General features: G+C 44.9%; 2 protein-coding genes across 3 annotated transcripts; one reads left to right on the forward strand and one right to left on the reverse strand.

Moving 5' to 3' along the window:
• The first annotated feature begins 15,037 nt into the window (after positions 1–15,037).
• c1galt1la (core 1 synthase, glycoprotein-N-acetylgalactosamine 3-beta-galactosyltransferase 1, like a) lies at positions 15,038–38,707 on the forward strand. Of its 2 annotated transcripts, none has more exons than XM_060938483.1 (5): positions 15,038–15,116; positions 15,530–15,598; positions 28,712–28,957; positions 33,006–33,670; positions 37,369–38,707. In XM_060938483.1, the coding sequence occupies exons 3-5, from the start codon at positions 28,753–28,755 to the stop codon at positions 37,702–37,704; spliced, it is 1,206 nt and encodes a 401-aa protein (XP_060794466.1). In that variant the 5' UTR covers positions 15,038–15,116; positions 15,530–15,598; positions 28,712–28,752; the 3' UTR covers positions 37,705–38,707. The 2 variants fall into 2 exon arrangements, with proteins under 2 accessions (XP_060794466.1, XP_060794465.1); XM_060938482.1 differs by having other exon boundaries at positions 15,046–15,234.
• Positions 38,708–41,783: 3,076 nt separating this feature from the next.
• On the reverse strand, positions 41,784–43,896 carry tac3a (tachykinin precursor 3a). The gene is made up of 6 exons (XM_060936999.1): positions 43,795–43,896; positions 43,494–43,593; positions 42,308–42,343; positions 42,165–42,218; positions 41,882–41,951; positions 41,784–41,802 (listed from the first exon to the last, which is right to left on the reverse strand). The coding sequence occupies exons 1-6, from the start codon at positions 43,894–43,896 to the stop codon at positions 41,784–41,786; spliced, it is 381 nt and encodes a 126-aa protein (XP_060792982.1).
• Between the last annotated feature and the right edge of the window lie 28,193 nt (positions 43,897–72,089).

The following is a 72,089-nucleotide window of genomic DNA, read 5'->3' on the forward strand; positions in this document are numbered from 1 at the left end:
ACTATAAAATCTAGTAAATGTAGATGGGCTGGACCATGTTGCTGCTGCACAAATTTCTGATAGTGGAGTTCCCCTCAGGGCTGCCCATGAGGTAGCCAGGCTTCTGGTGTTGTGGCAAATGACACTGCCTAATGACAGGTTACCAGCTGATTTGTGTGCAAGAGAAATCACCTCACAAACCCAGTGTGAAAGTCGCTGCTTAGACACAGGTGAGCCAATTGTACAACCTCCATAAGCAACAAACAGTCGGTCCGACCGTCTTGTGGATTCGGTCTTTGACACATAATGCCTCAAGGCTCGCACAGGGCATAAGCATATGCGTTCCTCATAAGCAAGCTCAATGGATTGGTTAACAAAGGATGGAGATAGGACTTTTGGCAGAAAGGCTGGGTTTGGCCATAGTGTGACACCGGAGAGCTCTGGTCTCCATCTCATACAATCTGGGCTGACTGACAGTGCATGCAACTCACTCACACGTTTTGCAGAGGCTATTGCCAACAGAAAAACAGTCTTCAAGGAAACCCATTTCATATCTGCTTCAACCAGGGGCTTGAAGGGAGCCTGACACAGAGAGTCCAGAACCCAATGTAAGTCCCACTGTGGGCTGCGAGGGGCTCTGTAGGGGTGGAGGGGCCTAGCACCCTTAAGAAAATTACGAATAAGACTATGCGAACCAATAGTCAAACCATCCACTTTAACATGTTGTGGCAGCGGGGGCGTGGTCAAGCATCGGTCTGTGACAGGAGGGTGGAGCCGGGGAAGGTGAGTGGCAGATTCGCTACACCTGACTGTAATTAACCTGTGTTTTGTGTGTGTTTTCCCAGTAAACCGCTCCCTATTTTAAGAGGCTGAGAGAGAGCAGAGGGAGCGCGACCCGGGAGTGGAGGTTGAGAGTGTGTCTGTGTGCTGCGAGTTCGTTTAAGCTGAAAAGTTTATTAATAAAACACGCTGTTACTCCCTCCAAACGTTGTCCTGCCGTCCTCTGTGCTCCACCCACGCATTGTCCGCGCTACAGTGGTGCTGAAACCCGGGAAAAGGTGGAGCACCAGTGCTACAGCTCCATGGAATCCTCCCCGTTCGCGGACTTGGTCCACGCCCTCGCCACGGCTCAGCAGAGCCAGCACCAGGCACTCGTCACGCTCCGAACGGAGCAGGAGCGCCGCTTCGAAGCCCTGGTGCTGGCTCAACAGGAAGATCGAGAGGCGTTCCGGCGGCTCCTCGCGTCGGCGGGATCCACCAGCGCCCCGGCCGCGGGCCCGTCTCCCCTCACTGTGACCAAGATGGGCCCGCAGGACGACCCCGAGGCTTTCATCACCTTGTTCGAGCAGGTCGCCGAAGCCTCGGGGTGGCCGATGGAGCAGCGCGCGGCGCGCCTCCTCCCCCTCCTGACTGGAGAGGCGCAGCTGGCCGCATTACAGCTCCCCGCCGACCGCCGGCTGGCCTACGCTGACCTTCGCCGGGCCGTCCTCCAGCGCGTGGGGCGCACGCCGGAGCAGCAGCGCCAGCGCTTCCGCGCGCTGCGGATGGAGGAAGCCGGCAGCCCGTTCGCGTTTGGCCAGCAGCTCCGGGACGCCTGCTGGCGGTGGCTGAGGGCCGAAGATCGCGACGCCGAGGGAATCATCGACCAGGTGGCGCTGGAACAGTTCGTTGCCCGCTTACCAGCCGGAACCGCGGAGTGGGTCCAGTGCCACCGCCCGGCGTCGCTGGATCAGGCCGTAGGACTGGCGGAGGATCATCTGGCGGCTGTACCGGCGGCAGGACAACGGATGACATCGTCTTCTGTCTCCTCTTCTCTCTCTCTGTCTTCCCCCCCTCCTCCCGTGTCCCGTCCTCGCCCCATTCCCCCACCACGGAGGCGGGGGCCGGCCCCACCCCAGCCGGCCCGCCGCACCCGTGGTGCCCTCCCGTTTCTCCCTTCTGTGTCTGTCTCTCCCCCCCCCCAGGTGAGTGAGCCCCAGAACACAGTTGCAGAGGGGAGGCCCGGGCCGGTTTGCTGGCGCTGCGGGGAACCGGGCCACCTGCAGCAACAATGTGCAGCGATGGAGGTGGGGGCGGTGGTGCGGATCCCCGACGCGCCAGAGGCTGCCCTCGATCGGGCCGGAGCGTATCGCATACCGGTAAGTGTACAAGGGGCTACATACCAGGCGTTGGTGGATTCAGGCTGCAATCAGACCTCAATCCGCCAAAGCCTGGTGCAAGACGAGGCATTGGGGGGAGCACAAGGGGTGAAGGTGTTGTGTGTGCACGGGGATATTCACAGCTACCCGTTGGTGTCAGTCCACATATATTTTAGAGGGGAAAAATCTATAGTGAAGGCGGCGGTTAATCCTCGCCTTACCCACTCTTTGATCTTGGGGACCGATTGGCCGGGATTTCGGGGTTTAATGGCACGCCTAGTAAAGAGTGGGTCCTGCCGGTTGACGGGGGAGGGTCCCGGTGTCGCTTTGGCTGGAGCGGCGGTCGCAGAGCCGTCTACGTCACCTCCGCGACAGGGGGAGGAGCCGCCGGCCCCTCCTCTTTCTATTGGGGAATCCCTCGTGGATTTCCCACTGGAACAATCGCGAGACGAGACTCTGCGACACGCGTTTGACCAAGTGAGAGTAATCGATGGTCAAACGCTCCAGCCGAACGCCACCCCGTCCTTCCCCTATTTTTCCATTTTGAAGGATAGATTATATCGAGTGACGCAGGACACTCAGACGAAAGAGCGAGTCACCCAGTTATTAATTCCAAAGAGCCGCCGGGAATTGGTATTCCAGGCGGCCCACTTTAATCCCATGGCTGGACACCTCGGGCAGGATAAGACACTCGCCCGGATAATGGCCCGATTCTATTGGCCGGGGATTCGCGGCGACGTCCGTAAGTGGTGTACGGCGTGCCGCGAATGCCAGTTAGTAAATCCAGCGGCCATTCCAAAAGCGCCCTTGCGCCCCCTACCATTAATCGAGACCCCGTTCGAAAGAATTGGGATGGATCTCGTTGGGCCATTAGATCGGTCAACACGAGGGTACCGCTTTATATTAGTCCTGGTGGACTATGCAACGCGATACCCGGAAGCGGTGCCTCTTCGCAATATCTCAGCACGCAGTATTGCAGAGGCCCTCTTCCACGTCATCTCCCGGGTTGGAATCCCGAAAGAGATTCTGACTGACCAAGGCACCTCGTTTATGTCACGAACACTGAGCGAACTGTATGGGCTACTAGGTATTAAGCCGATCCGCACCAGCGTTTATCACCCACAGACGGACGGTTTAGTTGAACGGTTCAATTGCACCCTCAAGAATATTATTAAAAAATTCGTAAGTGAGGACGCACGTAACTGGGATAAGTGGCTCGAACCCTTGTTGTTTGCAGTGCGAGAGGTTCCCCAAGCCTCCACGGGGTTTTCCCCGTTTGAATTATTATACGGGCGTAAGCCGCGTGGCATCTTAGATGTACTGCGGGAAAATTGGGAGGAGGGACCTTCACAGAGCAAAAACGAAATTCAGTACGTTATGGATCTGCGCGCAAAACTCCACACGCTCACCCACCTAACTCAGGAGAATTTGCGGCAGGCCCAGGAACGGCAAGTCCGCCTGTACAACAAGGGCACGCGCCTTAGAGAGTTCACTCCGGGAGAGAAGGTACTCGTCCTGTTGCCCACATCGAGCTCCAAATTAATCGCCAAGTGGCAAGGACCCTTTGAGGTCACACGGCGAGTCGGGGACGTCGACTACGAGGTTAGGCGAACGGACAGGGAGGGGGCGCTACAGATCTACCACCTCAATCTGCTGAAACTCTGGAATGAGGAGGTCCCCGTGGCGTTGGTGTCGGTAGTTCCGGAGAAGGCGGAGCTGGGGCCGGAGGTCCCCAAAGGGTCATTGGCATCACGTACCTCTCCGGTCCCCTGTGGAGACCACCTCTCCCCGACCCAACTCGCGGAGGTCGCCCAGTTGCAGGCCGAGTTTTCGGATGTGTTCTCGCCCCTGCCCGGTCGCACGAACCTCATAGAACACCACATAGAGACGCCCCCGGGGGTGGTAGTGCGTAGCCGCCCTTATAGACTACCCGAACACAAAAAAAAGGTGGTTCGGGAAGAACTTCAGGCCATGCTCGAAATGGGCATCGTCGAGGAGTCCCACAGTGACTGGAGCAGCCCAGTGGTCTTGGTTCCCAAGGCCGACGGGTCGGTCCGGTTCTGTGTGGACTATAGAAAAGTCAACGCGGTGTCTAAATTCGACGCATACCCAATGCCTCGTATTGATGAGCTGCTCGATCGACTAGGCACGGCTCGCTTTTACTCGACACTGGATTTGACGAAGGGATATTGGCAGATCCCCTTGACTCCATTATCCCGAGAGAAAACGGCCTTTTCCACACCGTTCGGCTTACACCAGTTCGTCACACTTCCGTTTGGGCTGTTTGGGGCGCCCGCTACGTTTCAGCGGCTGATGGACCGAGTCCTCCGGCCGCACGCCACCTATGCGGCCGCGTACCTAGACGACATCATCATTTATAGCAATGACTGGCAGCGGCACCTGCAACACCTGAGGGCCGTCCTTAGGTCGCTGAGGCGGGCGGGACTCACTGCCAACCCGAAGAAGTGTGCGATTGGGCGGGTGGAAGTACGGTATCTGGGCTTCCACTTGGGCAACGGGCAGGTGCGTCCCCAAATTAATAAGACTGCAGCGATTGCGGCCTGCCCGAGGCCCAAGACCAAAAAGGGGGTGAGACAGTTCCTGGGGCTGGCTGGCTACTATCGTAGGTTTATACCTAATTATTCGGACGTCACCAGCCCGCTGACTGACCTCACTAAAAAGGGGGCACCAGATCCGGTCCAGTGGACGGAGCAGTGCCAGCGGGCTTTCTCTGAGGTAAAGGCTGCACTGTGTGGGGGGCCACTCTTACACTCCCCTGACTTCTCTCTCCCTTTTTTGTTGCAGACGGATGCGTCGGACAGAGGGCTGGGGGCCGTTTTGTCCCAGCAGGTGGAGGGGGAGGACCGCCCAGTCCTATACATCAGCCGCAAGCTGTCAGTGCGTGAGGGGCGCTACAGCACCATTGAGAAGGAGTGCCTGGCGATCAAGTGGGCGGTCCTCGCCCTCCGTTACTACCTGCTGGGGCGCTCTTTCACCCTCTGTTCGGACCACGCGCCCCTCCAGTGGCTCCACCGCATGAAGGATGCCAACGCGCGGATCACCCGTTGGTATCTGGCACTCCAACCCTTCAACTTCAAGGTGGTCCACAGGCCGGGGGCGCAGATGGTCGTGGCGGACTTCCTCTCCCGTCAAGGGGGGGGGGGAGTCGGCTGCAGGCCGGACGGGCGCCCGGCCTGAGTCGGGCGGTGGGGGTATGTGGCAGCGGGGGCGTGGTCAAGCATCGGTCTGTGACAGGAGGGTGGAGCCGGGGAAGGTGAGTGGCAGATTCGCTACACCTGACTGTAATTAACCTGTGTTTTGTGTGTGTTTTCCCAGTAAACCGCTCCCTATTTTAAGAGGCTGAGAGAGAGCAGAGGGAGCGCGACCCGGGAGTGGAGGTTGAGAGTGTGTCTGTGTGCTGCGAGTTCGTTTAAGCTGAAAAGTTTATTAATAAAACACGCTGTTACTCCCTCCAAACGTTGTCCTGCCGTCCTCTGTGCTCCACCCACGCATTGTCCGCGCTACACATGTTTTGCAGAGATAGCTGCTACGTAAACGTTCACCGTAGATGGGGATTTGCCCTCATCAAGAAGTTTCTGTAGGAATCTTAACAACAAGGGTACAGGACAGCATGTGGGAGAAACCCCTAAAGCTTCACACCAGTTAATGAATAGCTTCCAGTGGTTTTTATACAATAACCTAGTTGAGGGGGCCCTTGCATTTTTTAATGTGTTGACAACCGCAGGATCACACTCTAATAGGGGGTCGTCAGACCCAAAGGCCACACCCACAACTGGAGACATTCCAGGCAGGGGTGCCAAACTTTGCCCTCCATCTGAGACAATAGATCCCTTCTGTGTGGTAATTGCCATGGAGTTCCTATCAGCAGGGAATGGAGTATTGCACAGTCTCGCTGGCCACCGTGGTGCCACTAACAGAACACGGTGCCTGCACTGGCGTATTCGAAGTAGCACCTCCAATAGGAGTGGAATCAGTGGAAAGGCATAAAGCAGTTCGTCCGGCCAGTCGTGCGCTAAGGCATCCAGGCTCAGCGCTTTGCTCTCCTGCATGCGAGAGAACCACATTTGGCAATGTGTGGACCCCTTGTTGGCAAACAAGTCCACCGCTGCTGTGCCAAAGCGATCCCATATCTGCTGCACTACCTGTGGGTTCAGGCACCACTCTCCTGGATCGAGCTGTTGTCGTGACAGTGAGTCCGCCACCGAGTTCAGTTTCCCTGGTAGGTGGACTGCCCTGAGTGACGCCCATTTTAACAGACACTGGGTCAAGCGGAAAGCGGGGGGAGATCGTGTTCCCCCCTGATGATTGATGTTGTACACCGTCGTCATGTTGTCTGACTGGATGAGCACATGGCGTCCCTGTAGGAATGGCATGAAGTGCCTTAGAGTCAGGTGTACTGCTCTGAGCTCGAGAAGATTGATGTGTTCGGTCATCTGCTGTTTGCTTCACAAACCACTGACTGCTCTGTGTTGCCACACTGTGCCACACACTGTGTTGCCACACCCAGTGGCACACCTGATGTTAAAAAGGTCTGTTGTTGCCATCGGCTGAGAGCAGACATGCACTGTTCGGTAATAAGGATGAGTGTATTCTTGTGAAAGACTACATTGAGGCCAAGGCCAGTTAGCCACATTTGCAGAGGCCGCAGCTCCAGCAGGCCCAAGGTGAGAATCTGGGCTGCTGCTGTGAGCATACCCTGGATGTGCAGCAGCAGCCTGAAATGTAGGCTTTGTCTCAAATGCACCCGTGACACTAATGATGTGATGTCCGTCACACGCCGCCTGGTCAGGGTCGCGGTCATTGTCTGTGAATTGAGAATCATGCCAATGAATTGCGCCAATTGGCTTGGAACGAGTGAGCTCTTCTCTCGATTGACTGTCAACCCCAGTTCTGAGACATGTCTCTGAAGAGCTGCTATATCTGCCAGGCTGTGTTCCCTTGACTGGGAGCATACCAGCCAGTCGTACAGGTATGGCAGGATCTTCATACCTGACTCCATGAGAGGTGACAGTACTGCCTGCATGCATCTCGAGAACACTCTTGGTGATAGTGCGAGGCCGAAGGGGAGTACTCTGAATTGGTACGGATGGTCCAGGAAGGCAAAACGGAGGAAACAGCGATGTGCTTGTGCTACCGGGATGTGAAAATAAGCATCCTTTAGGTCCAGGGTCATGAACCACTCGGCTGGACAGATTACCTTCAGCACATCTGCTGTGCGTGGCATTTTGAATGGTAGTTTTTTTAGATATTTGTTTAAGCCCCGCAGATCTAGTATTGGACGGAAACCACCGTCTTTTTTTGGAACGACAAAGTAAACTGAACAGAAGCCATCGAACGTAGGAGAACACTCTACTTCCTCTATGGCTCCTTTCTGTAGAAGAATGGTTATCTCTGCCTGAAGAACAAGAGATTGCGTTGAACTTTTTACAATTGTGGGCCTGAGGCGGGCCCTTGGAGGGGGCCGATGTTTGAACTGCAGTCTGTAAACCTCTGACACTGTTTTTAGAACCCATGGGTCGCGAACGATTTTAGCCTATGCAGCCAGCTGAGTTTCTGTGTACAGTCCAACCGACGGCCCGGGACCTTCAGCGGGGTGTGCGGTTGGGCTTCACCCCAGCGTTAGTGGGGGTAGGGCGAGGCATTGGGTAGGGTTGGTGGCAAAATGGTGCAGGGCCCCTGGGAGCATGCCTGTTCTCTCTGCGCCGGGGAGGTGCGGTGCACTGAGGTGATGAAAAGTCACGCCGTGGTGCAGGGTGCTGTGGTGCCCAGAAACGAGTTGTCTGGGGTATGCCCACTTGCTGCCTCCACGACTCAGACACTAGAGCACGGCGTTCCAAGGTGTCCTTGGCCGCTGGCCCAAAAAGTTGGCCAGGTATGAGGGGGAGCTCACGTAAGGTGGCTCTGCATGCATCCGGGAGCGGTGTTTGAGAAAGCCAGACCTGATGGCGGGCGCGCACCAACACTGCCATGAGACGACCCAACTCCTGGGTCATGAAGCCAACACCGTGCAGAGTAGCCTCAATGGCCTCACGTACGGCTGGATCCGCGCCCGTCTGGAGCAAAGAAGACTGGGCGGCCAGCAGGAGGTGGGAAATTGTGTTGTCAATTCATCCAATGCGTGCTGCGTAGTTATAGGCTCTGACCAGATCGTCATCAGTGCGCCTACAGGCCTTACTCGGGCAGCGTACCTGAGGACGCACTGCTTCGTCTGGGGAGACCACCAGAGATGCGACGCAGGGGTCCACCGATGGCATCTTGTCCAATCCAAACAGGCCCACATCAGCCATGTTACCCATGGCACGTGCTGCCGAAGTGGGATGAAAACGTGCGGCCGCCATTTTAAATGCTGTTTGAAATTCATCCACAAAAGCGTCACATTTGGGGATTAGGGAGGAGGTGTCCACCGAGGGCTGCCTAAAGTAGGTGCTCACCCCAGAACCAGGCTGCAGCGGTTGCAGCCCATGCTGTGCCAAAGCCGAGGTAATTCTGGCCAGCAAGGATCGGGGCCCACCTGCCATGCCGTCCCCACTCTCATCAGAAAGCACACTCGGGAGGGCATCATCCAAGGACGTGCCAGAGCAAGGAGAGTCAGGCGGCACAAGGGAATCATTATCTCCCAAAGAGGTAAAGAGAGATTCAGTGGCAGCAGTGGAGAGCACATCATCATCCGGCTCTTGCTCTTCCTGGGGAGGCAGGGTGGGAACAGTAGCAACGGCACCACCTGCTGGTGGCGCGGCCGGCTGCACGCTCGCCTGAAGGGGTTGGAGCTGAAGCAGCAGCGTCTCTATCTGGCTTACAGCCGTGGAAAGATCGTCCACCCGCTTGTTGAGCACGGAGGTGGCGTGTGATTTTGCCTCTTCTTAGCAGGCTGTTTAGCCTGCAGACCTGTGCTGCCGCGTTTTACAGCTTTAGTGGCGCATGCAGCCGGAGTCTCAGTTGCCGAGAGCAGCGCATCGTTTTTCATTACAAAATTAGTTAGCCTGGCTTCCCGTACCGTGAGCGGTAGGACGGCACAGCTTGGACAAGGATCCGTCAGAGCAGAGCGGAGGTGAGCGATGCCCAGGCAAGATGGGCATTCCAAATGGCCATCCTCGGGTTCCAGCAGTGCAAAGCACGTTTTACAAACGAGGGAAAGGGCATTCATTGTAACGCAAACTAATGCAAAAAACCCGAAAACTAACACACGACGCAGTAACAACAACACAAGCAACAGGGCTAACAAGTAGGCTATCTAGTAAGCCATGGGGAGAGCCACAGTGCTAACGTGGGCTATCTAGTTGGTCACGGGGAGAGCCACCGTGCTAACGCGGGGATACACGACACACTTATTGGCCAAACGGCGTGTGTGTGTGTGTGTGGAGGTAAACATGGGGTGAACCACCGCGCACTTCTCCTGTGCTTATGACCTTAGTTTGGGGGGGGGGGGGGGGGATCACGGGGAGAGCCTCCGTGCACTTACCTTTATAATTCTTCAGGTTTTTTTTTTTTTTTTGACGGGGAGACCACCGCAAGTAATTCCGATTCAGATAGTCCTTCAATACTCACGTGAGGGAATAAGAAGTAATAAAAAGATCAGAGATGAACACTTGCTTATTAATTGTCCTGGGATGCTCGTACCAGACGCGAGAAGAATAAGAGGAAGGATGACGTGCTACAGGGCTTCTTGAGCATGAGGTACGTCATCACGACTACTTTGTTGGTATAAGTCTCGACCTACGCTACGCGAAGGATATCATTCACAGGCTACGCTGCCTCTGGCGGTCAGGAGGCATGAAATAGAACTTTTAAGGTGGAGGGGGAGGTTATTCCATTCAATTACACATTTGTATTGAACACTCTTTTGACCGAGGGATGTTCGCACTAGGGGGATATGTAGTTGGTCGCTTTGTCGAGTTTGGTAAGCATGAAATTGGGAATTAAGATTTAAAAAACTATCAAATGTGTCTGGAAGAGAATTTCTAAGAAATTGGAAAGTGAAGATATTTAGCTGAAGTCTATTGATATCAATAATATTTAAAATCTTAAGCTTCGTAAACAGAGGTAAAGAATGGGCATAAAAATTGGATCCGGTGGCCATACGAACAAATCTTTTTTGGAGTAGTATTAGGGGCTGTAGTGTAGTGTAGTTTTTCATTATTATTATTATTATTATTATTATTATTAAAAAACAAAATATTACATCGTTCATTCTGGAACACAAGCACAAGTACGAGCTTTGAAACACATTCAGCCCAGAATACCCGGATGAGACAGCGGTCTATGATTTGCCCAGATGACTTCCGGGTTGTTGCAACGGATATGTATGATGTCTTTTCGAAAATGGACTGAGCGCTGTATAAAATCTGGAGAGCTCATTGGCTCGTCAGAGTGAAGCCATCTGGCCGCCATCTTACCACTCCCATCACGTGTATTTGGCTGATGTGTTAAACCGTCGTATCCGATCAAACTTGCCCCAAGAAAAGTATCTCCTGAGTTTTTCCCCCTTTCATTACCTCGTCTTATTTTCTCAACTTTACCCCCATTCCTTACATATCTTTATAGCGCTCTCCTTCACTGTTATTGTTGTTTTTTCCCCTTTTCCAGTCCAGTCTCTGATCATTTTTTGAACGTCTCTTTTACTCCTATAATTATTTCAATGGAGATTATTTCAGTTTTTCTCTTATACAGTGTATCTTTCTCTTTCATATAGTTCTTCCTTATCTATCTATCTATCTATCTATCTATCTATCTATTGGTCACAATTCACTGTCACAATATTCATGCAGCTTGCAAGGCAAGGCAAGTTTATTTCTATAGCGCATTTCATACACAGTGGCAGTTCAATGTGCTTTACAGAGGTAAAAGCAAAACAGTAAACAATAGAAAATAAAATTACATAAAATAAAGGGGGAAGAAGAGAGAAAAATAAAAATAACATAAGAATTAAACAATAGTAGAAATAAAGTAATAAAATGAAGTAAAAGTTCAGTAAAAAACAGCAGAATGAAATGGAATAAAAGTTAAGTAAAGTTTAAAACATGCAAGGACTGTAAAAGTTAAGTAAAGTTTAAAACATGTAAAGATGACGATATTTATCAGTTAGCAGAAAGCACCTGAAAACAGCTTGGTCTTTAGTCTAGATTTGAAGCTGCCAACAACAGGAGCATTTTTAATGTCCTCTGGCAGTTGGTTCCATAGCTGTACTGCATAGTAGCTAAATGCTGCTTCATCACACTTTGTTTTAACAACAGGTTTTACCAGTAAATTTTGCTGCCGCGATCTGGTAGATCTGATTGGGTTAGGCCGCTGCAACATATCAGAGAGGTAATTGGGCCCTGTACCATTTAGAGATTTGTACACCAGCAGCAATGCTTTAAAGCCAATTCTGTAGCTTACTGGAAGCCAGTGAAGGGACCTTAGAATTGGAGTAATGTGCTCTGTTCTTTTTGTTCGTGTGAGAACCCTAGCCGCTGCATTTTGAATCACCTGAAGTCGTTTGATGGTCTTTTTTGGCAGGCCTGTGAAAAGGCCATTGCAGTAGTCAACCCTACTAAAGATGAAGGCATGTATAAGGTTTTCCAGATCATTTTTTTCCTCTTAGTTTGGAAATGTTTTTTAGGTGATAAAATGCCGATTTAGTGATTGCTTTCATGTGACTGTCAAAGTTTAGCTCGCTGTCAATGAAAACACCAAGATTTTTAACCATATCTTTTGTTTTAATCCCCTTTGTGTCAAGAATAGTGGTAATCCTGAGTCTTTCATCTTTTTTCCCAAATAGAATTACTTCTGTTTTATCTGTGTTCAGCTGAAGAAAATTTTCTGACATCCAGTTGTTGATTTGGTCGATACACTGGTAGAGACATTCAAGGGGGGCATAATCATAAGGTGATAGAGCAAAATAAATTTGGGTGTCATCTGCATAGCAGTGATACAAAATTGAGTTGTTCTTGATAATTTGTCCAAGTGGGAGCATATAAAGGTTGAATAGTAATGGTCCAAGGATCAACCCCTGGGGGACACCACAGGTCAAGGACATTGATGTTGAGGTACAACTTCCCATGGTAACAAAGAAGCTTCTATCTTTTAAGTACGATTTTAACCAATTGATAACTTTACCAGTCAACCCAACCCAGTGTTCAAGTCGATATAGCAGTATGTTGTGATCAACAGTATCAAAAGCTGCACTGATGTCCAGTAACACCAGGACCGATGTTGCCTGCATCAGTATTAAGATGTATGTCATTTATAACTTTAATCAGCACTGTTTCAGTGCTGTGATTGGCACGAAATCCTGACTGAAAGTTATCAAAACAGCTGTTTGATATCAAGAAGGCAGTTAATTGATTGAAGACAATTTTTTCAAGGATTTTCCCGATGAATGGTAGATTTGATATTGGCCTGTAGTTGTTCAATACTGAAGCATCCAGATTATTCTTTTTAAGTAGGGGCTTTACAACGGCTTTTTTCAGAGACACAGGAAAAATGCCAGTCTCTAGGGATGTATTTATGATCTGAAGCACATCTGTAATTATGAGGTGAAGATCAGACTTAAAAAAGTTGGTGGGCAGAATGTCCAATTCAGATGTTGAGGAACTGAGATTTTATACAGTTTTTTCAAGAGTCTCGTAATCAATCAAACAAAATTCTGACATTGTGTTGAAATTGTCTATCTGTGTCACTGGTGATTGCAGCTTTTCAGTTATTTGCAACTGAGATATATTATGAGCAATATTCTGCCGTATTTTATCAATTTTACCTTCGAAGAAGGATGCAAACTCATTGCATTTATTAACTGAGAGAAGTTCAGGTGCTAATTGTGGTGGGGGATTAGTTAGCTTCTCTACTGTTGAAAATAGCACACGGGCATTGTTCATATTCCTGCTGATGTTGGAGAAGAAAGACTGTCTTGCTTTACCAATTTCATAATTATATTTACAAAGCATCTCTTTATGGATTTGATAATGGATGTGAAGTTTAGATTTGCGCCATTTTCTTTCAGTCTTCCTACATTCTCTCTTTAGCAGTTTAACAGCTGGGTATTGCTTCCATGGTGCTTTCTGCTTGTCATTGACTCTTGATTTTGAATGGAGCAATATCATCCATAATTTAGGTCATATTTAAATTAAAAATTTCCAGCAAGTCGTCTACAGAGTCTGACATTTTAGTTGAGATCCGTGAGAGAGCTTGCTCAAAGAGAACACGTGTTGTCGTTTATGACTCTCCTACCCATAGTCATTGAGCTGTTCTGAATGTGAGGGGACATAGAAACATCAGAGAAAACACAGAAATGATCAGATAAGGCCAGGTCAACAACAGTAGTAGAAACAGTAAGACCCTTTGCGATAACGAGGTCAAGGGTATGACCACGAGAGCGGGTCGGCCCCTGTACATGTTGAACTAGGTTGAAGTTGTCAGTAAGTGCAAGTAGTTCTCTGGCATAAGTGTTTTCAGGATTATCTACATGGAAGTTAAAATCCCCAGATATAATAAGACAGTCAAACTCTAAGCAAATGACTGACAACAGTTCACCAAACTCTTCCAGAAAAACTTTGGCTGAATGTCTCGGAGGCCTGTAAATAATTAATAACAATGTTAGGATCGTGAGTAGAGAAAAACAGAATGGCGGAGCGTGTTGCTGAACCAACCGAGGACGAAATAAAAACTCGATTCGAAAACAAATAAAAAAAGCAACAAAATATGGAATGACTATTTGATGGTAAGAACGTATATGGTTTTTTTTTTTCAAAAATTATTATTATTGCAGGGGCGGCACGGTGGTGTAGTGGTTAGCGCTGTCGCCTCACAGCAAGAAGGTCCGGGTTCGAGCCCTGTGGCCGGCGAGGGCCTTTCTGTGCAGAGTTTGCATGTTCTCCCCGTGTCCGCGTGGGTTTCCTCCGGGTGCTCCGGTTTCCCCCACAGTCCAAAGACATGCAGGTTAGGTTAACTGGTGACTCTAAATTGACCGTAGGTGTGAATGTGAGTGTGAATTGTCTGTGTCTATGTGTCAGCCCTGTGATGACCTGGCGACTTGTCCAGGGTGTAACCCGCCTTTCGCCCGTAGTCAGCAGGGATAGGCTCCAGCTTGCCTGCGACCCTGTAGAAGGATAAAGCGGCTAGAGATAATGAGATGAGATGAGATATTATTATCGCACTTTTCACAAATTGCTCCTGTCATTTCGCCGGTTTGTTTACATTCTAAGCGGAAATTATTTTGTCGGACGTTTTGTGTAAAGTTTTTAATTATCGAATTTGCAAAAAGGCGACACGGTGGTGTAGTGGTTAGCGCTGTCGCCTCACAGCAAGAAGGTCCGGGTTCGAGCCCTGTGGCCGGCGAGGGCCTTTCTGTGCAGAGTTTGGATGTTCTCCCCGTGTCCGCGTGGGTTTCCTCCGGGTGCTCCGGTTTCCCCCACAGTCCAAAGACATGCAGGTTAGGTTAACTGGTGACTCTAAATTGACCGTAGGTGTGAATGTGAGTGTGAATGGTTGTCTATGTGTCAGCCCTGTGATGACCTGGCGACTTGTCCAGGGTGTACCCCGCCTTTCACCCGTAGTCAGCTGGGATAGGCTCCAGCTTGCCTGCGACCCTGTAGAAGGATAAAGCGGCTAGAGATAATGAGATGAGATGAGAAAGACACGCGATGGGAGTGGTAAGATGGCGGCCAGCTGGCTTCACTCTTCTCTCCAGCAGGGAATAAGCTATGAGCTCTCCAGATTATAGAGCTCAGTGACTACATGGGTATGTTCACATACATGAAATGTACATTTGTGTTGTTGTTATCCCGATAAAGCACTTTTCGTGAGTGATTTTTTATTAGTTTTGACGCCAAACACCATTGTACATTCTCAACAAACTTCCGCGTGTGGGCGGGGCTTCTGAGAGCATAGAGTCGCAGTTCTTCCAATGAAATCGCTCAGCGGTGAAGGTGGTGGTAATGCAGCGCGTGGATGAAAGTACACAAAGGAGGCCACAAACGGAAACGTGTACAGGGTCAACGAGCGGTGGGTTTATTTCCGTAAAATAAAATCCACCATTTCTTTGCTTTCTGGACTGTTTATATGTTTGTGACATGAGTAATATTTCAGCCGGATAAAGAAAAAACAGAAGGACAACGACGAGGTAACTCGCTGGAGTAGGAAGTGTTGACTAAACAGAAAATCAGCTGATTATTTATATATATATATATATATATATATATATATATATATATATATAAATATGAATAGCGTTAATAGTCTCAGCATTTCAAATGCATTAATATTCCAACTCCAGTTACTGTTTAACATTTGATGCATGTGGAGTTCTCTATTGTTTCTGAGCATGCTTAGAATAATCATTAGTGAGCAAATATAAGGAATACCTTTCCTACTTGTGCAGTGTGGGTTTATGCCTGTTTTGTGTTTTTTTAATCCAGATTACTCATAATGATTTGATGATGTGCCTTAAACTTAAAGGAAGTAGCTGCTCTGTGCTTGGGATTAAGGTAACTATCAAGATTTTCCAGTTACTCAAGGTAATCATGTTAAAATGCTTTTCATCCCCATTTAAGTTTACGTACTGTCACTGTGAGAGAGTCTTCCAGGAGCCAAACCGACAGTGCTGCAGCTGTTCTAATGGTTGAAGGTGGAGGAACAGAGAACAGTGTGTCAGTAAGAGTTTCTTATCTGGGCTGACTGAATGTTGGCACAACTCGCACTCTCTCACACACTCATGCAAAATCCAGGTTAATACCCTGAAAGAAACATTCCATCGCTGAAGTTTTGGCGTTTATGATTGCGCTCATCGTCTGTCAAGGTTCGTACTTCTTTTCGTATGCGTCTGTGTAGTTTCATTTCATTTCATCCTGAGTGACTGGATTTACATGTTTCTTAAACATCTCATCTCATTATCTCTAGCCGCTTTATCCTGTTCTACAGGGTCGCAGGCAAGCTGGAGCCTATCCCAGCTGACTACGGGCGAAAGGCGGGGTACACCCTGGACAAGTCGCCAGGTCATCACAGGGTTGACACATATGGCCCTTTTCCACTACCCTTTTTCAGCTCACTTCAGCCCGACATGGCTCACGTTTCGACTACCTTAGAGCAGCACGACTCAGCTCGCTTCAGCCCTGCTTAGCCCCTAAAACTCGCACGGTTTTGGAGTGGGGCTGAAGCGAGCCAAATCGAGCCAAGTGAGGCTAGGGGCGTGAGCAGACACTCCCCTGTGCACTGATTGGTGAGGAGGAGTGTCCTCACATGCCCACACACGCCCCGCGAGCACGCTGGGATCTGTAAACACCGTAAACCCGGAAGAAGAAGAATTACGAGAATTTCTGAAGCCTTATGCGCCTCGCCTCATCTATACGCTCTTGCCAGTATCTGTTGGCGTTGTTGGTGACAACAAGCCACAGCACCAAGACCAGCAACACTAACGACTCCATGTCCTCCATGTTTATTGTTTACTATCCGGGTCGTGAGACTACCGTTTAAAAGGTCACTGATGTCACTGTTTGCGCCGACTAACGACATCACGTGACGTCCACCCACTTTCGCTAACTCCACCCAATGTGTCCACCCACTTCCAGCCAGCACGGTTGTAGTCGAAATGCAACTCCAACAGCCCAACTCGGCACGGCACGGCTCAGCCCAACTTAGCCGCGTTGGTAGTGGAAAAGCGGCAATAGACACAGACAACCATTCACACTCACATTCACGCCTACGGTCAATTTAGAGTCACCAGTTAACCTAACCTGCATGTCTTTGGACTGTGGGGGAAACCGGAGCACCCGGAGGAAACCCACGCGGACACGGGGAGAACATGCAAACTCCGCACAGAAAGGCCCTCGCCGGCCACGGGGCTCGAACCCAGACCTTCTTGCTGTGAGGCGACAACGCTAACCACTACACCACCATGCCGCCGTTTCTTAAACATAATCAGAGCAATTAAAAGTGGGGGGGGGGGTGTTATTTTAAGAATTTTGACTTTTCCATGTTTTACCCCCCTAGAAATATGGAGATGGTCCATCTATGTGGGAAAATGTCAAATTTTATTAAATTGAACCTTGCTAACCCCCCTGTACATACCCTCTGAAAGTTTCCATTCTTACAATATGACAAAATACATTACAGTGCTGTTTGATATTAGAATGCTGCTTTTTTTTAATGTGTTTTAAAGTTATCGATGAATGCGAACCTCTTCAGGTATGCCACTAGGTACGACTACAACATTTTCAGTGCAGATGATCATTATTTTAAGGTAATAAGCTTAGTGGTAAGTAACCTTACATTCAAGTAAATTAAACGTATGGTAATTCTACTCTTTTTCAGCAAGTTTTAAAGTTATTGATGAATGTCACACTCTTCAGTAATACCTCAAATATGAACTATTTTTAAGCACAGAGGATCATTACTTAAGGTTACTAATGTAGTATTAAGAACCAGTATGCACAAATGATTCATATCTGAATTATATCTCCCAATGTATTAAATAGTCATTATTTGTATTCTTGCAGGTAAATAATGGCTTCTGTTGCAACACGGTCAAAAGCTAAGAAGATACTAGGTGTAGTAGAGTACATAGAGCAGGCTGAGATCCCTTCTGGGATGCTTCCAACATTTGGAGGGGTTATTAACTTCAGAGGGTATGTACAGGGGGATTAGCATTTTTCAGTTGGCCAAATATTGGTATTTCCATACTTGGATAGATCATCTCCATATTTTGCAGGGGGTAGAAAAAAATGTTGGTCTACCCCCCCATTCAAAGGGATTAGTTTTCGTTTCAATCTCTTGTAGTGATGCACCCAAAGCAAAAGTTTGCCGTGCACCAATTAAATCTCTTTCTTCTTCTTTTGGCTGCTCCCTACTAGGGGTCACCAAAGCAGATCTTTCGTCTCCATTGCTCGCTGTTTTCTGCATCCTTCTCTACCACACCTGCCACTTTTATGCCTTCTCTCACCACATCCATGTATCTCCTCTTTGGCCTTCCTTGTTTTCATGTGCCTGGCAGCTCCATCCTCAACTTGCTCTGCATCTCTTCTCAGGATGTGCCCATACCATCTCAGTCTCATCTCTCTTAGCTTAAAGTGCATATCCTGGACCAATTTAGTTTTTGTTTTTTTGTTTTTTATATGAAAGAATGTCCCTTTACACACTCATCCAGAAGGGTAATTTTGCACAAGGCCATCTGTCGACAGCAGAAAATAACAAAACGCGTCTGGAAAAATCCCAAGGGAGTCTGGAGCCAGATTCGTGACGTTACCTGCGGAAGCGCCAGCAGGCTGCGCGAGCTTTGCACGGTTTCAGTGCACAGCCTGTGTAGACCAAGCGCTCCCATTTCTCTCTCATTGTCCGGTCTTTTGGGAAATGATGAGTACTAATCCCATCAAGATTGGTGTTGCTACATCCTTCTACGATACATCTGTTAACCATTTTAATAATTACGCGATAACGTTGAAGAAATTTGCAGAAAACCACCGGGTCGTTTTCTCATAAACAAACCAGCACTGACGTAGGATTCAGAGGGAGGCGTCCTGCACGCGACGTCATGAAAATCAATGTTTTATAGATGAAAGTCTTCCAGATTTACCCGGAAATCCGGATATTTGACAAAACTTTTGAAAATCTCCGGTTTTCCGAATGGAGAAATTTATTTTTCGGATTTTTCGTGTTCCTAGACACGGCGTAATACTTCGCATCGTCCTTGCATGGGCGCAGTCCTTAAATAGCCCAAACATAGTTCACTGATTAAAGACAGGTGTTCTTTGTTAACGGCGTGCGTGCCGGAACTCGTTAGGCGAGTGCCTTTAGGTGCACGTGCTAAGGCGCGCAGGACTGACACCGTTCTGCGCAACACAATCGCATGTTCAAGCTGCCAGTGTAGCTGCAGTCTTTTTAGTTGCGAATTACAAGTATTTCCTCTTGTGTTAACTCTTTACCCCTTAATGACGACATATGACGACCCCGTGTATATCCCTTAATGACGACATATGACGACCCCGTGTATATCCCTTAATGACGACATATGACGACCCCGTGTATATCCCTTAATGACGACATATGACGACCCCGTGTATATCCCTTAATGACGACATATGACGACCCCGTGTATGTCCCTTAATGACGACATATGACGACCCCGTGTATGTCCCATAATGACGACATATGATGCCTTGTCTAAAACCTTGTCACAACCTTGTCTTTAGACTTTTTTTCTTGTAAATATGTTCTCAGGGTGAACAGTATATACATATACGAGGGTGGTTGTAGCAACTGCTTTAAAGGGGTAGAGAGTTAATAATTCGCCATGTCACGACAAGCAAAACTTTCCTCCTTCTTTTGATGTGAAGAGAGGTAAGCAATTTATTCTATATTTTTTTTCCATCAAAGTTGCATTTTGTGGCTTTGAAACTAAGTTTTAGTGCCGTTTCTAGAACACAGCATCAAGAAACAACAATAATGGAAGAGCCGGTTTCTAAAGGCCAATTTATGCTGACAACCCAGTCCTCGCAGACGGTGTCGCAGACAGTGTCTGCGTAGCCCCCCCACCTTCGCAGACGCTCTGCGCGCACCTCCCAAAAATTGTGACCACCGCAGAAGCCTCGCAGACAGCGCCGCAGACAAGAGGGCTCTGATTGGTCCACTCTACCCGCTGTACACGCACTTCCGCTTCCCTGCTTTCCCGGTTTGTTTTGTTTTCACGACCGGCATTTTTAAAAACACGAGTGAAGATGGAGCAGCACGAAGAGCGGTTGATTAGAGAAGTACGTACATCTATACGACTCCAGTTCTAGTCATTATAAGTAACCGGAGGATAAACACTCCACTAACCACACCCACCAACTACTCCTAGCGACTTCGCGCCCCCTTGCGTTGTGGCGGTGAATAACATCGCGCACGCCTATTACTCCCCGCTCAACGATAAATTACAACTGTCTGCGAAAAGCTATCTGCGAAAGCCTTGTCGCAAGAGCATGCAGAGGCCTTAAGCGACCTAAAACTAGCAATGGTAATTTTATTTTTTGTTACATAATGCACTCAGGCTGCCAGTCAGTGTGTGACACACACGTACCCTGAAAAATCCTAGCTACGCCCCTGATTTACATGAGAAATTTGGTATTCATTGGTGTGTTTAAATTTACAGACAATACGAACTAATGTAAACAATTGGCTTCAACTCGCATAAATATGAATTGGAAATGTTTAGTTCACTTTAGCTTACGCAAACGCACAACTCTACTCAAAGATTGATAAACGAGGCTCAATGTCGCCAACATTGAAACCTGAAAGCTTTAGAAACTCTAACAGACCTTTACTTTTTAACAGTACTGTTTTGGGATTTTGCTGAGTTTACCTTCAACTGTCTGATATTTTTCAAAGTAATGAACTGTGTAGGCAGGAAAATCACCGCGTTTTCTAAATGCACTCCTGAAAATTACTCATTAACTAGGGGAATTAAATTTGATATTTTTGCCATGTTAATCATTAATGTACATGAAAGAAAAAGGCTTGAAAGTTATAACTTGTTTTAGTGAAAATAAGTACTAAAATGCACTAGAATGCAGGGGTTTGCGTGTTATGTTATTAAAATTTTTTCGGGGGACGTTGCTCCCCCCCCCCCCCCATAGTTTAGTTTGACTTTCAAAAGTTCAGGATTTTTTTTTTCTTTGCTCCACTTTCATCTCTAATGTTTGCCGGGAAATCCAAATGGCAAGTTTTTTCAGAGGCGGACCAATTCACCTCAAATGGCTTGATTTCAACTGAATTTTTCTGGTATTGCACAAGGTAAAAAAAAAAATTGTACAAAATGCAAAATGTGACAGATATTTGACCAAAGTTTAATATAAAATAGGAGAATTACATTGACCTTGCTCCTGAATTTACCTGTGATATGCAGTTTAATTCCCAAGCTCTCCACATGTGCTGTCGTGCACCAATTAAATAAAGAATAAAGCAAAAGTTTGCCGTCCGCCAATTAAATCCTCTTCTTCTTTTGGCTGCTCCAGCCAAAAGAAGAATAATTTAAAAATTCCTTATTTATTTGCCGTGCGCCAGTTAAATAAGGAATTTTTAAATGAAATTGTAAATAAGTGTTCTGCCAAAACCCTGAATCCATCAGGTTGAAGTCTTATTAACTGCACGCCCATAATAATTGGACTGTAAAAGAGTGGTTTGTTAAAGGCAGGCTGTCATTTTAGTTCTTCTTATAGAGAAAGCGCCCAAAGTGGAAGCATTAACGCCACACACACACACGCGCGTACATTTTGGGAAACAGCTAATTGACTTCATATTGCTAAGAGAAAGATCTGGAGTGTGGTGTGATGTGGATTAGTGAAATTCCTGTGCATCAGCAGTTGATGTGAAGTATGGTGGATGGATGGATGGTTGGTTGGTGTCTCAGACCTGATCTGGAGTACAAGTCTTTGTTTTGAGAAATCTTGAACACTTGTGCTCAGTGGCCAGCTGTGAATTTTCTTGCGGGTGAGCTTTATATAAACATAAGCTCAAGGTACTTAATGGATGCGAGTGCAGCTCCACCCTGAGAACATGTGGATTTGGGTATCTGGTTGTTTAGCACAAAAGTCTTTTAGCACAAGTTCTAAAGTCTCTGAGCACAACTCTGGATTATTGTTACAATAATCGTAAAAAAAAATACTCATCTTGATCTAGGAAGGGGTTTATTATGATCGCTTAGGGACTGGAAGCTGGAATTTTTACTGCTGTACATGTTAAAGTGCCATTCCACCATTGGATGTATTCTTTGGCATAAAATACAATATATTTTGACAACATATATAAATTGTATCACTAGATAGAGAAATCTTTTAGTTTCAAAATGATATATCAAACATAATTTTTTGACAAGTATATTAATTTTGCGACCAAAGTCACCTACCCTTTTAATTTCCGCGCGTGATGTCATCGGCAGGTTCCCCTTCTTGTGTACCACGTGACGTGTGACGTGGCACATATTATCAGCAATGGCGGATAGAACGCGATAAAAATAATACCAATAAATCTAGCTAATACCAATAAATCTAGCTAACTGAAAGATTAACTCAAAATTTTTCGCAATTTTTTTGGCCCCCATATACGAGGAGAAATGACTCTCTCACTTTGGGGGTTTCCTGGTCTAAAAATAGACCGACACGTGGTACACAAGAAGGGGAACCTGCCGATGACATCACGTTTCACTACCGCGCGGAAATTAAAAGGGTAGGTGACTATGGTCGCAAAATTAATATACTTGTCGTTGTCAGAAAATTATGTTTGATATATCATTTTGAAGCTAAAAGATTTATCTGTCTAGTCATGTTGTCATAAAATATATTGTATTTTATGCCAAAGAATACATCCAATGGTGGAATGGCACTTTAAGGATCAGTTGTTGATCCCTGAAACGTGGACTGAAAATCTGGTCGGAACCTCGACAGCTTTCATAAAATCCATCAAACATCTTTAAACATGATCAATAAGTATTTATAATAAAGATTAAGTGTTCTTGGATTTGTGCTGTATGACCGCTAAACATGGGTTTGTGTTTGTTCTGGTCACTGGATGTGGTGCTGAACATCAATTCAGGGTTGGTGGCATCAGAGACTTCTTTACAAGGATACAATTTGAAGAGATTTTATCCAGGAGCTAGGACCAGGCAGGGGGAAAGACGTGAAGGAGTTCATGGATGTGCTGTGCCATGGTGATGTGTGTGTATATATAAAATGTGTGGGTGTCAGTCCACCAGATTTTCATACCAGATGCTCAGATTATGGATTTTGCGTTCTGCCTGCTGCAGGACACTACCAAGCCTCCATATGCAGGAAATCCAAACCAAAATGAAATTGGACTAAGGGAACTTGCTGTAAATCTGACATGAAATCATGTCCAGGCAGCCCAAAACGGTACATTTCCCAGGCCCTGACTCCAGATGATACAGAACCTTGTGAATCCATCAGGAGACAATCTCGATTGTAGATTATTGGCACATTTCCCAGATTTGTTGAGCAGTCGACCACAGAATGCTGCTCGGAAGGTCGGGAACTATTAGCACCACCAAGTCAATGTTGTGTGAAAACTGCGCTTGCATGATTGACGCATTTTCACTACAAATTGGCCGATTTTTATGGCAGAAGGAAGATCAATACTTGTCTCAGTTGTGGATGATGTTAAAAGTGGTAAATGTATCCTGTAGGGGCGCTGTTGACGTTATTATTTGTTGATAGTTACTGGATCAGCCAGCAAAAATGGTGCAAAATATCCCATGCTTTTCAACGCCGTTTCTACACATTCTGTAAACGGAGCATCTGGTACAAAAATCCCGTGTAAAAGTCTTCGGCACATGCAGTGGAATGTTGTAGAGCAAAGATGCCTTCAAAAATAATTAAATAAAATGTTTCTACCTTAAAAAAAAAACAAAACGCAAAGATCAGTAAGCAGTAACGCATGAAAAAAGTCAGTATTTGGTGTGAGACGACCCTTTGCTTAAAAATAAATAAATAAATAGTCATCTCAGGTCAGGCTTGTAGCACTCAAGTCCAGGACTCGGATTCGAGTTCGACTCGTGCCCTAATTTTAAGGACTCGTGACTCGACTTGGACTTGAGCACTGATGACTTGGACTCAGACTCGTGCGTTAACTGCATTTGGACTTGGAAATTGGACACGAGGACTCGGATTTTTTCTTTATTTTTTTGGTAACGTGCCATAATAATTTGGAATAAGATATTTATATCTACATTAATTTTTGTACTAATTTCGTGCAAGAGTATCACACCTGTGCGCCTTGGCACGTGCATCAGATAGACTCTCGGGCGCGCTCCGGACAGCGTGCATGCCAAGTGGACTCTTGCTCATGCACCGTAAATGACTCGCACCTGCACAGGATTAAGGCGCGATCAGCACGCCGATATAAAAACCGTGAGAAAACACTTACTTTACGAAGTATTGAGTTGCGTTGCTGATACATTACCGAGCCTTATTTCGTTGTTTGGTTTCCTGATCCCTGATTTCCCGTTTCTCGTCTTTGAGTCTGCCGAGTCTACGATAGGCTGAGCGAGACAAACAGGCTATCGCCTGTTTCACCGTTTTATGATTTTGCCTGCCGTTCTGGATTGTTTACCGTCTTCACTTGTATTAATAAACACACCTTCTGCACTTACATCCATCTCCCAACCATCTCTGACAGAATACTTCACACTAGGGGTGAACCAATAATCGGCCTGGCCGATATATCGGGCCGATATTCTGCATTTTTAGGGTTATCAGTATCAGCCATAATTTCCACCGATATGCCGATAACATGCCTTTTTGCAGCCATTTCATTCCTAACGCGACTGTCACTGCACGTCCTTTCCTGCACTCGCCTCTCTGAGTTCAAGAACACGGTCCCACCCACCACAACATCTGATTTGTTTGGCACAAGAGATATAGCCAATCGAGACGTGTAGCTAAACGCTGTGAACTGTTTCAAGGCGGCCGTACGGGCACTTGGGCAGAAGCAGATCCCACTTCAAGGTAAGGACACGCTGCTTTTGCCGCAATAAGTCACAAACACACAAGTTGCAAAAGCACATCATTATATGTTTACATTCTTCATCTCCTACTCGTTAAAATTGTCCATTTGCATCTGTGTAGCCAGGCAAACTTAGCTTACGGAAGGAAGCATTTGAATTAGCCTACAACCAACTAGTCTCGCTGAAACTACATGTAATGCTTCCTTCACTACAATATAATCCTCCTAAATTGGGAATATTAGGCTTGGGCATTAAAAGCATTAGAATGTAGATGGTTACTTGTTAAGTTGTTACATAATAGGGAGTGATAGCCGACTTTGTTTGATTTTACTTTTTAAAAAATGCTGCAAGCAGCTCCCTACACTTGATTTGTTATTTAAAAACTACTTGAAGTTGGTAAGTGTTACTTAGTTCTTAGTGTAAAAGAATCCAGAGTGTATTTTCATCTATTTTCCACTGAAAATGGTGAGCTGTAATATAGTAGGGAGTGATTTTATTTTTTTATTGGTGAATATTTATTTTATTATTATTTTATTTCTCATTTTATTCTAACTAATGTTTGACTTTATTGTACAAATGCTGCTGGCATCTCCCTGCACAAAATTTCATGTTCAATTTTACAATTAAACATACATTTCATGGATATGAAGGTCTGTGTCAGTGTGTGCTATGTTTAATTTCATGTGAATTATAATGTTTACATTTATCGGTTGCACATATCGGTTATCGGCATCCCAATTCCATAATTATCGGTATCGGCCCTGAAAAAAACATATCGGTCGATCCCTACTTCACACTCCCTGACAAAGAGAAGCACATTCACCTGTTCATACATCATGTTCAGGAACAAACTCGTTAATGGCGCTGAAACAGCCACCGTCAAATGGTGCAGTTGGAGTCTTGTTCTCAGACTCATCTCAGATCAATAGTGTACTCGACTTGGAATTTTTTTTTAATGATTTGAACACTGGGGACTTGAGACTGGACTCAGACTCGAGGTTTAGTGATTCGGGTCCAGTGAGTGCGGTTTTATGCAGAAATGAGCTGTAGGTTTTACTGAGCATCTTGCAGAACCAGCCCCGGTTCTTCTGGATACTTTGTCACACTCGCTTCTTCATTTTGCACCAAAACCCAGCAGCCTTCATTATGCTTTTGTCTGAAAAGTGATCTCTTATGTAATAATCTGCTTTCTTTACTGACGTACAAATTTTGTGCTGGAAAACTAGTGTTTGGAAATCTAAAGGGGTTTTGTTCTGGTTCCATAAGATAGAAGTCATAAAATAAAAATCTATAACAGAAGTTTGTACTAAAAAATTAAAAAAATAAGCTGCCTAAGACTTTTGCACAGTACTGTACATGTGATGGATGTATAACTTAAACTTCTCCCAGACCTGGACAGTATGGAAGCCATAAAGACTTGTAGTATTGAGTGTTTCTCAAAGTCAGGGATGCTTCTTTGGTAGGGTGGGTCCTTCAGAGGTGAGGTAGGTGTGTGTCATTCAAAAGGTCCTGCCTTGTACGTGTGCATAGGATTGTATCCTTGAAAAATTTTCTGAATGAAGGACTAGGGATGGCGAAAACTAAAAAAAAAACTTGACCGACCACCGAGCCTCATTAGCCGGTTAAAGTCGGTTAACCTATGAGTTTAAAATTCTAGAATTGGAATTATTAGAATCTATTCTTAATCTAACCGCGAGCATCCGCACATTCAGTCCCAGTCGCTGCCCTCCACTCACATTCCCTTTTCTACAGCGCGAAACATTTAGTCAAACGCGGCACTGATGTCGAGGGGTTTGTATTGGAGCGGAGGACAAATGGCTCCAGCTTAGAGACAGTTTCAGTTGGCCATGATGGCGTTGAAAATAAAGTCAAGTGATAGAAGAAGTACATAACATTCAGTGATGGGAATAACGGCGTTAAAATAAAGGCTGTTATAACGCCGGGTAATCTAATTAATTAGCTACAATCGTTATAACGCCGTTACCAATATCAACACGCCATTACTGCATGGTATTGAAGTTGCTCTGAAGCCGTCACCGACTTGGCTCACAGACATAAAAGCTGCGTTTGTCACTCCCCCTCCAGACACCGCCGTCATTTCATTCTCTCCCCTTCCCTCCAAAAGTCGGCATCTGCGCCTTTAGTTTATGTGGAGAGATATGATCTGCAGTAACATGCATTGTTGGCGACAGACCGAAACATACTTTCAGAATGCACTGGCCAAGGCAGGACTAAACTCGATGTGCCTTCTAATAATAAAAAAAAAAAAAAACAATAGTAATTTGCAAGCTAAAAAGCCTAGCCTGATACTTTTTTATTTTTCACAAATACAGTCAACTTCTGTCAAGGGTCACACAAAAAACAGTTGCTCTTGGAAATACATATGGCCCTTTTCCACTACCCTTTTTCAGCTCGCTTCAGCTCACTTCAGCCCGACATGGCTCGCGTTTCGACTACCAAAAACCAGCACGACTCAGCTCGCTTCAGCCCTGCTTAGCCCCTAAAACTCGCACCGTTTTGGAGTGGGGCTGAAGCGAGCCGAGTGAGGCTGGGGGCGTGAGCAGACACTCCCCTGTGCACTGATTGGTGAGGAGGAGTGTCCTCACATGCCCACACACGCCCCGCGAGCACGCTGGGATCTGTAAACACCGCAAACCCGGAAGGAGAAGAATTACGAGAATTTCTGAAGCCTTATGCGCCTCGCCTCATCTATACGCTCTTGCCAGTATCTGTCCGCGTTGTCGGTGACAACAAGCCACAGCACCAAGACCAGCAACACTAACGACTCCATGTCCTCCATGTTTATTGTTTACTCTCCGGGTTGTGAGACTACCGCTTAAAAGCTCACTGATGTCACTGTTTGCGCTGCTTAACGACATCACCTGACGTCCACCCACTTTTGCTAACTCCACCCAATGTGTCCACCCACTTCCAGCCAGCACGGTTCAGCGCGGTTGTAGTCGAAATGTAACTCCAACAGCCCCGCTCAGCCCGACTCAGCACGGCACGGCTCAGCCCAACTCAGCCGCGTTTGTAGTGGAAAAGCGGCATTAGGCTAACAAGTTAACAGGTTTAAACAAGTTGAAATAGAAAACACTGTGGTCTACAAAATACCCCACTCCGAAAATCACTAATTTTTATTCATAAACACAAGCATGCGTCTACATGCTCTGGGGTCAAACGTGTAATCCAACACTGAGACTTTTCTTTCGCCGAGTGGCAGCTGTCTTCAACTGGAGCGGGAGGGCGGGACATGACTGAATGGGTCAAAATAATTAGTTTTCTTTTGTTTCAGACATGTAAAAGCTTTTTACCTTTACCTGACATGTTTCGACGGTGTAAAGAAAACTAATTATTTTGATTTAAGAAGAAGACATAATGAACGTAATATATTTATTTATGACTAAATGGGTGTTTCTGATTTGTCAGCTGTCGTCCTTACACCGCATGGCATGCCCCAAGCGTTTACAACACAGAATTCCAGGTTCTCCGCTCCAAAATCGGCAGCTTCAAAAAGATTGATTTTTTTTTTTTAACCGACAACCAAAAAAAAAAATTAACCGGTTGACGTTGATTCGGTCAAACGGTCATCGGTTAACATCCCTATGAAGGACTCGGTTCTTGGTAGGACTAGAAAGATCCTCACCATCAGAACAGTCCTGTGGCGGGATTCAATGACATTGCATCCTTGAAATGCAGCTGTTAAGGATTTTTTCCATGACCTTGAAGAACACCCATTGAATGACTCGACACAGATAGTGCATGCAAACAGAATACAGGATGTTTTCAGGCATGCTGCGCTTGTTGTGACTTTGAGATATTCGAAAACGTGGAGGAACTCCCACTGAGGATGTCCGGGTCTTATTTGTTCACTATGGGACATAGGCCGCCCTAGGATTTTTTTTTTTTTGTCTTCGTCTTCCATGCCTATTTGATTGGGTTCTTTAGACTCCTCCCAGAGGAGACCCATGCAACACTCAGGATTGAACCTCAGAGCCATGAGATACCAATAACCTGCTGTGCTATAATGTTGTCTGTCAACAAAACATAAATATCAGTTCCTCAAATCACCAGTGTTTTTTTTTTTTTTTTTTTTCCCTCCCTCCCCGCCCAGCCCTTGAGTTTGAGATTATAGCAGGCTGTGAAGAGGTTGCCATGAAAGGGGTGAGCTCCAGATCTGCATTCGCTCTGGGCTTTCTGGTAGGCTGCTGCAGTCTTTACTTCTTCCTGAAGGAGGTGTGGTTTGAGCAAAGCTTCAGCGTGTGGTTCAGTGCACTGCAGGATGAGCAGACCGTCATCAATGCCAGCTGGAAGGTGCAATATTCTGCTCTCATCAACCTGAATCACCCTCATCATACAGGTGCATCAGTGCTTCGCTCTCTTGGACTGTACATGTGACTTTAACAGGAGGTATAGAATGAGAAAGGAAGTTAGCATAGCTCCAAGGTAAGATGATTTTAAAGCAGGGGTTCTCAACCTTTCCTACTTTGAGGTCCACCTATTCATACTTGTAACGCGTCGGGGCCCGTTAAAAAAGATCCCCAATTATTTTGGCTCATCTATTCTATTAGAATCTAATAATCTATTGTAAAGTGTATTAATGGGATGCGACATCACTCCCCGTTACAGATGGGAGCCCAGGAATTAAATAAATGCAATAAAAACAAACTCTCTTTAATTGTAGGTAATGTATTTAAAACTATATGGATGTACCAGAAGCCAAAACATGCACACACAGTGTTCTCAGTCAAAGGAGATTAATGATCCAAAAGTGGAGTCTGGTCAATTAACACAAGAACTTATTGCCATGTTTGTGTTCAGCAAACAAGCAAGTTATTAAAACCAAGAAGTACACTCAAAAGAAGTGGACATAGAAACCATTCAGTGGGATTAGATCCTTACACGCTAACAAAGACGGATTTTTCCGATGAGTTGGAAAACGATCCATCCGTTGAGTTCCCCGACATCTCAAACTATTTGGTGCTGCAGACATCGTTCTAATCGGACACACAGATGAAAACCTGGAAGAGCATGGAGGAGAACAACTTTGTATATGTGGCTGGTTAAAGGTCTGGGGATCAGGACACTACAAGATAAATCCTGTGTTGTTTATGCCCAAGTAGGTAGGTATTTTTGGGCGACACTTCAAGTTTTAGTATCAGGTGTAAATAAGCCACAGTTGCTCGATTCCCAGTCCTCCCTGCTTTTCTCTTCTGGGCAAATCATTCACAAAGATCCACAGAAACCTTTAAACACCTGGGTTTTACGTGTGTTATAGATGCGTTAGTTTACAATATTGCAACCACAATCAAACAGCAAACAAAAACGCATCTGAGTACTTAAAGGGGAACTGAAGCCATTTTTAAACTTGCTTTATTTCTTAATTAACGTGTTATTCAATTACGTTTTCGGTTTTAGTAACCTTATATCGTGACTCGTATTGGCATGTTGTATTACACTTATCAGCCTTTTCGGTTTTTAGCCATGTTGAATGTAGTTCGTTTGGTCCACGGCAGGCGTCACTTATCCGCGCGATCTTCACGAGACTTGTGCGAGACTTCAAATGTGAAGTGTCAGCGCTGCCATTTTGAAAACTGTTTACACAGCGGCCAGATCGCCATATCATTCCAATTTAGATTAATTTCGAGATTTGCCAGCTTTATCAGATGCAAACGGCGCACCTTTTGGGCGGATGCCGCCTTTTTCACAGCTGTCTGGGGGACTTGTGTGAATCGTGCAGCTCCGATGAGGGTTTTTTTTTTTTAGGGGGGCGTTGGAGTGTCTGATTTATAATTTCATCAAAGTAAATTCTGTATTAAAATTACTAAATAAGCAAATACCGTTACAGTCCACGAAACACAGGAAGTATAAGTGTGAGAAGAAAACAGTAAATCAGAAAGCTGCGCACGTAAAGCCAATTGGCTGCGCGCCGTTATCTGCTGCTGGCTGCACTTCACTGCACGCGCAAGGATTTCCATCAGTCCAACGCAAGTTACGTAATTGGCTTTACGTGCGCAGCTTTCTGATTTACTGTTTTCTTCTCATACTTATACTTCCTATGTTTCTTGGACTGTAACGGCATTTGCTTATTTAGTAATTTTAATACAGAATTTACTTTGATGAAATTATAATCAGACACTCCAACGCCCCCCTAAAAAAAAAAAAAAACTCATCGGAGCTGCACGATTCACACAAGTCCCCCAGACAGCCGTGAAAAAGGCGGCATCCGCCAAAAGGCGCGCCGTTTGCATCCATGTTGGAGTGTCAGTCCTGCACACTGTGGCGCGTGCACCTGAAGGCGCACCTTGGGCTGCACATGCACCGTGAACAAGGCGCACCTGAGCTCAATTAAGGAACTGTGTGTTTGCCTATTTAAGGACCGTGCTGATGCATTTGCATCGCAAAGTATCACGATACGCATTACCGAGCCTTTCTACCCATTGTCTTGATTTCCTGTTTCACGATCCTTGCGCCTGTTTCTCATTCTTGTCTTCGCTTAGCCTTTGATGTACTGTTTGCGCCTCGACCGACCCTTTTGCCTGCGTTCTCGTTTTTGATCTAGCCTGCCATTTTGGATTGTTTGCATGTGTACATATTGTGTGTGTGTGTGTGTGTGTGTGTGTGTGTTGTGTGTGTAAAATATTCTGCATTTTATTAAACTGTATACTTCTGCACACACATCCGCCTCCCTCACGTATGTGACATGGAGATTATTCCATACGACTTCGAACCAACTGAGAAGAGTTGGAAAGACGACAGGATAAGGACGAGTCCGTCGCGCTGGTATTTACATCATTACTGTCGCACAATTAAAACGTGCCAGATCAGACGGCTGGTGGGTTTTCAAAATAATAAATAAATACATGCATGTATTTCTGTGATAAATGCATATTATACTGAGCGCATTTCCCACATAATCCTCACTAAGCCTTCGGACAGCACTGCAAAATGGTGTCCCCATTATATAGTGCCGTATATAGTGAGTAGGGAGCGATTTCGGACACAGGGAAAACTTCCGGCTTGATTACGTCAGTATTCAAAAAGAAGGCGCGTGCATCTTCTGACAACGTTGGCAGATGTTGGTCACTGATTTCCGCTGTACATTTTACTTCATGGTGGTGTAGTGGTTAGCGCTGTCGCCTCACAGCAAGAAGGTCCGGGTTCGAGCCCCGTGGCCAGCGAGGGCCTTTCTGTGCGGAGTTTGCATGTTCTCCCCGTGTCCGCGTGGGTTTCCTCCGGGTGCTCTGGTTTCCCCCACAGTCCAAAGACATGCAGGTTAGGTTAACTGGTGACTCTAAATTGAGCGTAGGTGTGAATGTGAGTGTGAATGGTTGTCTGTGTCTGTGTCAGCCCTGTGATGACCTGGCGACTTGTCCAGGGTGTACCCCGCTTTTCGCCCGTAGTCAGCTGGGATAGGCTCCAGCTTGCCTGCGACCCTGTAGAAGGATAAAGCGGCTAGAGATAATGAGATGAGATGAGATTTTACTTCCGTCCTACGATGTCTCGCACAGGTGGCTCGTTTACGGCCATTGCTTTGACATATGGACTGATGTATTACATAGCATATTTCAAACACTCATAACTTGCTATAGCAGTGACAAAATGGCAATCAAAAATGCATTCCTATATTTAATAAAATGAGAGAAATAGAATTTTGATAATAAATTTGCCTTCAGTTCCCCTTTAAGCGTCTTCTGAGCTTCAAAACATCACGAAATGATGGAAAATGGTGAGAAAAGTGATTTGCAAATCCAAAGGAATTTACAAACCTTTCACAAAGCGATCACTGCAAACTCGAGTGTTCTTCGACTCGGCTCCCTTCCATCACAGTAGAAGGTGAAAATGAGCCACCTTTCTTGTTGTCTTTTGGTAAAATCCTTTGCACTTTCATACTTTATTACTTCTTGGGGAGCACGGAAGAAACTTATCCATTTGACGGTTTGTTTAATTCAAGCAGCCCAAAACAAAGCAAGTGCATGGCATTTTAACGACTAGCAAGGTGCCCCAGTCATAGTAATGCTTTGTGAACAGTGAGCTTAGCTGACCACCACTTCATGTCTTGCATATCTAATGAGGCGGCTGTGATGTCGGACGCAATCCAGCAATTTGTACCCGACTAAAAAATTGGCTTCAACTTGGGTGGTAAAAAAAAAAATTGCGGCCCACTAGATGGTGCTTCGGCCCAGTGGTTGAGAAACACTGATTTAAAGTGTCTTACTGGGATTAATAGTAATATTATTGGGAGTAATGGCATCTGCAACCAACCATTTTTCCTTCTTAGTCACCCTTTGCTGTTTTTAATAATGTTTGCCCTTTTTATGCCTTTTCCTTGGTGTGTCATTCGAGCAAATGTTAGATTCCCCACCGTTGTCTTTTTCTAACTGGATTTCTCCTGTTTTCCTCTCTAGAAGAGGACAGCCGTGTTGCAGATGAGCTTTACCAAAAAGTACGCATCCTGTGCTGGGTCATGACAGGCCCTAGCAACTTGCAGTCAAAGGCGCGGCATGTGAAAGCAACATGGAGTCGTCATTGCAACACAGTGTTGTTCATGAGCTCGGAGGAGGATCGTGACTTTCCAACAGTGGGCCTTGGAACAGGAGAAGGGCGCGATCAGCTCTACTGGAAGACCATCCGAGCCTTCCATTATGCCCTGAAGAACCATGGCGAGGAAGCAGACTGGTTCCTCAAGGCTGATGATGACACTTTTGTGGTGGTGGACAACCTGCGCTGGATCCTGTCCAACTACTCCTCCGAGGAGCCAGTCTACTTCGGTAAGCGCTTCAAACCCTACGTCAAGCAGGGCTACATGAGCGGCGGCGCTGGATACGTGCTCAGCAAGGAGGCGCTGAGACGATTTGTGCAGGGATTCAGCACTCAAGTGTGCACTCATACGTCCTCAGTGGAGGACCTGGCCATGGGTCAGTGTTTGGAGAAGATGGGCGTGTTGGCAGGAGACTCGAGAGACAGTATACAGCGCGAGACCTTCCACCCATTCGTCCCTGAGCACCACCTCACTCAGGTTTTCCCCAAAACCTTCTGGTACTGGAATTACTGCTACTATCCCATCGTGTTGGTAAGTCTCTGACCATGTGTTTGAAATTTCCATTAAAGGAGATATGCAGAGCCTTTATTTTTAAATACATTTCTGAGTGGATAGGATCTCCATCCTTGACTCTTGTATGCTGCATAAATGGGAATTTAAAAAAATATATTTTTGAGAGTTAAAATCGACCGCAAAGTTGGCATTCGAGCCGCCCCGCTGAGCCAGCCAGCCCTGAGTGCGTGATGTCACAGCGGGAACTGGTTTAAGGCCGAGGCCTTTTACAGCTATAGACCAAAGTCATATAAATAAAAATTTATGGTGAAAGTAAGAAATACCGTTACCGACTTGCTCAACTAAGACTGATTTGACTTCACTGACTGTGAGTTGAGACTCATTAAAACAGGATAGGTGTTATAACTAATGCAAAATACATGTACATGCATGCATTTTCACTGATAAAACGTAAAAGGCTAATTCAATAATCAGATGAACTGAGACAATCACATTCTGAAGCAAATTAAGTAATCTTATACCAGTAACTTAAATACACAATACAAGTTACATGTATTAATCTAAATGCAGGTAAACGAGTGGTGTTTTGTATCCAAATGAGAGTCGGAGCTTATCCGTCTGTGTTCTCGCTTCTTGAAGGCCGACCTTGTGGCTGATTGTTTTGAAACAATCTGACTTTCAGTTGTTTGTTCAGTTCTCCGTTCATTCACGTCTTCCACATAAGGGCGAGATGGCAGCAATATCCAGTGGAGAAATCAGACAGCTGCTCCACTCATTCTCCATTTTCTCCATACTGAGTACTCCGCCATTACTGCTTGGCTCAGGCAATTGCTAAAACCCGGGATGGGACGTCACCAGTTTTAGCAACAACCGTGGGGAGGTCACTGCCCAAGCTATAATATGTCCCGTTTCATCCCGGGCTTTATCAACAACCCTCGGCTCACTCTCCGGGAAAACTGATGCAACTGAACTTGCGTTCCTTTTTTAAAAAAAAAACTTTTCTTGTAGTTTTCTTTTCTTTTAATTGTTGGTACTGCATCCTCTTTCAATATGGGCTTATAGCCAACGCTCCTCAACAGATCAGTGGTTTCGTACGAGTCTTCAGTAAAATGTGCAGAGCAGAGGAGAGACCACTTCATAGGCGCCCAATGTGCCCATGAACTTCTCGCAAAACACGTTCAGAACTTTGCAGTTTGAACATTCATGGGCCATGAATGCAACATAAATCCACCTTCTGTCGTGTTGCTGCACCCGCCAGCAACACATCTACGTGGCATGGCGATAAATTGGCTCAAAATGGCGGATAGGAGTTGCAGTCAGCTGTGTTTTAGTATAGCGGAAACGGCGATGAGACCAATAGACTTCTTGCTGTGACATTACAAACGTCAAGGTCATTCGCTCGGCCCGCTACCTATATAAATCACTTTAATCGTAAAAATGACTGTATTAGATTTATTGTTAATGCTTAAAACTATTCCTGTGCCATTCTTGAGGTCTCAAAGCATTTGTAAACGAAAGTGAGGCCATGGTTCTGCGCAGAGGTGGAAAAACCCGGGTGCAGAAAGTAAAAACCCTGCCACATTTTTGCTCCAGCCAATTCAGTGAACCAGCTGATCCTAATTACCACATCCCCTAAGCCAGGTTGATGAGCTAATTGGTGAAATCACCTGTGTTGAGAGTACAGGCAGAAGGAAAACCTAAGCAGGACTTCTACTTTGTCAATCCAGTTTTTCCACCTCTGGTTCTGCGTATATGCTTTAAGGAACACGTCAGTCGAGCATCAGATGCTCAGGAAAACTCAATACACTTTCAATTTAAGGCATTCCTTTATGCTCAAGGGAAATAAGCTCAAAATGGGTTTGCCCTCTGTATCCCCTCATCAGTGGCCTCGATGAATATTCTAAATTGTTCCTGACTATCAAATGAGGGTTTTATGGAAGACCACCCATGTTACATCATTATTATTACGCCAGTGGCTAAATTATTTGTGATGGTGTGCAGTGCCTGTACATTGTGTGCTTTCATGAGGAATTAGTACTTGAGCTTTAGGAAAATTGTACAACCCCATTTCCAAAAAAAGTTGGGAGGCTGTGTAAGCTGTAAAGAAAAACAAAATGCGATAATTTGCAAATCATGGAAACCCTGTATTTCATTGAAAATAGTACAAAGACAACATATCAAATGTTGAAACTTCTTGTTTTTTGAAAAATAGATGCTCATTTTGAATTTGATGTCAGCAACACGTTTCAAAAAGTTGGGACAGGGGTGTGTTTACCACTGTGTTGCATCACCAGTACTTTTAACAACGCTCTGTAAATGTTTGGGAACTGAGGAGACCAGTTGCTGTAGTTTTGAAAGAGAAATGTTGTCCCGTTCTTGCCTGATATATAATTTCAGTTGCTCAACAGTTCAAGGTCTCCTTAGTCGTATTTTGTGCTTCATAATGCACCAAATGTTTTAAATGGTACACATGTCTGGACTGCAGGCAGGCCAGTTTAGCACCCGGACTCTTTTACTATGGAGCCATGCAGTTTTAATATGTGCAGAAAGCGGTTTGGCATTGTCTTGCTGAAAGAAGGAAGGCCTTCCCTGAAAAAGATTTTGTCTGGGTGGCAGCATATTGCTCTGAAATCTGTGTATACATCATTCAGCATTAATGATGCCTTCCCAGATGTGCAAGCTACCCATGTCATGTGCACTAATGCCCCCTCATACCATCACATATGCTGGCTTTTGAACTGTGCCCTAATAAGCTGGGTGGTCCCTCTACTCTTTAGCCTGGAGGACGTGGTGTCCATGATTTCTAAAAAGAATTTCTACTCTTGATTTGTCGGACCTCGGGACAGTTTTCCACTTCGCCTCAGTCCATCGTAAAAGAGCTCGGGCTCAGAGAAGGTGGAGGTGTTTCTGGATGTTGTTTATATCTGGTTTTAACTTGCATTTGTGGATGCAGTAATGAACTGTTTTCACAGACGATGGTTTTCTGAAGTGTTCCTGAGCCCATACAGTGATTTCCATTACAGACATATGTCTGCTTTTAATGCAGTGTCTCCTGAGGGCCTGAAGATCACAGGCATCCAATGTCAGTTTTCAGCCTTGTCTCTTGCCCGCAGAGATTTCTCCAGATTCTCTGAATCTTTTAATGATATTATGTACCATAGATGCTGTCATCCCCAAATTCTTTGCAATTTTCCATTGAGGAACGTTATTCTTAAATTGTTGCACTGTTTGTCCTCGCAGTCTTTCATAGCACGATGAACCCCTCCCCATCTTTACTTCTGAGAGACTCCGCCTCTCTGGGATATTCTTTATATACCCAATCATCTTACTGACCTGTTGCAAGTTAAGCAAATTAGTTCTTGTTTAGTGTTACACAACTTTTTCAGTCTTTTGTTGCCCCTGTCCCAACTTTTCTAAAACGTGTTGCTGGCATCAAATTCAAAATGAGCATGTTTAAAAAAAAAAAAAAATTCTCAGTTTCAACATTTGATATGTTGTCTTTGTACCATTTTCAATTAAATATAGGGTTTCCATGATTTGCAAATCTTCACATTCTGTTTTTATTTACAGTTTACACAGCGTCCCAACTTTTCTGAAATTGGAGTTATATATCATAGTCTCGTTGTTGCAATTGTTGATATTCTGTTATTCAAAAGCTGTTTTTTTTTTTTTTTTAATTGTTATTCATGATCATGTTGTGTGATGTTTGTTCACAGGGTCCACTGTGCTGCTCTGATCTCGCTGTGTCCTTCCATTACGTGGACGCTGAGCTGATGTACATTCTAGAATACTACACATACCATCTGCGACCTTATGGCTACCAGTACCGCTACCAGCCTTCAGATCCATCTCTCCTTAATGTAAAAGCTAATGCTGAGAGACTGGCAAAGGTCACTGTGAAAGAAACGCAGCATGTAGCAGAACAACCAAAGGCATCCAAGCTGACGCGGCCCATTCAGGCCAGTACAGAGGGGGACTTGGGGCAAAAGACAGGCCAAGAGAATAATTTACCAAACAAGAGTATTGGAACTGTTCAGGAGAGCCAGCGATGATCATCAGGAAAGCTGAAAGTGTTTTATGTAGAGAAAGGGAACGTGTCCATGGACATGTAATGGCAATTGAACGTAATGGCATTGTGCTACTAGTTTATTGAGACTTGTACCCCAGCACTGTTGAACTGTCAGATCTGACGGGTCAGGTATTCGTTTCATTTTCACTGGCAAGTATTTCCAGCTGTAAGGTAAATGACAGGTTAATGTATATGAATGCCTTCATTCTACTACATTATTGTTTGTACAGTTACAGCTAATTCACGAAGACCTTGATATGGTGAAATTTTCTGTAAAGAGATGTTTGTTTCTGCAACATTTATGGAAGGAGTCTCCAGCGTCAGCACTTTGTTACAGTCAGTATGTTTTTCACCACAGGAGGCTTCAGGAGAGAGCACTTAATGTTTTTATAGCTGCTCTAACATAAGTTATAACTGATGTGTTTCATGTACATTTTAAAATGTAACTATAAACAGATAAAAGTTATTCTGTTCTTTAATTTTTTTTTTGAAAGTAATTGATGACAAAGTGCTATGGTGGAAGAGGAGTAAATTATTTTGTGGTGTACTGTTGTAGGAAATGAATCAATGTTAGTAAGATGATCAGAAATTCATTTGGTACCCGTAGTGCGTTTTTTTTTTTTTCCCGCCCCCATTTCAAGTTTATTATTTGATGGGAGAAGCAGATCAGTGCACACGATGTACCTGCACATGTTGCCTCACCATCCACTGTAATTATTATTTACAGCAATGAATGAAAAAAGTTTTGTACTGAGCCTGACGATGATCACTAACCACATATTGTGCAGCAAGTGACACATCAATGTACAGGATTTATTTCCTTCTTAAATCGCCTTGAGCTAAATTTGAGGTATATTTACACTGGATGATGATGGGATGATTTATTTTTACTCTTTATTTCTGCCAGTGTCTATGAAGTTCGATGACTGTCTCATTGCAAAGAAACTATTTTACCACTAATAAAGCCTGTAGAGCTTTATAACATCTGAGGTTTAATGACTGTAGTGGAGTTCTGGCTATGTGTACATTTGTTTGTGTGTGAAACTGCTTTTACCTTATTTCTACAACCCCAATTCCAAAAAAGTTGGGACACTGTAAAATATAAATAAAAACGGAATACGATAATTTGCAGATCATGGAAACCCTATATTTCATTGAAAATGGTACAAAGACAACATATCAAATGTTGAAACTGAGAAATTTTGTTTTTTGATAAATATATGCTCATTGTGAATTTGATGTCAGCAACACGTTTCAAAAAAGTTGGGACAGGGGCAACAAAAGACTGAAAAAGTTGTGTAACGCTAAAAAACTCCAAAACTAATTTGGTTAATTGGCAACAGGTCAGTAACATGATTGGGTATAAAAAGAGCATCCCAGAGAGGCGGAGTCTCTCAGAAGTAAAGATGGGGAGGAGTTCACCACTCTGTGAAAGACTGCGTGGGCAAACAGTGCAACAGTTTAAGAATAATGTAAGATTCTCAATGTAAAATTGCAAAGAGTTTGGGGATCACATCATCTATGGTCCATAATATCATTAAAAGATTCAGAGAATCTGAAGAAATCTCTGCATGCAAGAGACAAGGCTGAAAACTGACATTGGATGCCTGTGATCTTCAGGCCGTCAGGAGACACTGCATTAAAAGCAGACACGTGTCTGTAGTGGAAATCACTGTATGGGCTCAGGAACACTTCAGAAAACCATCGTCTGTGAAAACACTTCATTACTGCATCCACAAATGCAAGTTAAACCAGATATAAACAATATCCAGAAACACCGCCACCTTCTCTGAGCCTGAGCTCTTTTACGATAGACTGAGGCGAAGTGGAAAATTGTCCCGAGGCCTGACAAATCAAGAGTAGAAATTCTTTTTAGAAATCATGGACACCACGTCCTCCAGGCTAAAGAGGAGAGGGACCATCTGGCTTGTTATCAGCGCACAGTTCAAAAGCCAGCATCTGTGATGGGGCATTAGTGCACATGACATGGGTAGCTTGTATATCTGGGAAGGCATCATTAATGCTGAATGATATAAACACATTTCCGAGCAATATGCTGCCATCCAGACAAAATCTTTTTCAGGGAAGGCCTTCTTTCTTTCAGCAAGACTGCCAAACCACTTTCTGCACATATTAAAACTGCATGGCTCTATAGTAAAAGAGTCCAAGTACTAAACTGGCCTGCCTGCAGTCCAGACCTGTCTCCCATTTAAAATATTTGGCATATTATGAAATGCAAAATATAACAAAGGAGAACCCTAACTGTTGAGCAACTGAAATTGTATATCGGGCAACAACGGGACAACATTTCTCTTTCAAAACTACAGCAACTGGTCTCCTCAGTTCCCAAACATTTACAGTGTTGTTAAAAGTAGAGGTGAAGCAACACAGTGGTAAACACGCCCCGTCCCAACATTTTTTGCTGACATCAAATAAAAAATGAGCATATATTTTTCAAAAAACAAAATTTCTCGGTTTCAACATTTGATATGTTGTCTTTGTACTATTTTCAATGAAATATAGGGTTTCCATGATTTGCAAATTATCGTATTCTGTTTTTCTTTACAGCTAACACAGCATCCCAACTTTTTTGGAATTGGGGTTGTACAATATTCCTTAAGCTCAAGTACTAATCCCCCATGAAAACACACAACTAATGTACAGGCACTGCACACCATCACAAATAATTGAGCCACTGGAGTAATAATGATGTAACACAGGTGTTTTTCCATAAAGCCTCATTTCATCATCAGGGGCAAACAATGTAGAATATTCACCGAGGTGCTTGCTGACTATCGATATTTATTAGTTTGGTCCTGCGTTTCCTTTCCTTCACAACGTAATGTCTTCTTGTTTTCTGTTACCGTAGTCGGTCTTTCACATTTCATTCGCGCACTCACTTCGTCCATTTTTGTCTCCTGTTTCAAATTTGTATCCCACAATGCCTTGTGAACAGGGAAAGCCCACCACGTGATGCATGACGTAGTATCTTGAATTGGGTCATGGTGAAGCAGGAAAAAATAGCGGAGAATTTAGGGCCACGTGGTCTTGAATTCATTAATTGTTCTATTTAAAAAAAACTAATAAAATTGGAAGTCTGTGATTCGAATTCAGTAGCTTTTCTTCCACTAACAAAAATAACTGGCTGTCTGGGAAAATTCTTTTTATGACCTACACTTGAAAAATCTGAAAGGCAGTCTACCTTTAATCCATATAAAATCCACTTTTTATGAGACATGTTTAAGTTGATGAGGACTGGATGGGGCAGGTGAGAAAATTAAAATGTCAGTTTGTATTTATTTTTCAACATCACACCACGTTAAAAGCATTAATACTACACATCAGTGTCATTCTTCTCTATACTGAGAGTCATTTTTATGGCTCCTGTGCCATAAGTTGCATATGAAAGTTGCTGCTGGTTACACATAGCTGGATAACACAGAGAGAGAGAGAGAGAGAGACACACACACATACATTCACACACAAACATATTCCAGACGGCCTTGAGCCTAAACGTTTCATTCCTACCTGATATCATTCAAATCATATTCATTGTACAGTGTGTATTTTTGTCCATTTCTAAAGGTGTGTTATATATGCTGCATATGAAATCTTAATATGTCACATATCATGTGGAGTTTACAGAATAACTGGGTTTCAGATGCTGTGTTTTGCACTGCTGAGGCTACTAGAGCTTCAAATATATTGATATATCAGTAAATACAATGTTCTTTGTGTATCTGCATATCACGACAAGCTCAATTAAATAATACATTTATTTACAAAAATCATGGGTTTCTTTTTTACATTAGAAAGTTACCGTAAATAAATATAGTCAGATAAAGATGTTTCGGGAGATTTATATACTTCTATTGGTATATAAATCTGTGTAAGTTCTATTTCCAGTTCAACATAAATCATCATCCTTTGATAAATGTAATTCAGAATAATTGCTGTTGTGTCATTGTTTGATTTTTTTTTTTTGTTTTGTTTTGCAAAGTGTGTCATGAAAAGGAGTTCATCCTGTAAAAATGGCACAGCTGTGATCCAGAAGATTTTTGCCTATAACCCACGACGAAACCTGCAATGAAAAACATTGGCTTTAGTTAACAATAATGTATATCTGCGCTGCAGTTTTCAAGGCCAGATACAAGACTCACCTCAGTCTGCACTTGTTAAAGAACAGGCCACGTGTCTCCGGGTTGTCTTTCCTCCACGGACGTTCAGCGTCTGTCAGTATCAATGCAACACATCTAAGCTTAAGGGGGTTTACATTTGCTAATCCCTAAGGTTGAATTAAAATAATTTAATTAAAACAATACAGAAACCCAGATGGATTTAATTAAGCTCTGGGGATTAGGTAGGTTGTGCACTTTTCTATATATACACTATTTCCAAATTCCTGAAACAGACACAGGTATCTGCATTTAAATCTATTCTTACCATCGTCACTGTTTCGCCGTCCCATAAGTCCCACAAAGATGTCATGCATTTCTCCTGAAATCAAACCATAAAGCATAAAATGAGAGCATTTCTGTGGAAAGGAGAATTATAATGAATGGAGATCTGAAAAAACAAGGTCTTACGTTTACGCTGAGACTGCTCATCAGCAGCAGCAGTATCTGAAAACAAATAACACTGTCAGATTTTCCCACTTAATTAAACTTTTCTTAATCAGATTAGGAAAAGGATTGGAAATGGTCTTGGCTAGTAAATAAAATTAGGGTTGCTTTTGTGTAGTGGCTTTGCATCTTTTTGTTTCACATTTGGGCAGTATGGTGGTTCAGTGGTTAGGATGGTCTCACTGTCACCTCACAGCAAGTAGGTTCTGGGTTCAAACCTGATAGTTGATTGGGGACTTTCTGTGTTGAGATTGGATGTTCTCCCTGTTCCTGTGTGGGTTTCATCCAGGCGCTCTGGTTTCCTCCCACAGGTCAAGGACATGCAGGTTAGGTCAACTGGGGACTCTAAATTGCCCATAGGTGTGAATGTGAGCGTGAATGGCTGACAGTCTCTGCGTTGGCATCCGCAACAGACTGGTGACCTGTACAGGGTGTACTCCGCTTCTCGTCCAAAGTCAGCTGGGATTAACTCCAGCTCAGACACAACCCCCAATGGATTGTGGTAGAGAAAATGGATGGATGGATGTTTCAAGCTTGGGGTGGTTTACAGTGAATTATTATTATTATTATTATTATTATTATTATCCCATGGTACAATCGCAGCAGAAGAATCGCTTTCTTTCTTTCAAGTCACAACAAGGACCTCAGACAGACAGTACTTGCCTAAGTATGCTTACTGTTCCCAAAAAAGCTGATTTTTGGAGTGTACGAAGATCGTATTTGACATCCATTTGATCTAGATACCGACGTAACTTAAGCAGGATGGAGTCAAGGACTCCAATCACCACTGGGACGACTTTACTTTCAGTGAGTTTCCATAATCTTGTGATCTCAACTTTCAGCTCAGAGTAGGCCTCTATCTTCTGAACCTCTTTTGTGGCAATATTGCAATCAGCTGGGATGGTTACATCGATAATTCCATGACATTCTTCTCTATTCTGATAACAAACAAAAATGTCAGGCTGACAACGTTCAATAACTCTGTCTGTTTGGAAGCTATGATCCAAGAATATTCTAGGTCTTCCTTCCTCTGTTGTTGTTGTTATTTATATTAACCTCCCAACAGCCAAGCCAATCTGGCAACCATAGAAACGTCTCATGCAGTGGCATAATCACAACAATCATGAGGAATATGAAAAGGTTTTCTCACCGGCACTCCTGCGGCCCATCAGTCCCACAAAACTGTCGTAATCTATGTCGTGATACCGCTTGAGCAAGTTACGAGCCGCAAGTCGAAAACTTGGACTCTCCTGTGCACAAAAAAATGGAGAGAAAAAAAACAGTTGGAGAACATGATGCTACAACAACAACAACAATAATAATAATAATAAATAGACAAATAGACAAATAGATAGATAGATAGATAGATAGATAGATAGATAGATAGATAGATAGATAGATAGATAGATAGATAGATAGAATAATGATTAAGGTAAAGGTTAACCACTTACACCTGAGGTGGATCTCTGCGCATCTTGTTCCGTGCAGCTCGACTCACTGAGCTGAGTCTCAACCAGAAGGATGAGGAACACCAACAGCAAACCTCGGTACATTTTCACACACAGGCTGAGGACAGAAAACACCAGAAAATATTCTGTTGTTAATAAACACTGTATATCTGAGATCTGAGCTGAAGTAAATAAAGCAAAGCCTCTCTTATTACAGCCAACCCTCTGTTTATGCGGTGCATAATGAGTAAATATCATCTCTCTCTCTCTCTCTCTCTCTGGTGAATCTACCTCCAAATTGTCTGTTACTGTATAGTAAATAAATGCAATATAATAAACACTATCTTATGTAAGCATAGGTGCCAAACAAAGCTTGAAATCCAGGTTCTTTGGTTGTTCCTCTGGGGACCGTTAAATGTTCTGTTCACAACCCAACAATAAAGTGTTTCCCCATCTGAAAGCTTCCACACTAGAACCTTAATTCCACAGAAGCTAATAACCCTTGACTATCCAAAGAATCCACTAAAGAACCCTTAAATGGACCCTCTAAGTAAGACTAAACCTAGGATGGTAGAATTCTAATCTGGCAACCCTGCATTCTCTCTCTCTCTCTCTCTCTCTCTCTCTCTCTCTCTCTCTCTCTCTTTTAATCAAGGAAACGTAATTTATTGCATATATAGCCGACTAAATGCTTTTCCGTGAACAGATGCATTACCTGGATAGAAATATTATTTCTGTTATTTCTCTTCCATCTCTGAGCCACATTTTGCGCATTAAACAATTAAGCACTTTGCACATTTGGCACTCAAAGCCGAACCAGTTAGCGAGTTGAAAGTTAGCTTTAAAGCAAAGTGGCAGATCAGCTAAAGTCAAATAAACATGAACAAGTCATGAATAAAAATAAAAACACCCACGCAAACGAATGCGTAAAAATAGGCTGTGAGATCCTGGAGCGCCTTTTCCTCCTGAAAATACAATAGTGATTGGGGGGAAATGCATAGCAGGAATGCAAACATAGGATCAGTTTAAATGATGTTACATATGATCATAAAAAAGATGGGAAACTATATTTTAAACAAGAAAGAAAGAAAACGGGGAAATGTGAGTTGGTGAGTTTGTGCGTAATGGAAAGGTTTGGGGATACAGGGCTGAAGGTTGATTTGGTTTCCATTCATTTAGATGCAAATTAGATTGGTATTGGTAAATACACCTTTTTAAAAAAAATAATTTGTCACTTAAGTGTTGACGTCGATTTGTAATTTAAACATGTTATTTTGGGGATGGAACAAAAAATTTTTTATTTATTTTATTTAATTTTTTTGATGCGTGTTTTCACTTCTGGATCTCCTGATCAGGTTTATAAGTGAATAAAGCGCAGGTTGTGGAATAAATAAATCATTCTACATTGAAATCCACATGATTATAATGCATTTGAGTATTCTAGACAAGCAGTGCACTTACCTGAGCTGCTAAAGCGGCTGAGGCACAGGTGAGGCGCACGGCGGAGTCGCTTGGATGCGTGAAGAGAGGAGCTGAAGGTTAAAGCTGTACCTCGGTATCCAGTCAGAGCAGATATCCGCATAGATGATAGCTGCATCAGCTCAGTCCAATCAGCCGTGTATCTGTCTAGATGGGCTTTGAGGTTATATAGTCTCTGTATCACGCAGATGAAGATCCTGACATCACAGGTTGCGAGGGCGTTCCATAAAAAGAAAACTCTTGGTCACCCACTGACGTCATGTCGAGACTTTAGATATCAGGGTTCCGTTTCTCTAAACACATCATTCATTTTCATTCGCTTCTATAGAAACATGACCTGCAGGCTAGCGACCATTGGATCAGAACTCCAGACTGCAAAATATGTCTGGAAAAATATACACTCACTGGCCACTTTATTAGGAACACCCATCCATCCACCTGCTGCTTGATGCAGTTCTCTAATCAGCAGCACAATGCATCACAATGCATTATGCATCAATGCATAATCCCTTGACAGCAGCACAAGGCATCAAATCATGCAGATACAAATCAAGTGCTTCAGTTCATGTTCAAGCCAAGTCAAGTCAAGTCAAGTCAAGTTTATTCGTATAGCGCTTTTAACAACAGACATTATCGCAAAGCAGCTTTACAGAAATTTAAAGACTGAAAACATGAGCTAATTTTATCCCTAATTTATCCCCAATGAGCAAGCTTGTGGCAACAGTGGCAAGGAAAAACTCCCTCAGACAACATGAGGAAGAGAGGAACCAGACTCAAAAGGGAACCCCTCCTCATCTGGGTGATAACAGATCGCGTGATTAGAACATTTTTAACAATTTTAACATGAACTCTGTTTTGTTGAAGTTATGACCTGTTCATTGATGGAGACTTGAGTGCAAAACTGCATGGAAACTGCAGTCCTAAAGTTAGCAAGTCAACTGTAGTCCTCGGCCATACAAGTATTACTGTAAGTGGCCAGAGCGTCTTCCAAGTGCAACTTTCGACTGTCCATATGGGGCCGTCCTCCACAGGAGCGATGCGATGAGACTCCAGCCTCCATAGGGCATCAGAATGGATCAGGCAGAAGAGGTCAGCATCTCGATCTCAGGATTGACATGTAACTCAGAGGGACAGACAGCGTGGGGGTGAGAGAGAGAAAACACAGGTTGTTAGGTATGCCCAGTGTCACCTGATGAGTAAAAACAGTATACATTTTGCACTGAGTACAAGCAGGGACTCCGGCAAAACTATCTATGACAGCATAACTAAAAGGAGAGAGACGGAAGGTAACACAGGCATGAGGGAGCTCCGGGACATAAAGCAGCAGACACTACACCGTCAACAAACTCGAATGAGCGAGTGAGTGGACTGACAGCATCCATACATCCCGGTTTACCAAAACACTCTATGCCGGAGGACCCTCCAGATCTCCTCCTTTACCTAATAAAATTAACAAAAGGCTTGACTAAACAGATAGTGTTTCCCTATAAGATATAATTCCAAGCAGAAGCCTTTTTTTGGAAGTTAAGAAATCTTAAAGCGAAGGTAGGTCATTTTTTGATGCATTTTATGTTATCGTCTCGTCTCGTCTCATCTTCTTCCGCTTTATCCGGGGCCGGGTCGCGGAGGCAGCAGTCTAAGCATGGAAGCCCAAACTTCCCTTTCCCTAGACACCTCGGCCAGCTCCTCGGGAAGAACACCGAGGCGTTCCCAGGCCAGCCGAGAGACATAGTCCCTCCAGTGTGTCCTGGGTCTTCCCCGGGGCCTCCTCCTGGGGGGACATGCCTGGAACACCTCCCCAGGGAGGCGTCCAGGAGGCATCCGAAAAAGATGCCCAAGCCACCTCAGCTGATTCCTCTCGATGTGGAGGAGCATTTTATGTTATATTTATTGAAATTCTCTGTAGCTGTAAAAGCCCGTCCAATCATTTCTTTTGGTCTGAGTGAAATGATTGGATGCCCTACTTGCCTGTCTACCTACCTACCTGTACACACTCTGCCCATGCACTCATTGTGCATGACCGGAGTCTTCCACAAGGCTAAGCAGACATACTGCAGACATATGGCTAAAGCTAGCAAGCTGTGATTACTAACAATAGTTCATTGTTTACATTCATTTTTCATTTCATTTCATTTCATTTTCTATACCATTTATCTATTGCGGGTAGCAGGGTAGCTGGATCCAGTCCCAGCTGACATCGGGCGAGAGGCGGGACACACCCTAGACGGGTTGCCAATCCATTGCAGATTGTTTACATTCATTATGATAATGTTAGGTGTTTTCTTACGTGTGAATGAGATATGCGGTAATTGGATATGACAATGACACGCTTCGCTCCTCTCCCTCCCCCATCCCCACCCCACCACACCCCCCCAAACACACTCTCTTGTGGACTCGTCCTCCAGCACTAATCAGGTGGTGTTCTTTCATGTGTTTGGCCTGAAGGGAGAGGGTGGGATTTTTTGGTTGGGAACATTCAAAATACAGTTTAGTCTCACTGATTTATGCAAAATTACCTTCCCTAGCTTTAACTATCCACAGAATCCTTGATTTTTTTTTAAAACTAAAATAGACAGCAGACAGTTTGATCTCTTGATGCCATGGTATTTAATAATGATCTTGTTTATTCCAAGTCATTGTGGGAGTAATTGTTAGGTCCGAATTTGACCTCTGATTGTTTACCTTTGATGAATCAAGTGAGGAAGTGCATCAGAACTTGACAGGACTTTATCAGTGGAAAATAAAGCCACAGGAAATAACTACGTCAGAACCCAACACAATCAAATGACATCACTGCAGTGTGAATATTCATAACCATGCAGATCATTCTTTCAGAAGGTTCTTTGTGATAAATTGTTACTTTGAATATTTACTTGCAGTATTAAAAAACCCCAACAATTCATTAGTAACAACTTTGCTGAATACAATGGAGGGAAGTGTATTGGTAAAATCCTGTTTTATTAATGAGCTCTCAGTAAAGTGTATAAAACTTGATGTAGTGTTTTAATTTACAGTGTGGGCACCTGTGCGTGAGAGGGTTCAACATACTAAAAGGTCATCTTTGTTGACATAATGTGTTTGAACTCTTCGTTTTTGCTAAGTAGGGCCTTACTGTCCTTTTTTCCGACTGGTTTGCCTAATTGACAGATCCATTGGCGAGAATGTAATCTCGCAAGGAAGTAATTACAGAGATAGCCTTGGCAGAATTGTCTCACAACCTACATGAGCTTCTTAAACGGGGAGGGGGGGGAGTATCAGACTGGTTATCAGTGATGCACAGATAATTAAAGGAGACATTAGTGGCCACCCATTCTGAACTTACAGACCACAGCTCATCCTTGTCATCGCCATCAATGACAACAACATTCTAGAAGATGGGAAATGGGATAGTTCCAATTCTAGAGAAACAATTTGAATCTTTTGTTGAGATGAAGTCCATGTAACAAGTGTAGTTCGAGTAGAATGAGTCTACACTTGAGTAGAAAGCAGTGTAATAGCTTGGAAAAGACAAGGCATACTTCCTGTGGTGAAAATGACTAGCTCTATACCACTGCATGTTCAAAGGTCCTTTGTAGGAGTATTCTCATGGCTGAAAAATGTACAGATAAGTATCTCTGACAGCAATCGTAAAGAGCCCGGCAGACGATTTGATTTTATGAGATTTTATGAGACATTTTTTTAAAGACAACTATCTTTTATAGAATTATTCCTGTTCATACAGATTACCGTAATTTTTTTCAAATAGTGAACAAGATAAAGTACTCAGTGACTCATTGTGCATGAAACGAAGAGCATAATTCATATAATCCTAAATAAACTTTGATTCTGTGCTTTTCTTTTGCATCGTTCTTAAAATGTTGGGAAAGTTTGTGCAGCAGGACAGCATCTTTACATTACATTAATGGGATTTAGCAGACACTCTTATTCAGAGCAATGTACAACAAATGTAAAATGGCAGTTCAGCCATTCCTGCTGGGCTAGGGAATTGACCTGGCGACCTTTTAGTCCCAAAGTTGCGTCTCTAATCATTAGGTCATGGCTTCCCCCATCTAAAGTAAATACTGAACTTTTACTAAAGAGCTTTAGAAAAAGTCAACATAGCATGTTCTCAGGAACTTGAGCTTTACACAAATACATTTATTCATATATTAAACAGAACAGGAAGAAACTACAGCAAAAAATAATTAACTCACAATTCTCTGAATTATAAATCCCTGTGCGATATATTCAAATATCAAACATCTGCTGCCATTTTACTGAAATTAATTGCTGGAAAATACCCTTTTATCAGGTGCACATGCTGATAAGACAAATGCTAAATCTAGAATACTTAAGGGTTTGAAGGTTGTCCCTTTGGAAGGACTCTAGTTCAATTCACTTCAATTAAATTTTAGTTGTATAGCGCTTTTAACAGCAGACATTATCACAAAGCAGCTTTGCAGAAATCTATAAATCCGTATATAAATTTTAAACATTTGAATTTGTAAATTTAGCCCTAATGAGCAAGCCTGAGGCGACAGTGGGAAGGAAAAACTCCTTGAGACAACATTAGGAAGAAACCTTGAGAGGACCCAGACTCAAAAGGGAACCCATCCTCAATTGGATGATAACAGTGTGATTATAAATGAGCCCGTCAATGACGGCGTAGCTCACTCCAGCCCTGTCTAGTCCAGAAGGAACTATCTAACATGGGCCACCTTGCGCAATAAAAAGTGCTTGAAAGTTTGTGAACCCTTTAGAATTTTCTAGATTTCTGCATAAATATGATCTAAAACATCATCAGATTTTCACACAAGTACTAAAAGTAGATAAAGAGAACCCAGTTAAACAAATGAGATGAAAATGCTACACTTGGTCATTTATTTATTGAGGAAAATTATCCAGTATTACATATCTGTGAGGGGCAAAAGTATGTGAACCTTTGCTTTCAGTATCTGGTGTGACCCCCTTGTGCAGCAATAACTGCAGCTAAACATTTCCGGTAACTGTTGATCAGTCCTGCACACCGGGTTGGAGGAATTTTAGCCCATTCCTCCGTACAGAACAGCTTCAATTCTGGAATGTTGCTGGGTTTCCTCACATGAACTGCTCGCTTTAGGTCCTTCCATAATATTTCGATTGGATTAAGGTCAGGACTTTGACTTGCCCATTCCAAAACATTAACTTTATTTTTCTTTAACCATTCTTTGGTAGAACAACTTGTGTGCTTAGGGTCGTTGTCTTGCTGCATGACCCACCTTCTCTTGAGATCCAGTTCATGGACAGATGTCCTGACATTCTCCTTTAGAATTCACTGATATAATTCAGAATTCATTGTTCCATCAATGATGGCAAGCCATCCTGGCCCAGATGCAGAATAACAGGCCCAAACCATGATACTACCACCAGCTTGTTTCACAGATGGGATAAGGTTCTTATGCTGGAATGCAGTGTTTTCCTTTCTCCAAACATAACGTCCTTTCTCCAAACATAACGCTTCTCATTTAAACCAGAAAGTTCTATTTTGGTCTCATCCATCCACAAAACATTTTTCCAATAGCCTTCTGGCTTGTTCACGCTGGAGGGACTATGTCTCTCAGCTGGCCTGGGAACTCCTCAGTGTTCTTCCCGAGGAGCTGGCCGAGGTGTCTGGGGAAAGGGAAGTTTGGGCTTCCATGCTCAGACTGCTGCCTCCACGACCCGGCCCCGGATAAGCGGATGAAGACAAGACGAGACTTTTGGCTTGTCCATGTGATCTTTAGCAAACTGCAGATGAGCAGCAATGTTCTTTTTGGAGAACAGTGGCTTTCTCCTTGCTACCCTGCCATGCACACTATTGTTGTTCAGTGTTCTCCTGATGGTGGACTCATGAACATTAATATTAGCCAATGTGAGAGAGGCCTTCAGTTGCTTAGAAGTTACACTGGGGTCCTTTGTGACCTTGCTGACTATTACACGCCTTGCTCTTGGAGTGATCTTTGTTGGTCGACCACTCCTGGGGAGGGTTACAATGGTCTTGAATTTCCTCCATTTGTACACAATCTGTCTGACTGTGGATTGGTGGAGTCCAAACTCTTTAGAGATGGTTTTGTAACTGTGGTGGTTCTAGTACAAGGGTGGAGCACAGAAGACGGCAGGACAGAGTACAGGTTGATATATATAGCATTTTATTGCTACACTTTTCAGTCTAACAATGAGGGAATTTACAGACACACAGACTCGGTGTCTGGTTCGGGGAAGAGCTCTCTCTGCTCTCGCTCTCCCTCCTTAAGTAGGGCGCGGTCACTGGGAAGACACACAAATACAGGTTAATTGCTCTCAGGTGTAGTGATTCTGCCACTTACCTTCCCTGACTCCGCCCCCCTGTCACAGACCAGCGCTTGACCACGCCCCCACTGCCACATACCCCCACCGCCCGACTCAGGCCGGGTGGCTGTCCGGCCTGCAGCCGACTCCCCCCCCCCCTTGACGGGAGAGGAAGTCCGCCACGACCATCTGCGCCCCCGGCCTGTGGACCACCTTGAAATTAAAGGGTTGGAGTGCCAGATACCAACAGGTAATCTGTGCGTTGGCATCCTTCATGCGGTGGAGCCACTGGAGGGGCGCGTGGTCCGAACAGAGGGTGAAAGGGCGTCCCAGCAGGTAGTAACGGAGGGCGAGGACCGCCCACTTGATCACCAAGCACTCTTTCTCTATGGTGCTGTAGCACCCCTCATGCACCAACAGCTTCCTGCTGATGTACAAGACTGGGCGGTCCTCCCCCTCCACCTCCTGGGACAAAACAGCCCCCAGCCCTCTGTCCGACGCATCTGTCTGCAACATAAATGGGAGAGAAGTCAGGGGAGTGTAAAAGTGGCCCCCCACACAGTGCAGCCTTTACCTCAGAGAAGGCCCGCTGGCATTGCTCCATCCACTGGACCGGATCTGGTGCCCCCTTTTTAGTCAGATCAGTCAGCAGGCTGGTGATGTCCGAATAATTAGGTATAAACCTACGGTAATAGCCAGCCAGCCCCAGGAACTGTCTCACCCCCTTTTTGGTCTTGGGCCTCAGGCAGGCCGCAATTGCTGCCGTCTTATTAATTTGGGGACGCACCTGCCCGTTGCCCAAGTGAAAGCCCAGATACCGTACTTCCACTCGCCCAATCGCACACTTCTTTGGGTTGGCTGTGAGCCCCATTCGCCTCAGCAACCTAAGGATGGCCCTCAGATGTTCGAGGTGCCTCGACCAGTCATTACTATAGACGATGATGTCATCAAGGTAAGCGGCCGCATAAGTGGCGTGGGGGCGGAGGACCCTGTCCATCAGCTGCTGAAATGTAGTGGGCGCCCCAAACAGCCCAAAAGGAAGTGTGACAAATTGGTGTAATCTGAATGGTGTGGAAAAGGCCGTTTTTTCTCGGGATAGTGGAGTCAAGGGGATCTGCCAGTATCCCTTTGTCAAATCCAGTGTCAAATAAAAGCGAGCCGTGCCTAGTCGATCGAGCAACTCATCAATCCGAGGCATTGGGTATGCGTCAAATTTAGACACCGCGTTGACTTTTCTATAGTCCATACAGAACCGGACCGACCCGTCGGCCTTGGGTACCAAGACCACCGGGCTGCTCCAGTCACTGTGGGACTCCTCGATGATGCCCATTTCAAGCATGGCCTAGAGTTCTTCCTGAAACACCTTTTTTTTGTGTTCAAGTAGCCTGTAAGGGCGGCTACGCACTACCACCCCCGGGGGCGTCTCTATGTGGTGCTCTATGAGGTCAGTGCGACCAGGCAGGGGTGAGAACACATCCGAAAACTCAGTCTGCAACTGGGCGACCTCCGCGAGTTGGGTCGGGGAGAGGTGGTCTCCACAGGGGACCGGAGGGATACTTGACGCTAATGCCCCTTTTTGAACCTCCGGCCCCAGCTCCGCCTTCTCCGGAACCACCGACACCAACACCACGGGGACCTCCTCATTCCAGAGTTTAAGCAGGTTGAGGTGGTAAATCTGTAGCACCCCACCCCTGTCCATTCGCCTCACCTCGTAGTCGACGTCCCCGACTAGCCGTGTGACCTCAAAGGGTCCTTGCCACTTGGCGACCAATTTGGAGCTCGACGTGGGCAACAGTACGAGTACTTTATCTCCCAGTGCGAACTCTCTAAGGCGCGTATCCTTGTTGTACAGGCAGGTTTGCTGTTCTTGGGCCTGCCGCAAATTCTCCTGGGTTAGGTGGGTGAGGGTGTGGAGTTTTGCATGCAGGTCCATAACGTATTGAATTTCGTTTTTGCTTTGGGAAGGTCCTTCCTCCCAATTTTCCTGCAGCACATCTAGAATGCCTCGCGGCTTATGCCCATATAATTATTCGAATGGGGAGAGCCCCGTGGAGGCTTGGGGGACCTCTCGCACTGAAAACAGCAAGGGCTCGAGCCACTTATCCCAATTACGTGCGTCCTCACTTACGAACTTTTTAATTATATTCTTGAGGGTGCGGTTGAACCATTCAACTAAACCGTCCGTTTGTGGGTGATACACGCTGGTGCAGATCGGCTTAATCCCCAATAACCCATACAGTTCACGCAGTGTCCATGACATAAACGTGGTGCCTTGATCAGTCAGAATCTCTTTCGGGATTTCAACTCGGGAGATAACGTGGAAGAACTCCTCCGCAATACTGCGTGCTGAGATATTGCACAGAGGCACTGCTTTCGGGTATCGCATTGCATAGTCCACCAGAACTAATATAAAGCTGTACCCTCGTGTCGACCGATCTAATGGCCTGACGAGATCCATCCCAACTCTTTCAAACGGGGTCTCGATTAATGGTGGGGGCGCAAAGGCGCTTTTGGAATGGCCGCTGGATTTACTAACTGGCATTCGCGGCACGCCGTACACCACCTACGAACGTCGCCGCGAATCCCCGGCCAATAGAATCGGGCCATTATTCGGGCTAGTGTCTTATCCTGCCCTAAGTGTCCAGCCATGGGATTAAAGTGAGCCGCCTGGAATACCAATTCCCGGCAGCTCTTTGGAATTAAAAGCTGCATGACTTGCTCTTTCGTCTGAGTGTCCTGCATCACTCGGTATAATCTATCCTTCATAATAGAAAAATAGGGGAAGGACGGGGTGGTGTTCGGCAGGAGCGTTTGACCATCGATTACTCTCACTTGGTCAAACGCATGCCGCAGAGTCTCGTCTCGTGACTGTTCTAACGGGAAATCCGCGAGGGATTCCCCGAGAGAGAGAGGAGGAGCCTGTGGCTCCTCACTCTGACACGGAGGTGACGTAGACGGCTCTGTGACAGCTGCTCCCACCAAGGCAACACCAGGACCTCCCCCTGCTGAAGTATGGCAGGACCCACTCGCCACTAAACAGCTCATCAACTCCCCGAATCCCAGCCAATCAGTCCCCAAAATTATCGAGTGGGTGAGGCGAGGATTAACCGCCGCCTTTACTATGAATTTTTCCCCTCGGAAAAAAATGTGGACCGACACCAAAGGGTAGCTGTGAACATCCCCATGCACACAGAACACCTTCACCCCTTGTGCTCCCCCCAATGCCTCGTTTTGCACCAGGCTTTGGTGAATTGAGGTTTGATTACACCCGGAATCCACCAACGCCTGATATGTATCTCCTTGAATACTCACCGGTATGCGATACACTCTGGCCCGATCGAGGGCGGCTTCTGGCGCGTCGGGGATCCGAACCACCGCGCCCACCTCCATTGCCATGCACAGCTGTTGGAGGTGGCCCGGCTCCCCGCAGCGCCAGCAAACCGGCCCGGGCTTCCTCTCTGCACCGGTGTTCTGGGGCTCACTCACCTGAGGGGGGGGAGAGACAGACAGAAAGGAGAAACAGGAGGGCACCGCGGGTGCGGCGGGCCAGCTGGGGTGGTGCCGGCCCCCGCCTCCGTGGTGGGGGAATGGGGCGAGGACGGGACACAGGAGGAGGGGGAGAGAGAGAGAGAAGAGGAGAGAAGAGGAGAGAAGAGAAGAGGCTGTCTGCTGTCCTGACGCCGGAACAGCCACCAAATGGTCCTCCGCCAGCTCGATGGCCTGATCCAGCGACGCCGGGCAGTGGCACTGGACCCACTCCGCAGTTCCTGTTGGCAAGCACACGATGAACTGCTCCAGCGCCACCTGGTCGATGATCCCCTCGGCATTGCAGTTGTCGGCCCTCAGCCACAACCAGCAGGCGTCCCGGAGTTGCTGGCCAAACGTGAATGGCCGGCCGACTTCCTCCAAGCGCAAAGCGCGGAAGCGCTGGCACTGCTGTTCGGGGGTGCGCCCCACACGCTGGAGGACGGCCCGGTGAAGGTCCGCGTAGGCCAGCCGGCGGTCAGCGGGGAGCTGTAGCGCGGCCAGCTGCACCTCTCCCATTAGCAGGGGGAGGAGGCATCGGCCACCCCGAGGTCTCCGCGACTTGCTCAAAGAGCGTGATGAAAGCCTCGGGGTCATCCTGCGGGCCCATCTTTGTCAGGGTGAGGGGGGACAGGCCCGCGGTGGGAGCGCCGGTAGACCCCGCCGACGCGAGGAGGTGCCGGAACGCCTGTCGGTCCTCTTGCTGGACCAACACCAGGGCCTCGAAACGCTGCTCCTGCTCCTTATGGAGCGTGACTAGCGCCTGGTGCTGGCTTGGCTGGGCCGTGGCAAGGGCGTAGACCAGGTCGGCGAACGGGGAAGACTCCATGGGGCGGTTCGGCATCTGCGCTCCAGATCCCGGGTTTCGGCACCACTGTGGCAGTTCTAGTACAAGGGTGGAGCACAGAAGATGGCAGGACAGAGTACAGGTTGATATATAGTGTTTTATTGCTACACTTTTCAGTCTAACAATTAGGGAATTTACAGACATACACACACTCGGCGTCTGGTTCGGGGAAGAGCTCTCTCTGCTCTCGCTCTCCCTCCTTAAGTAGGGCGCGGTCACTGGGAAGACACACAAAAACAGGTTAATTGCTCTCAGGTGTAGTGATTCTGCCACTTACCTTCCCTGACTCTGCCCCCCTGTCACAGACCAGCGCTTGACCACTCCCCCGCTGCCACAGTAACCTTTTCCAGCCTGATGAGCATCAACAACACTTTTTCTGAGGTCCTCAGAAATCTCCTTTGTTTGTGCCATGATACACTTCCACAAACATGTGTTGTGAAGATCAGACTTTGATAGATCCCTGTTCTTTAAATAACACAGGGTGCCCAATCACACCTGATTGTCATCCCACTGATTGAAAACACCTGACTCTAATTTCACCTTCAAATTAACTGCTAATCCTAGAGGTTCACATATTTTTGCCACTCACAGATATGTAATACTGGATCATTTTCCTTAAAAAATAAATGACCAAGTATAAAGTTTTTGTCTCATTTTTTTAACTGGGTTCTCTTTATCTACTTTTTGGACTTGTGTGAAAATCTGATTATGTTTTAGGTCATATTCATGCAGAAATATAGAAAATTCTAAAGGGTTCACAAACTTTCAAGCACCACTGTATATATATATATATATATATATATATATATATATATATATATATATATACACCCTAGGAATACCTACCTATTTGCCAGAAAGAATCAAAATCAGTGAAGAATTGAGGGAGAAGTGATTGGTGTGGAAACTGCTCATTAGGGCTTAATTACTCCCAGAGGTGGAAAAACCCAGGTGCAGAAAGTAAAAACCCTTCCACATTTTTGCTCCAGCCAATTCAATGAACCAGCTGATCCTAATTACCACATCCCCTAAGCCAGGTTGATGAGCTAATTGGTGAAATCACCTGTGTTGAGAGCACAGGCAGAAGGAAAACCTAAGCAGGACTTTTACTTTGTCAATCCAGTTTTTCCACCTCTGATTACTCCATATCTTAATTGTTAATTGCAGTTATGCAAATCTGGATAGAGGCTATATGCACCCCAGGCAGACCTACCTTCCTGCCAAAAAGAATAAAAATCGGTGAAGAATTGAGAAAGAAGTGATTTTCACGAAATGTTGATGATGCCGGATGGATGATGGACAACACATAATGGCTTAAACTTATCACCTGTTGGCCAGATGAGCTAACTCACTTCTTTAACTGTGTCCAATATGATCAAAAAATACAATTATGTAACCACCAAATTCATTATAGTTTTGATGTGATGTCTATTTTGTTGAAGTTATCAACTGTTCATTGATGGAAACTTGAGTGCAAAACTGTTCATGACAACTGCAGTCTTAAAGTTATCATGTCAATTGTAGTCCTAAGTCATTGTAGCAAAACTGTTTGTATTAAGTGTCCAAAGCAGTCTTCTAAGTGTATCTTTAGGCTGTCCATATGGGGCCATCCTCCACAGGAGAGAACTGATGAGAACTCCAGCCAGTATTACTCCACTTAGTGCTTCCAAGCCATGGCCTAATGGTCAGAGAAACAGCTTTGGGATCAAACGTTCACTGGTTTGATTCCCTGGACCAGCAGGAATAGCTGAAGTGCCCTTGAGCAAGGCACCTAACCCCCAACTGCTCCCTGGGCTGCTCTGGGTATGTTGTACTTTGCTCTGGATAAGCATGTCTGTAATGTATCTGAAGAAGCCTTTTTGTTAAAGAGTGTAAACTTTGCCTGTAATTTATAATATATCTCACATATTTCATGGCATATTAGAATATATTCTACTTTAATGTAGATTTATATGAGTATCTAGTCGTATTCATGCAAATATGAAGAAGAACATGCAAAATACCACACAGAGAGTAACGTGAGTTCAGGATTGAATTCAGTTCCCTGAATTATGATTAATTATGATTATTTATGCTCATTATTCATTATATTCTATGAAGTTTATATTGTTTATGTGTAGGTACAAAAGGCTTATCAAATCAGTCTCAAGTAAAAAGGGATCAGTCTCATAAATTCATTAATCATTAATTCAAGTGTCTAATAGTTTATAGCTAAACTATTAAAATCAATGGAATAACTTAGTGGTGATGCTGCTATAGTTTTAGTGAGTATTGTAGCTCTAATGTAATACGTTTACTCTAGATCTATAACATTCATAGAACAACCAAATGGGCGAAGGCAATTAGAATACTTGTTGGCAGAGGTTGGCACTCAGTGAATGTTGTAGCAATAGACAGGACACAGTTTACTCCAAAGGTACTTGTGGCAGCAGGGGCGTGGTCAAGAGTCAGTCTGTGAATGGAGGGCAGAGTCAGGGAAGGTAAGTGGCAGAATCACTGCACCTGATGGGAATTAACCTGTGTTTGTGTGTCTTCCCCAGTGACCACACCCTATGAGAGGAGAGGGACAGCAGAGGAAGGGAGCTCTCTCCCCAACCAGAATGCTTGTGTGTGTGCGTGTGTGACTGGGAGAGTGTAAAGTCAAAGCTGAAAAGCTAAAATAAAATAATTTGTGAGAACTCAGTTCTGGCCTGACGTGCTTCTGTGCTCCACCCACCTTAACCCATTTCTACAGTGGTGCCGAAACCCGTGACTGGAGTACAGAAGAGAACAGCCTCATGTAGTCCTCCCCCTTCAAGATCCTGGTCCATGCCCTCACCATGGCCCAACAGAGCCAGCACAAGGCGCTGGTTGCCCTCCAGAAGGAGCAGGAACAACGGTTCGAAGCCCTCGTGCTGGAAGATCGCCAGGTATTCTGGCACCTGCTCACGTCGGCGGGGAAGATCGCCAGGCATTCTGGCACCTGCTCGCGTCGGCGGGGTCCACCATCACCACCGCCGCAGACCTTCCCTACCTCACCCTAACCCTATGGGCCCGCATGATGACCCTGAGGCCTTCCTCACTCTTTTTGAGCAGGCAGCAGAGGCATGGGGTTGGCCAGTGGAACAGCACACGGTGCACTTTCTCCCCCTGCTAACGGGCGAGGCGCAGCTGGCCATGCTACAGCTCCCTGCCGACAGCCGGCTGGTCTACGCCGACCTCCACAGGGCCGTCCTCCAACGTGTGGGGCGCACCCCAGAGCAGCAACGGCAGCGCTTCCGTGCACTGCGCCTGGAGGAGGTTGGCCTGTCGTTCATGTTTGGCCAGCAACTCCGGGATGCCTGCCAGCGGTGGCTGAGGGCTGACAACCGCAACGCTGAGGGAATCATCGACCTGGTGGTGCTGGAGCAATTCATCGCCCGACTTCCGGAAGGAACAGTGGAGTGGGTCCAGTGCCATTGCCCGGCATTGCTGGATCAGGCCATCGAGCTGGCAGAGGGCCAGATGGTGGCTGTTCCGACGGCAGGATAGCATGTCTCCTCTTCTCCCTTCTCCTCTCTCTCTCTCTCTCTCTCTCTCTCCCCTTCTGTTCCTCGTCCTCGCCCCATTCCCCCACTGTGGAGGCGGGGGCCGGCTCCACCCCAGCCAGCCCGCCGCATCTGCGGTGCCCTACCGTTTCCTACTTCTGTGTCTGTGTCTTCCCCCCCTCAGGTGAGTGAGCTCCAGAACCCCGGTGCAGAGGGAAAGCCTGGGCCAGTATGCTGGCGCTGCAGGGAGCCGGGGCACCTCCAGCATCAGTGCTCGGCGATGGAGGTGGGCGCGGTGGTCTGGATCCCCGACGCGCCAGGGACCGCCCTTGATCGGGCCGGAGTGTATTGCATACCAGTGAGTCTCCAAGGGGATACGTATCAGGCTTTGGTGGACTCCGGCTGTAGTCAGAACTCAATCCACCAAAGCCTAGTGCAAGACGAGGCACTGGGGAGAGCACAATTGGTGAAGATGTTGTATGTGCACAGGGATGTTCACAACTACCCTTTAGTGTCGGTCCACATTCTATTTTGAGGGGAGAAATTTAGAGTAAAGGCGGCGGTTAATCCTCACCTTACCCACTCAATAATTTTGGGGATTGATTAGCTGGGATTTAGGGAATTAATGGCACATTTAGTAAAGAGTGGGGCCTGCCATAATTTAGTGGGGGGAGGTCCTGGTGTGGCATTGGCGGGAGCAGCTGTCACAGAGCCATCTACATCATCACCGCATCAAAGTGAGGAGCAGTAGTCTCCTCCTCCCTCTCTCGGGGAATCCCTCACGAATTTCCAGTTGGAGCAGTTGCAAGATGGGACTCTGCGGCATGTGTTTGACCAACTGAGAGTAATCAATGGTCAAACGCTCCAGCCAAACGCCACCCCGTCCTTCCCCTATTTCTCCATTATTAAGGATAGGTTATACCAAGTGACACAGGACACTCAGACTAAGAAACCGATAACACAGCTTTTGATCCCAAAGAGCTGCCGGGAATTTATATTCTGGACGGCTCACTTTAATCCCATGGCTGGACGCTTGGGGCAGGATAAGACACTAGCCCGAATAATGGCCTGGTTCTATTGTCCAGGGATTCACGGCGATGTCCATAGGTGGTGTATGGCATGCTGCAAATGCCAGTTAGTAAATCCAGCGGCCATTCTAAAAGTGCCTTTGCGCCCCTGCCATTAATTGAGACCCCGTTCGAAAGAATTGGGATGGATCTTGTCGGGCCATTAGATCGGTCAACATGAGGATATCACTTTATTTTAGTCCTAGTGGACTATGCAACGTGATATCCAGAAGCAGTGCCTCTTCACAATATCTCAGCACGTAGTATTGCAGAAGCACTCTTCCGCATCATCTCCTGAGTTGGAATCCCCAAAGAGATTCTGACTGATCAAGGCACTACGTTGATGTCACGCACACTGCGCAAACTGTATGGGTTACTGGGAATTAAGCCTATCCACACCAGTGTTTATCACCCACAAACGGATGGCTTAGTTGAACGGTTCAATCGCACCCTCAAAAACATAATTCGGAAATTTGTAAGCGAGGATGCACGCAACTGGGCTAAATGGCTCGAGCCCCTGTTATTCGCAGTGCAAGAGGTCCCACAAGCCTCCACGGGGTTCTCCCCATTCTAATTATTATACAGGCATAAGCCGCGTGGTATTCTAGATGTGCTGCGTGAAAATTGGGAGGTGGTACCTTCAACAAGCAAAAATGAAATTCAATATGTTATCGACCTGCACGCCAAACTCCACACACTCATGCACCTAACCCAGGAGAATTTGTGGCAGGCCCAAGAACGTCAAGTCCATCTGTACGACAGGGGCACGTGCCTTAGGGAATTCACACCGGGAGATAAAGTACTTGTGTTCTTGCCCACATCGAGCTCCAAATTGATTGCCAGGTGGCAAGGACCCTTTGAGGTCACACAGCAAGTAGGGGACGTCGACTATGAGGTGAGGCGAACGGACAGGGGTGGGGCGTTACAGATTTACCACCTCAATCTGTTAAAACTTTGGAATGAGGAGGTCCCTGTGGCATTGGTGTCGGCGGTTGCAAAGAAGGCGGAGCTCAGGCTGGAGGTTCAAAAGGGAAAATTGACATCGCCCACCGCTCTGGTCCCCTGTGGAGACCGTCTCTCCCTGACCCAACTCACGGAGGTCGCCCAGTTGCAGACAGAATTTTCTGATGTGTTCTCACCCCTGCCTGGCCACACCCACCTCATAGAACACCACATTGAGATGACCCTGGGGGTAGTAGTGCACAGCCGCCCTTACAGACTGCCCAAACACAAGAAAAAGGTGGTTCGAGAAGAACTCGAGGCCATGCTTGAAATGGGCATTGTTGAGGAGTCCCACAGTGACTGGAGCAGCCAGGTGATCTTGGTTCCCAAGGCCGACGGGTCGGTCCGGTTCTGTGTAGACTATAGAAAAGTCAACGCGGTGTCTAAATTTGATGCATACCCAATGCCTCGTATTGATGAGTTGCTTGACTGACTAGGCACAGCTCGTTTTTATTTGACACTGGATTTGACAAAGGGATATTGGCAGATCCCCTTGACTCCACTATCCCGAGAAAACAACCTTTTCCAAACCGTTTGGCTTACACCAGTTTGTCACACTTCCTTTTGGACTGTTTGGGGTGCCTGCTACGTTCCAGCGGCTTATGGATAGGGTCCTCCGCCCCCACACCACCTACGCAGCTGCATACTTGGACGACCTCATTATTTATAGTAATGATTGGCCGCGGCACCTAGAACACCTAGGGGCCATCCTTAGGTCACTGAGGCAAGCGGGTCTCACAGCCAACCCAAAGAAGTGTACAATTCGGCAGGTGGAAGTATGGTATCTGGGCTTCCACTTGGGCAATGGGCAGGTGTGTCCCCAAATCAATAAGATGGCAGTGATTGTGGCCTGCCTGAGGCCCATGACCAAAAAGGGGGTGAGACAGTTCCTGGGGCTGGCTGGTTACTATCGTAGGTTTATACCTAATTATTTGGACATCACCAGCCTGCTGACTGATCTCACTAAAAAGGGGGCACCAGATCCAGTCCAGTGGACAGAGCAATGCTAGCGGGCTTTCTCTGAGGTAAAGGCTGCACTGTGTGGGGGGCCACTGTTACACTCCCCTGACTTTTCTCTCCCCTTTGTTTTGCAGACAGACGCATCGGACAGAGGGCTGGGAGCTGTTCTGTCCCAGGAGGTGGAGGGGGAGGACCATCCAGTGCTGTACATCAGCCAGAAGCTGTTGGTGCCTGAGGGCAGGTACAGCACCATAGAAAAGGAATGCCTCACCATCAAGTGGGCGGTTCTCACCCTCTGCTACTACCTGCTGGGGCGCCCTTTCACCCTCTGTTCAGACCACATGCCCCTGCAGTGGCTCCACCGCATGAAGGATGCCAACGCGCAGATCAACTATTGGTTCGAGGTGGTCCACAGGCTGGGGGCGCAGATGATCGTGGCAGATTTCCTCTCCCGTTGGGGGGGGGGAGTCAGCTGCAGCCGGATGGCTCCCCGGCCTGAGTCGGGCAGTGGGGATATGTGGCAGCGGGGGCGTGGCCAAGCATTGGTCTGTGAATGGAGGGCGGAGTCAGGGAAGGTAAGTGGCAGAATCACTGCACCTGATGGGAATTAACCTGTGTTTGTGTGTCTTCCCCAGTGACCACACCCTATAAGAGGAGAGGGAGAGCAGAGGAAGGGAGCTCTCTCCCCAACCAGAATGCTTGTGTGTGTGCGTGTGTGACTGATGGACATCATAAAGACCATCTGGCAAGGCATGCTGCAATACAGATGTGAGTAGGGAGTGAAACTCTTGCAGTTACCAGAGGACTAGCCCCCACTGTGACCCTATCTGTATTAGCGAGAGGCCAAGGGCTATGGAGATCTGCGCTGCACCCATGCACCTCAAAGAACTAGTTATTACTGAGACAGGAGACTGCCTGAGAAGACCAGATCCTGGCATGGAAGGGACTTTGACTTGAAGAACCTTTAACTATCCAAAGAGCAAAGGGTCTTTTTTCCCCCTAAGAGTGTATTTGAGTGAAGTAAGAAAAGAGAACATCACTAAAGGACATAAATAAATAAACAAGCAAACACAAAAAAAGCTATGCTTAAGTGGTCCTTTAGGCGAATGTTGCCCTTCTGCAAACTTGTCAGATAAATATTGATATTTTCTTGTCGACCAACAGGAGCATTCATTTACTGTGAGAGACTATACAGTCGTGCTCATTACAGCTGAGTTAAGATTGCAGCTTAACCTCACCTCAGAAATGGGAGTGATTATTCCTTAAAGCATATATGCAGAACCATGGCCTGCTCACTTTCGTTTATACAGTAAATGCCCTGAGACCTCAAGAATGGCACAGGAATAGTTCTAAGCATTAACAATAAATCTAATATAGTAATTTTTATGATTAAAGTGATTCATATAGGTAGCGGTCTGAGTGAATGACCTTGACGTCCTTGACGTCACAACAGGAAGGCTATCGGTCTCATCGCCATTTCCACTATACTAAAACACAGAGCTGACTGCAACTCTGATCCTCCATTTTGAGCTAATTTATCGCCATGCCACGTAGATGTGTTTTTGGCCGGTGCAGCAACATGACAGAAGGTGGATTTACGTTGCATTCCTGGCCCAAGAATGTTCAAACTGCAAAGATTTGGAAGCCTTTTGCGATAAATTCACGGGCACATTGGGCAGCTACAAAGTGGTCTCTTCTCTGCTCTGCACATTTTACTGAAGACTCGTATGAAACCTCTGATCTGTTGAGGAGCGTTGGCTATAAGCCTGTATTGAAAGAGGGGGCAGTACCAACAATTAAAGGAAAAGAATACTACAAGAAAAGGACAGTATTTATTTATTTATTTATTTTTAAAAAAGGAAAGTAAGTTCAGTTGCACCAGTCCTCCCGGAGTGTGAGCTGAGGGTTGTTGATAAAACTCAGGATGGAACAGGACGTGGCATATTATAGCTCGGGCAGTGCCCTCCCCGTGGTTGTTGCTAAAACTGGTGACATCCCGTCCCAGGCTTTAGTAATTGCCTGAGCCAAGCAATAATGGCGGACTACTCAGTATGGAGAAAATGGAGAATGAGTGGAGCAGCCGTCTGGTTTCTCTGCTGGATATTGCTGCCATCTCGCCCTTATGTGGAAGAAGCGAATGAACGGAGAACTGAACAAACAACTGAAAATCAGATTGTTTCAAAACAATCGGCCACAAGATCGGCCTTCAAGAAGTGAGAACACAGACAGGTAAGCTCCGACTCTCATTTGGATACAAAACAACAAAAACAACATGTTGTTTACCTGCATTTAAATTAATACATGTAACTTGTATTGTGTGTGTTTAATTAGCGGTATAAGATTATTTAATTTGCTTCAGAATGTGATTGTCTCAGTTCATCTGATTATTAAATTAGCCTTTTACGTTTTATCAGTGAAAATGCATGCATGTACATGTATGTTGCACAAGTTATAACACCTATCCTGTTTTAATGAAAGTCAACCCCCAATCAGTGAAGTCAAATCAGTCTTATTTGAGCAAGTCGGTAACGGTATTTCTTACTTTCACCAGAAATTTTTATTTATATGACTTTGGTCTATAGTTGTCAAAGGCCTCGGCCTTAAAACTGGTTACTGCTGTGATGTCACGCACTCAGGGCTGGCTGGCTCAGCGGGGCAGCTTGAATGCCAACTTTGCGGTCGATTTTAACTCTCAAAAGTATATATTTTTTAATTCCCATTTACAGGTATGCAGCATACAAGAGTCAAGGATGGAGAAACTATCCACTCAGAAATGTATTTAAAAATAAAAGTTCTGCATATCTCCTTTAAGTATTAGAAATATAAATGAATTCCAAATCCTATTTGTAGGAGAAAACTTACTTGGCTATAATGTAGAAGCAGGCAGGTCTGTTATATGTTTGAAAGTATAAACCTATTTCCAGGATGGCTGATTATATTGCCTGACATTAGTTTGTGAATATTTAGCCTGTGCAAGCCCTACAAAGCCCTGCAGACACGTGCTGCCCTGAGACCAAGCAATGAGTGGTGAGGATACATGTTGAACAAGAAAGGGCCAAATGGTGTCTTTCCTCAAAGGGTACAGCATTGCCAACACGATGTTTTAGTAATGAGCCTGAAGCCATATTTGCTGCCTCTTCCTGCACTGCATGGATCACAGTGGGTCGATAGGAGGATAGAGTTGGGGCAATGGGGAGATCTGACAGAAGCGGGGGCTGAAAAAATAATTAATCGCATTCATCTATAATTAATGACTTTCTCTTCCTCTTAATCAAAGAAACATATCCTGAGGTTATCAATGAGGATGCATGAGATAAAGCCATAGGCTGTTTATTTAGATCATGCTTGAGTGTAGGAGGTCACCCACAACGGCATGAACTATTAATGATTCATGTGCATGTGCAGAGTGGAGAGCACAAACCAATACAATAATTACATATTGTCAAGTTAGAATGAAATATTGCTTAATGTTATTTATTTCCTTCCCTTTGAAGCAGGGCTGCTAAATGAGGGCTGAGAACATTTGGTTTGATTGAGAAAGCACATATCTATCAAACTTAATCATAACCACACCTGCTGCCTCACCTTGAGATGCCCTAACCACTGGCACTCAGTCTGTGGTTCACATGAGGATCTCATGATCTCATGTGGTCTGGTGACACAGATGTTCAAAATCAGATGTTTTTCAAACATGTTCTAAAAGTATTCTTTCAGTGATGGTGAGCAGAACCTTTATAAAGTTCCTTCTTCATGTTCTTGCTCAGTAGGGAGTAAACTGATTCACCTTGTCAGAAGATCTGGTTGGTGAGTTTGGTTCAAACAGCCAAGAGCACTTTACACCTTGCTAGCATCATTTGTTCAAAGACAGTTTTCTCTCTGGTGAGAAAGAGAAAACATGAATATGATATGACAGTTGATGAGATGGAGGTTGACAAATTAGATTGATGGTCACAATGATGGACTCAATAATAGCAGGGTGCTGTTGAGGGACTCTTGCTGGGTTTGTATTAAAGAACACTGAGAGAAATGATTGATGAGGTGTCAGAGTAGTAAGCACTGTTTTAAAACTCTGAGTCAAGTCTTAAGTCACCAGATCCATGTCACATGTGTCGTGAAAATCTGTAACTCAAAAGTAGCCATAAAATGTACTTACATGAATGAAGTCGTCTTAAACGCTTTTATTGTACAGAACCAATACAAGCATGAGTGAATCCTGGAAAACACTGAAGTCTGAACTCTTGTTAACAGTTTTTAAGTTAGGTCCATTTTTTGGGAGACCCACCCTAGGACTGCCCCAAAACAAAATGATGGCTCCTATTAAAATCATTGTAAAAGGACTTTCACTTTCTTTGTTTGAAACACTGACTTCTGATTGTCTAAAACATTTTCTGTTATTTTTCAAAAGAAAACAGACATACTAACATTTACCATATGGCCTTCCAAGGGTTTTACTACTTCATAATGAGTCTGTATTTGTCACGCAAAATGCCTTTACAATAATAATCAGTGGTGGAGAACACAAGATGATCACATACACATGAGGTCCTATAAACATTTAAACTCCATGTATTTAGACTCAGCTTAAGGAGCTTACCTCCCAAGTATAGCAATCATAAATTAATGCTAAATAATACAACAATTTCACCATGATCTCAAAAAAATAATTGTAGCAATCAAAAACAGTTTGTGTGTGTGTGTGTGTGTGTGTGTGTGTGTGTGTGTCTAGTGTGTGACTGGAGGTGTGAGGCCCATAAAATATTGAAATGGGACAGCAGTCAAAAAGATAACTGTGGCTACAGAGATGGAGATCTTCACACCTTTTGGTGCCTCCAGAGACAGAAAGTCTATGGAAATCTCAACACATTCTGCAGCTTAAAACCACAAGCTATAGACAAAATTCTCTCGCACCTGTACCGTAGATCGTCCAAGACATTGGCCGATCTACAGGCCGATAAACGGCTAAGACATTTAAGACACATTCCAGAAATTTTCATCCAGAAATATATGTGTCACAGTCCGGTCCAGTCCATCCATGCCTTAAGGCCAATTTATGCTGACAACCCAGTCTTCGCAGATGGCGTCGCAGACAGCGTCTGCGTAGCCCCCCCACCTTCGCAGACGCTCTGCGCACACCTCCCAAAATTTGTGACCACCGCATACAGCCTCGCAGACTGCGTCGCAGACAAGAGGGCTCTGATTGGTCCACTCTACATCCACTGTACACGCACTTCCGCTTCCCTACTTTTCCGGTTTGTTTTGTTTTCACGACCGCCATTTTTAAAAACACAAGCGAAGATGGAGCAGCACGAAGAGCAGTTGATCGAGGAAGTGAGGAAGTACGGACATCTATACGACTCCAGTTCTAGTCATTATAAGGACAGCGCATTATAAGGACAGCGGTGTTGAATGACCTGTTGCTCAGTAACCGGAAGATAAACACTCCACTAACCACACCCACCAACTACTCCTAGCGATTTCGCGACTTCTTGCCCCCTTGTGTTGTGGCGGTGAATAACATCGCGCACGCCTATACACGCCTATACTCCCCGCTCAACGATAAATTACAACTGTCTGCGAAAAGCTATCTGTGAAAGCCTTGTCGCAAGAGCATGCAGAGGCCTTTAGATTGTGGGACTTCCATGCCGGCTCCAGGACAGGAATTCAGTCCTGCCTTGCTGAAGGCTGTTTCCTGAAGCAGCACTCCCACACCTGCTACCACTCCTCTCTCAGCAGCCAGGGCTTTTTAAGAACTGTTTGAAGCTACTCCATTTGCCAGACTGTCTCTTGTAGACTTTCCTTGCCTTGCTACAAGTCATTGGTATTGTGTCCTCTTGATTCCCCCTGCCTGAATATCTCCTTGTTTTTTTGTCAAGTTTTTCTGTCCAGTTTTTTGTCCCTGTTTTTGCCTGCCTGTTCTTTTGAATTGTGTCTTTTGCTACCTCTGCCTGGATTTCCCTTGTCCCTGTGTTCATCAGTTTTTGTGAAGATTTTTCTGTCCTGTTTTTTGTCCCTGATCGTGTCTACCTGCTCCTGTGTTTTTGACCTCCTGGCCTGTTTTTTGACTACCAATTTTTGCCTGAGCCCTACTGTACCTTTGCCTTTCTGCCATCTACTTCATGAAAGAAGTTTTCTCTTTACACTGCCTGTTTTCTGAGTCTGCTCTTGGGTCCTCACTTCACCTCAGCTCGCCACTCCTGACAGCATGTGGTTAAATGTTTTCTTCTTTGTCCTAGGAATAAAATACAAAGTGTTTTTTTTTTTAAATAATCAACTTTATTTGAGATGGTGTGATAGAACAGTGTTTGACTCCTCGTATACCAATTTGCAATTATTACATAAAGTGCCAATTATTATTATTTAACTAAATACAGAACAACTCAGTGAGAAAGTAAAGAAATAGAAAGGAAAGTCATCCATCAACCCATCATCTATACCACATATCCAGCAGGGTTGAAAAGGAGCCTGGAGCCAATCTCAGCTGACTTTGAGAGGTGGGCGACATCCTTGGCAGGTTGCCAATCTATCACATGGCTAACACAGAGACAGGCAACCATTCACACTCACGGGCAAATTAGAGTAGACCTAATCAATATGTCTTTGGACTGTGGGAGGAAACCGGAACACAGCCATGAAGGCATGGGAAGAACATGCAAACTCTGCACAGAAAAGCCCCAGTCGGCTGCAAGGTTTGATCCCAGAACCTCCTTGCTGTGAGTCAACAGTGTGAGCCACTGTGCTACAGTACATTACATTATCATACCACCCAAAAGGAAAACCTGTTTCTCGTTGTCCTAAATTTCACAGCCTTCACTTAATATTCTTTCAGAGATCTGTTTCTCATTGCTGGCAGCACAGGGGTGTAGTGGTTAGCACTGGTGCCTCACAGCAAGAAGGTTCCGGGTTTGAACCTCACAGCCGATGGGGGCCTTTCTGTGTGGAGTTTGCATGTTCTCCCCATGTCTGTGTGGGTTTCCTCTGGGTGCTCCAGTTTTGCCCACAGTTCAGACATGCAGATTAGTTAAAATACCCAGCCACTGGGGTTGCACAAACCAGTGCATACTTAGTGCTGGTCCCAAGCCTGTATAGATTAGTGAGGGTTGCGTCAGGAAGGGCATCTGGTGTAAAACCTATGCCAAGATCCTTTGTAGTGACCCCGAACGTACAGGAGCAGCTGAAAGAAGATCTGTTTCTCAGTACTCCTGTGTTTCTCCTGTTTAAGCACAATTGCAGTGTTTGTCTGGCATAATAAGTGATTGTTGTATGATTTCCATACTCATAACTCCCACAGAATGAACTAAATACTGTAATTGTCTGAAATTTTAGTTTTGTGACTTGTTTGTTGATGATTGTGCAGCACATGAAAGCTTATGAGGACAGTGAGGTCTAGATCTCAGTATTTTCAGAAGCTTTTGGGTGGTTTTTTTTTTTTTACCTCCCTGTCCAGTCAAATTCACTATGCAACACGCTGAGATGTTGATGATATAGTGGCAGAAAGTAACCTACTACATGCAAAAGCCTGCTTTCCAAAACCCAATCAGTAGTAATGACAGGCTCTCATCTGACCTCAAAGCAGCCGAGGAGGACACTTTACATTTGCCCAGAGACTAAATCAGCCATTTTGTTTAACTTTCATGAGATACTTCAATCCCAGACATCTTGTTGAAAGTTATAGTGTACAACGTACATGTTACAGCCTAACAGCTGACATAGCTATAATGGGCGTGTTTGAGTTTATGCAAGGACATATGACATGAGGGTCGAAACGTTAATGAAGAGTACATCTCATTTGAAATGAAGCCAGAGAGAAAAGGAGGACAAGCACATGCACATGCCCAGAGTAAAAGAAGGCTATTAACTGTAGACAAACATATTAAAGGACTATTTTATCCTGGATAGTCATGTGATTAAATGTTTTCTATAAACAGCCTTTACATTTTGTTTACTTCTGTACCAGCTTGTATGAAAGAGACTCAATATCAAATTCATAAAGTAAACATTCACAAAACACTGATATTAGATAAATATTGATACATAGATTGATATTATAGAGAGATATTATCATGAATATAAAATGTTTATAGTTGATATTATTATTGTTAATTATAGTATTTTATTTTATTTTATATTTTATTTATTTTATAATTGTATTGTATTGTTAATTTATTTTATTATATTTATTTAGTTATTTTTATTTATTATATTATATTTTTAATTGCTTTTATTATACTTGATTATAGTTTACATTATAGTAACTATAATATCAAGCTTATAGTCGATATTCTTGTTGATTATAGTTTTTATTATTTTATTTTATTGTGGTTTATTTATTTTATTATTTTAATATTGTATTATCAATTTATTTATTGAGTCATTTTAATTTATTATATTATATTTTATTTTAGTTGCTCTTATTATAGTTAATTAAAGTTTATATCATAGCGAATATAATATCAAGTTTATAGTCAATATTCTTGTTGATTATTGTTTTTGTTATTTTATTTCATTATATTTTATTTATTTTATTATTGTGTTGTTTTATTTATTTATTTATTATATTTTAGTTTATTATAATAGATCTTATCATAGTTGATTATAGTTTATATTATAGCGACTATAATATCAAGTTTTTGACAGTAAATTCCTGGGTGTTACTTTTCACTCATTCAGTGGATTAACTGAATAAATTTCCAATCTCTGATTTAACAAATTAATTTGCCATAGTCCTTTTTTTTCTAGGCTTGCTCAAGAATTTCCGCCATATAGCACTCTCGAACACTCTCATTTCCTTTTCATAAAAAACACCACATTGAAGCCCTGAAAATGAGAAGCAGCCTTCGTTGCCAGACTGCAAGAAAAGATTCAGAGAAATACATGAACAAGTGAATCAACAGGTCTGCATGTTCAATATATGCGTATAGCTGGGCAGAAGCACAAGGCTGTTGTGTTCATCTCCCATTGTGTTGGCAAGCAAAGCTTAATACCTCAAACTCTTATCAGTTTGTGTTGCAGAAAGAACATGTGAGGACTCATTACACTGGAAAAAAATGTACAGACTGCTTTATTACAAAACACAATTGCTAAAAGGATGAGATGACTCTTCTGCAGCCTGCTGTTCTCCTTGTGATAGATTCACAGTGTCTTTTAGGGATACATGGAAAGAACAGCATGTTCATAAAAGTTTCATAAATGCAGCACAAAGAAATAGCCCAAAATAATTTGCAGTTTCCTGATTTTAGTTAAAGTTCTATTAACTACATCGCAGTGGACATACCATTGACACAGAGCAGTGTTGTAGTCGAGTCACTAAATCTCGAGTCCGAGTCCAGTCTTGAGTCCCCAGTGTTCAAGTCCAAGCCATGAAAAAAAAATTCGAGTCAAGCCTGAGAACAAGACTCCAACTGCACCATTTGACGGTGGCTGTTTCGGCGCCATTAACATTAGTTTGTTCCTGAACATGATGTATGAACAGGTGAATGCGCTTCTCTTTGTCAGGGAGTAAGTAAGTAAGTAAGTAAGTTTAATTTGTATAGCACATTTAAACACAGCATACACTGACCAAAGTGCTGTACAGAGTCAATATCTCATCTCATTATCTCTAGCCGCTTTATCCTTCTACAGGGTCGCAGG

Source organism: Neoarius graeffei, chromosome 13 (assembly GCF_027579695.1).
Source record: "Neoarius graeffei isolate fNeoGra1 chromosome 13, fNeoGra1.pri, whole genome shotgun sequence".
NCBI lineage: Eukaryota > Metazoa > Chordata > Actinopteri > Siluriformes > Ariidae > Neoarius > Neoarius graeffei.

Bases quoted from the DNA above. Each gene is read 5' to 3' on its own strand.
- tac3a (XM_060936999.1), bottom strand. From the start codon at position 43,896: ATGTACCGAGGTTTGCTGTTGGTGTTCCTCATCCTTCTGGTTGAGACT. The intron at 42,344-43,493 runs GTGAGAAAACCT...ATTTGTTTTCAG, and splicing joins GATGGGCCGCAGGAGTGCCG to ATACTGCTGCTGCTGATGAG. The intron at 41,952-42,164 runs GTAAGAATAGAT...TGATACTGACAG, and splicing joins ACGGCGAAACAGTGACGATG to ACGCTGAACGTCCGTGGAGG.
- c1galt1la (XM_060938483.1), top strand. From the start codon at position 28,753: ATGAAAGGGGTGAGCTCCAGATCTGCATTCGCTCTGGGCTTTCTGGTA. The intron at 28,958-33,005 runs GTGCATCAGTGC...TTTCCTCTCTAG, and splicing joins GAATCACCCTCATCATACAG to AAGAGGACAGCCGTGTTGCA. The intron at 33,671-37,368 runs GTAAGTCTCTGA...GTTTGTTCACAG, and splicing joins GCTACTATCCCATCGTGTTG to GGTCCACTGTGCTGCTCTGA.